Source organism: Lycium barbarum, chromosome 9 (genome assembly GCF_019175385.1).
Source record: "Lycium barbarum isolate Lr01 chromosome 9, ASM1917538v2, whole genome shotgun sequence".
NCBI lineage: Eukaryota > Viridiplantae > Streptophyta > Magnoliopsida > Solanales > Solanaceae > Lycium > Lycium barbarum.
This window is the reverse complement of record NC_083345.1, coordinates 23590718-23662806: the sequence shown is the minus strand read 5'-3', so window position 1 is coordinate 23662806 and position 72089 is coordinate 23590718. Positions and strand designations below refer to the sequence as shown.

The window sequence follows — 72089 nt, the reverse complement described above, 5'->3', positions numbered from 1 at the left end:
GGAAATATTTAACTCTGAATGGGAGAAAATAATCTCCGTCGACGTTGACATTGTTCATCAACTTCAATTCATACTATTAGTTTAAGTTACTTACGAAAATAATTTTTCCTAAAGAATATGTTGTGTACAGCACATCGAACACAATCTTTGTCTATTTAACATTGTAGGCGCTGGAATAGTTGTTATCACTTGATGATAATTAGGTGTCACTTAAACATGGATATATTAAAATTGGACTATTACAGATCAGCAGCTTTAACTGTTTTGAACAATAATTATCTCTTTTTTATTTTTCTATATTTTCCACTTGCAGAAAATCACTATGTTGCTGTGGTTTTAATTATTTGTTAATGATATATTCAAATAGAATAGTCAAAAGAAGCGATACATATAACCAATTAACCTAAGAGGAAGAACAATCATTTTTACTTATAAGATGTGTTTGGTATGAATAAAAATGTTTTTCTGGAAATATTTCTTTGGAAAATTAGTGATTTTCTTACTTATTTTTTGTTGTTTGGTGAGTAAGCAAAAATATTAATATCGCAAGAGCATATATATAATCTAGAAAAACAATATGAAAGTGGGATTGGGTGGGAGGAGTAGCTGGGGGTTCGGGGGGTGGTGGGTGGGCTGGTCAAGGGGTGGAGGTTGCAACTTGTAAAAAAATATATTTTCAGAACATTTTTATCAACCAAACATAGAAAAATTGAAAATCAATTTTTCAAAAAATAATTTTCCTCCATATATGGCAAACGCAACTATAGTGTTGACTTCATATTTCACGACTTCTTGTCATAAGTGAAAGACTAGAACAAGGGTTTGACTTTCTAAATTAAGGAAGTGATAGTGCCAAGACCCCATTTGCAAGGGTTAGCATCACATGGATAGCCCCTAATTACTTCTTATCAAAGGAAAAATTAAAACCACGCACTGGAAATTAAAACTTAAGGACGGTCCAAATCATATATTAAGCAAAGAAAGAACATGCATATATACACATAAAAATCGTATTTGAATTGTAATTAACCAACATCATGATCGATCACTGCGCCATGTGTCTCTTTTTGTTAACCACATAAACGAGACGTTCATTATGTTTCAACCATTGCATGCCATGTGCTAACTGTTATATTAGTTTTAATTTTCTTGTAAGTAGAGTAAACAATGAACCTAACATTTTCGATTTATGCGTTGTTTAGTTTCCAAGTATAACTAAAACTTGGGTATATTTTTAAATACTAAGTTATGGTTGCATTTATTGTTATACCATGTTGATGGGACAAAATTTGAGAGCATGCATGTATCCTTTGAGATTCCACGTAAACTGTTATGCAAGTTGCAAGAAGTTGACGTCTCCCTCAACGACCCCTTCTCTTCAAGTGACCCTTTCGTTATTATAAAATTGATGTCATTCATTTTCTTTAGTGGCCTTTTGAACTTAATAATTAGGATGCTTAAACTAAATTACATTAAATTAATACAATATTCATTAAGATTGTTATATTTGTTATTCATTCCATGGAAAGATCAAATTAAATTGATGGTTTAAATTGTACTACCTCTATACAAATACTTAATTTTTTTTTTAATCAAAATTAATGTTTACTCCATAATAAGCGATCTTTTGGCCATGTTGTTTTGATTCAAAATAAGTGTGTTTTTTTTTTAAAAAAATAATAATCAAGAAGGTATTGTAATTGTTTTCTTCTAAATTTACATCTATTTAAATAAGTGAGGTTATGTAATCAAGAAACTACTTCCTCTGTCTTAGATTATTTGTCGTGTTTCTTTTTTACACACCCTTTAAGAAAATATTAATTATGAGGGTTTTTTAATTTACCCTTATTTATGTCTTAAGATATACTCCCTCCGTTCACTTTTACTTGTCTACTATTCCATAAATAGATTTTTACTTTTACTTATCCACTTTCACATATCAAGAGAAAAATAATTTATTTTTTCTGTTTTGCCCTTAGCATTAATTACTCATTCCAATTTTTTTTTTCAAATCCAATGCAATTATACATCAATTAATATTGGTATCATGGTAAAATATGCACTTCATTTATTATTTTTTAAGAAGTGTGTAAAGTCCATAGTGGACAAGTAAAAGTAAACGGAGGGAGTAATATCTCTTCATTAAATATTCACTCTATTGAGATGTTTGTAGTCTTAAAAAACAATTATCACTAAAGATAAAATGAAAAAATAAATAACTAATTTGATCTTGAATTTTTAAAATAATAAATAATTAAGATAACTATATTTAAAACTCACTCCATATAATTTCAGAAGGTGGGAATATTACTTCTCTCTCTATCTAAAAAGCATAGTAATTGGGAAACTAAAATTGTTGCAACGGTGTAAGTGCTAAAACCATGAAATGAATAGAGGGGGGCGGCACCTCGGTTTTAGAGTTTATTAAACAAATAAGTTATGGTTCAACTGAATTATACTATATTATAGTTATATAATACATATACTAGTACTAGGTGTAGTTGATAAAAGAAAAAAAGAAAATAAGCTGCCAGGTGCAGTGCTTCTAACATGGTATCTAAGATGACTAATCACACTATTACTCCCTCCGATCCATTTTACTTGTCGTGCTTATTAAAAATAAAATCCACAATATCTATTGGTTTAAAAAATTAGGATAAAATTTTTAATTTATTAATTTTACTTTTATTAACCCTAATAAATGTGGATAGAGATTAGTATATGGTGAAATAAAAAGTAGTATTAAATTCAGATAAAAAACAAGTAAGGATAATTAATTAACTTATTATTTTAATTAATTTTCTAAGGAGGACCGGAGAAAATACTAGCTAATAGAATTAATTTTATATTTTCTTTTATAGAAACAATGCCATGTATTTAAAAAGGAGATAGCTTGACTGTGAAGCTTCTTTCAAACGGCTTTACCGACTTCAATAACTGAATTAATATCCATCATATTATCCATTTTAGAAAATTGACTTTGCAATACTAGTGTAATTAATTGTAAAGGGAGGAATAAAATCAGAAGCGAATTAAATGAGGTCACCCGCATTTCAACCTTATTGTTATTCCATTGACACAAAACCCAATTCATCATTAATTAGTTCTATTATTGACCTTGATAATAGCTATCCTTGTTATCAGGAAATTGTTAGTACTCCATTTAGTTCACGTTCTCTTCCATGTGATAGACCTAAAAATGGGATCTTCAAAATGACATTAAAATCTCCACCAAATTTAGAATAATCCTCTGTGCTACTTTAGTTTCTTCCCTGGTCTCCTCCTCTTTAATTTCTTTTTTCTATTTGTTTTAAATTTTTATCAAATTTTGAAAGTTTACCAATTCTTTTCAAATACTGTAGTTGAAATTAAAAAAAAAAAACAGTTGAAAATGAAAACGACAAGAAAGAAACAGGATGAATATTTATTCTGTCTTGAGTTGGAGTAGGCTAGCTCGTTTCTCCTGCATTTGAAAGAAACAAAGTCATATTACGAGGGTGGTGTTTAATGTAATTAAGGATTGCTCAGATAGTAAACACCCTCTGCTCCTAACTCGAAGGTTGTGGGTTCAAGTCTTCAAGAGAGCCAAAGGAAAGCTCCTGAGGAGAGGAGTACATTTTAAAAAAAAAAAAAAACTCTAAATCAAATATATATTTTTCGAATTGTTGAATTGTGCATATAAAAGTCGAGTCGAAATCTTACATTCGCCCGCCCTTAGCCAAAGTTTGCACAAATATCCTCTTATGGCGCCGCCATTTAATTTGTCCCGCTTTTTATTTTTTTTTGCAAGTTTTATTCGCTTTGTGAACAACTTCAGGCTTGCGCGACTGAAGTTGGAAATTCATGTCTGACTTCAGACATGTTTGTCTAAAGTGGCATGTTGTAACATTAATTTAAATCCATTCAATTTGAATTGGTATTTTCTCCATCACAATTATTGTAAAGAGACATCTAAAATAATTAGTCTTGGACCCTTGTGAAAGTCAAACATGGGACATTTTTATAACGGTTGGTATAACTTGCTAAGGTTAACTTCGAATATTTTTGACTAAAGTTGTGGACTTGACAAGGTCAGTTTCGAACATTTTTTTACTAAGGTTTTACCTGATTTGACAAGGCTAACTTATGACATTTTTACTGGGGTGTATGTAAAAATTGGCAAAATTTCTTTCATGTGTGTCTGAATCTTTTTGCTAAAAGAAATAAATTGTTTTTCGAATTTTAACAATCTAACACACGATTCAACACCCAAATCTACTGCAAATAAACTCAAATTTGAAACATAATTTTCATATCATAAGGAACAAATCTCAATCATCAATTTGTTAAAACAATTAAAAAAAAGCTAACAAATTAATTTTGCAAAATAGTGATTTGTCCTTATTTCCAAGATCAATTTAATTTGAACTCACTTTTTATATTCAATATTTTAAAAGCATGATATTTCGATTGTTCTAAATTTGAAAAAAATACAACAACTAAGAAACAGTATAAGAAGAAGGAGGGGAGGAGGAGGAAGAAGAAGAGAAAGAGCAGGGCCGGTGCCAAGTAGTGGCAAGGGGTTCCGAACCCCTCTCGACGAATAATTACACTGTATATATAAGGTTAAAATTATTTTTATGTATATATAGTGGATGTTCAACCCCTTAACATTTTTCGTATGTTTACTTCTTATATTTTGAACCTCTTAGTAAAACAATTCTCACGTCGCCACTGAGGAGGAGGCAACTTTATATGAAGCTACCTAATATTGAGTTTCAATTAGATATTTTTAAAATGTGACTATAGGTTAAAGGGTCATTCGCACAAATACCCTATTTCAAGGGGTGATCTTTAATTTTTGTCCTTCGGCACTTTAAGTGGCCGAAAATACTCCTGAGATTTTGGGTTCGTACTCCAGCAAAATATAAAAATAAAAAAATTGTAAGGCAGAATTTCATAGCAAATTCTGCCTATTTAAAACATAACTTTTGTAGTATCCCAACAGAATAAAAAAAATTCATAAAGCTAAGGTTTCATATCAAACTATGCCTATTCGGGGTAAAGTTATTTCTTAAGGCATAATTATGTAGAAATTAAATTATTCTACAGAACTATGTCTTAAGGTATAACTTTACCCCTTGTCCGACATAGTTCTGTAAGATACTACTTAAGGCCTAACTATTGCACGAATAGGTAGAATTTGCTATGGAATTCTGTCAAGCGGTTTTTTTTTTGCCTCTGCTTGGGTTCGAACCCGAATCTTTGGTTTCATAGACCAACGAATAAGGGTAGTTTGTCTCACAAATTTTCATTAAATGAGAAATAGAAACAAAAATTAAAGACCGCTGATTTGAGGGGCAAAAATTAAAGATCTGTCCATATGAAGGCCAATACCCGCAATTTTTTGTAGGTTAAAAGGGGACAACCAAGTAGGATGTCCCGTCAAAAGTTTACTGCTGAGAGGCTATTTACAAGCTTTAGTTAATTGGCACAATGGAATTTCATAAAATTAATCAAAAAGAGTGTATCTTTTGGTTTTAAATTACAAAAAAGGAAAAGAGGCAGAATAAATGAGTAGGAGTTATGGGTAGCCAATTTACCAACTACAAAAAGAGGTAGTGGAGAAATATATTGGTACGTCGTACATGTATTTAGAAGAGGGAATCACATAGATTTTAATTGTCTTATACTTTGAGGAAAGACAAATTCGCCAGATAATTGTTACTGTGATATACTCCATTAATCGAGAAAAAAACAAAACACAATATGAAACTATGAAAGCAAATATTCCATTAAGAGCAAATCGATCAAAGAAGGATTTAGTGAGTCACAATAGATATCTGAACGAGAAAACGTTTCTATTATGAGGATTCTCTAAATCTTTCGTAACTTTTAATTTTTCCTATATAGATTTGCTCAGATTTCTTCTACTTTTTCTATTTTCTTCTTAGGATTAAATTTCTATTTCTCTTATTCTTCTAAGATTCTCAATTCTTATGGTGCCATGTGATCCACCTTTTCATTGGAACCAACAAGATTTTAGATGGAGGCGGTGAATCTTGATATTCCCAGCTGATTTAAACTCTTTATTTAGTTTCAACTACTTAATAACGAGGACCAAACAATTATTTTTCTTTATTCGATTAGATTTATTTCAATTTACTCCCTTTGTTCCCATTTAGTTGTTACAATAAGCTTTCACACGTCATTTGATTAATCTACCCTTATTAATTCTTTAATATTTGATCACATTAAATATTTTCACCAAATAATTGAACTCTATTTATGTGAATTCTTAAGTCTAGAATTACTAATGCTAAGGGTAATTTCTTGTTTTCTAAAATAATAAGCAGCTAAAGTTTTGAGAACGAATATTTAGTAAACATGACAACTAAAAGAGAACAAATGTAGTATTAATTAAAGAAAGTAAGTCTTAATTAATTTTCTCTATAATATCACTATAAATTAGATTTTCTAGATGCATTGGAGATCTTAACTAAATTGATTTGTAGTTTCAGATAATTTTTTTACTAATATATTTGTAACTCATTATTCTTTGTAATTATAAATTCATCTGCAACTGGATAAAATCATAGAATTGATTTCAACCCCTTTTTTCTTTGATCATTAAGTCCACGATTAAGCACTTGAGTAGTTGTATTGTTCCATTTTGTTATCCTTTTTCCCCCAGAAGTATCATCTTTTAGCACACAAAATAATACCCTTCATTTTCTCCAATGATTGAAATGGCCAAACATAATTGACATTAGTATATATACTAGGTTGGTTGAATAATTCTGGAATTTCTCTTTGTGAAATAAGTAGTGAAATATACATAACAAATTATGCATTTTAGGGAGGGGAGAGAGAGAGATAAAAAAGTATTCATTTAATTGAACCTAACTCCATAATCAATATGCCTCGCAATACCATTTATAGGAGATATACTTGGCTAGTAGTTGACCAAGGGGAAGTTGATAAACCAATGAACAAGACCTTGATTTGTAGGGTTACCTAAATAATGATGATCATAACAATAATTAATTAGGACTACTATTAATACTAATGTGGTGGAATGGAAGTGGAACTCTACTACTTAGAGGTGGCATCATATGATTCAATGATTAAACAAATCTTTCCATCACTTATTAAATTCTTAATGGATCCTTAAACCCATGGAGTAACGTAACCTCTGTCAAACATTCCAAATAAATAATTATTTATGCTAAAGTTTCTATTTTCTTGGTTTAAAGGGAATTTTGTCTGAATATTACATACATTCTACTGCCAATGCTTCTTCCTCCCTTCCGCGAAAGCTCCTTATGGTGGCTTCATACAGGATCTGAACTGAGTTAAAAATACAAGAAAATCTATCCTTTTTAGGGAAAAAGAAATATAACCTGCATAGAATTTTTGTCACTATTCAAATATTACTTTTAACAAGATAATCTAGCGAATTAAAAGATCAAAAGAGTTACAAACCTAATTTATAATCCAAGTGCAGTAAATACAATTTGATGAGAACGATCTCTTAGGGGGGGGGGGGGGGGGGGGGAAGCCAGTCAAAGAAAAATAACATCTCATAAAAGATTGAACAAAATGTCATATTTCTTTCTTACGACATTTAACTAAAGGGTAAAAATCATTTACACCTCCAATATTATTTTGAAAATCAAACTTCACTCCAATCTGGATAATAATAATTATTGTTTCTCCTATTTCTCAATTGACTTATCTAAATGTCTATTTACCCTCTATATTGTCAACTTTTATTTCTGTTCTCTCTCTCTCTCTCTCTCTCTCTCTCTCTCTCTCTCTTTTTTTAAGCTTCTATAATATCATGATAGTTTTTAATTTATGTTATAAACTTACCTATAGAATAAAATAAATATTGTTTTCGGAACCAAAAAAGAAGAAAGAAATAGAGACAAACATATTTAACACACGGAACATAAAATAACTATCCGTAACAAATTCATAAAAGTAATATTATTCCCTAATTTCTCTAAAGAATAAACTTAAATTACAATTTATAATAGATATAACATTATTTAAGTTACAGGTAAAACTGTAAATACCTTGCTAAAAATAAATATTATATATAACTAAAAAGGTATTATATACACTACAAAAAGACCCCCTAATTACCAACAACAATTTTTGTTGGTAAATTGATAAAATCAGTTGGCAATTTGAATTACCAACGGATTCCTAACGGATATTGATTCATTGCTAAAAGGTTTGATGGTAAATTTTGCTAACCAATTTGATATCGTCGGTAACATTACCAACTAAAATTCGGTTGGTAAACGACAAAAAATTTGTTAGTAATTTTTGAATCCTCTAAAATTTTCGTTGGTAAATTTGCTAACTAAAATCCGGTTGGTATTCCATTAGTAACTTTACTAACTGATAGAAAACAAGTTAGTAAATTTGGTTCTTTATTATTCAAATTTTGTTTTTGTATATGTATGTATGTATTTATATAAATGTAGATAGAGGATTGAAAATACCAAGAATAAAATTGATATTGTTAGGATCAGAGCAGGAGCATGTCGCTTTAAAGTTGAGGGTGTGCATAATTTTGTCAAAAGGAGAAATTAATCCTGGGAAAAATTACCACTACGTACCTTAAAGAATCTAAATGTACAAAATCACCTGCACCTTCCCAACTATTTCCTCTATAGTATAAATTTAGCCGCATTCTTATCTTAATATCTTGGGCAATAGCAGTTTTTATGTGGAACTTTTTTTTTTTTTTTTTTAAAGAATACTTTTAGGTGGAACCTTCAAACCAACAATTAATTAATGGGATACATATATACGCAATTAGCTAGGCAGGGAATGTACGTTGTACAAAATTCCAAACCACTTCTTTATAATATGGTGGGCACTATTAGGCAATACTTTAACTAAAACTAAAATCAGTGGCACTGCTAAGAGCTCTGTGGATCTTAGCTAAGATATTTGGAGCTTGTGTTAATTATTACTCTACTTTCTGCCCAACCAAGAATATGAGAGTTGGCAGCTAAGGTTCCAAGAAGTGTACTGTTACTAAATTAAAGAAGAACCACACAAGGTATCACAAATATGATATGCTAGTTATTATGATTTGTTTTAAATCTTCTCTCCAACTTTACTTTAACGCGTGATCAAACTCATCATAGGTTTCAACAAAAGCTACACTTTTGTATGTATTAATTTTTGTATAATTCCGCTTTGTATTGAGGTGTTCATTTGTTTATTAATTTATTGCTATTTTTATTTATTGTAGCTATAGTAGTACAAAATACCACTAATCAAAGATATTCTTCCAACACGCGGTTACCTCCAGCAGCCGACCCATAGAAAGTTCTGGGGTGAAACGAAGCTCCAACGTTCTTGCTAGTACAAACTACAAAAGAATGAATTTAAGTTTATGCACTGATATGTAATACAATTAAGTTATAAAGTATATGCATGTAAATTTTTACACTAAACATTTATGGCTAATCTAATAAAGAGTACTTCTATAACAATGTAAATTACATTTATTGTGTACGTAAGAAAATCTTTACAAGTAATTATATATGTTGGGTTAAATGGTCCAAAGATACTCTTAACATGATGTGATATTGTCCGCTTTGGGCCAAGCCAGCACGGTTTTTCCCAAAAGGCCTCACATCATTAAGAGTATCCAACTCCTTATAAATAGTTCCCTTTTCTTTTCAGCTATCAATGTGGTACTTTGTTCGCACACCCAAACAATCTCCCCCTTGAACTAAGTTCCACGTGGCTCATTATCATACCACGGATCAGAGATTCAATATGTCTATGTGCCACCAACATTGTCAGAGTATTTACGGTCACCGAAGCCCAAAGGCTGTGAATGCATCTTCAAAACTATGGGTAAAGGTCGTAAACTGGCCCATAGACGGGCAAAGGCACTAAGCCGGACCCCACGCCACACTCCGCCATCTTAATGCTCGTCCCGCCAAACCATTGGCTCTGATACTAGTTGTTGGGATAAAACGACCCAAATATACTCTCAACATGATGTGATATTGTTCGCTTTGAGCCAAGCTCTCACGGTTTTCCCCAAAAGGCCTCACATCATTAAGAGTATTCAACTCCTTATAAGTAGCTCCTTTTTATTTTTAGCTACCAATGTGGTACTTTGTTCGCACACCCAACAATCTCCCCCTCGAACTAAGTTCCATGATGTGATATTCCGCTTTGGGCCAAGCCCGCACGGTTTTCCCCAAAAGGCCTCCCATCATTAAGAGTATCCAACTCCTTATAAGCAGCTCCCTTTTCTTTTTTAGCTATCAATGTGGTACTTTGTTCACACACCCAAACAATCTCCCCCTCGAACTAAGTTTCACATGGCTCATTATCATACCACAGATCAGAGATTTAACATGTCTATATGCCACCAACATTGTCAGAGTATTTACGGTCACCGAAGCCCAAAGGCTGTGAATGCTTCTTCAAAGCTATGGGTAAAGGTCGTAAGTCGGCCCATAGATGGGCAAAGGCACTAAGTCGGGCCTCACGCCACACTTCACCATCTTCATGCTTGTCCCGCCAAACCATTGGCTCTGATACCAATTGTTGGGATAAAACGATCCAAAGATACTCTCAACATGATGTGATATTATCCACTTTGGGCCAAGCTCGCACGGTTTTCCCCAAAAGGCCTCACATCATTAAGAGTATCTAATTCCTTATAAATAACTTCTTTTTTTTTCCAGCTATCAATGTGGTACTTTGTTCGCACACCCAAACAGGTCGGTCACCGGCCCAAGCAGAGGTGGAAGAATGATTATATGGTACTGCTGATTCCAAAGCCATTTTCTTTCCCTTTTGAACTTTGTAATTTATATAGTATGGTCCTTATTTTAAAGCTTAATTACAAAACACAAATGCCAAACCCCAGCTCCCAATCCTTTCATGAAAAGCAGCGAAATTCTATAATACCAAAGGGCTTGTGCACATGCTTCCCTGTTCTTTCCAATGAATTCACAGTTTCACACTCGAAAGCTTTGGTGGGCTACAACTATCATTTCTCCATCTCGTAACTCTCTCCCTACAATATTGTTTTATTTAGGATTTCTTTTTAATCATATGGTGCATTCGGGTGGTTCGATTAAATTAGTATTTTGCGCGATAAGATTTATTAAATGAAAACACTTTAAATCAGGATCTTTTTCATTCTCAGCGAGTTGACGGAGTTAGAATACGGATAACAGGTTCAACCGGACTTATAATTAGTAGTTTTGGTTTAGACCCTGTATTTATCTTAAAAAAATTCATTGAACATGTATGAATTTAAAATTAAAATGCAAAAACTTTAAAAAAACTAGAATTCCAAACCCATGAGCTTGAAATCCTGGCTCCGCCTATATTTTTAAGTGGTCGAATTAGAGATCTATGGTTAAGGGTTTGAAAGATGTCATCCATCCCATACATTTTTCGGTGATAATGTTTTAAGGATTTAAGCTTACGGATTTAAGTTATATATATATATGTGCACAATTACTATGAAGATAATTTAATATTAACGGACTCTACAGATTATAAGAAGTTAATCCCTCTGTCCCAATTTATGTGACACATTTTTCTTTTTAGTCAGCAAAAAAGGAATGACACATTTTTATATTTAGAAATAATTAACTTAAAACTTCTCCTTTTATTCCGAATGAAATGATTCACAACTACACAAATATTTATGGCTTGTTTTAGACCATAAGTTTCAAAAGTCTTCCTTTCTTTCTTAAACTTTATGATCAAACTATATCACATAATTTGGGACGGAGGAGTATTATATTTTCAAATCATCATATATCAAGTTTGATGTGAAGCTGTACCTATTTTGGTAGGCCAATTCAACTTAACGGCATAAAAAATCTATGTACCTGCATGCAAAGAAATTAGACTCATCCTTTTAAGCAATTCAAAATTAATAAACTCCTATAAAGCCTACTAGTGCCTCAATCTCAACCTCAACCTCACCGTAAGCAAAATTACTAATGTACTTGAATTTTTTATTACTACTTCTGAGTATCATAATTACCAATTACACAATGCATCTAAACCCTACGTACTTTCTCTTGAGTTAGCATGGCATAATGACGCTTGTTAACACTGAAACCGAGATTAAAGTATAAGGTTTATGCTCTTGTGGATCAATTTTAGCCTTACACATAAAAGTTGTAATTAAGCATGCGAGCTTATTAGGGTTTCGCAATATTACATTTAAGTACTAGATACAAGTTCTAAAAAGTAAAAAAGTAATCACACTCCTGTTAGTTAAATGCATGCAATGAATCTGGGTTAGTAGAGTTTAGACTGTAAATCTTTCGTAGATTTTCTTAACTTTATTAATCACCATTAAATACAATTAGATTCTTGATACCATGTGTCCCGCATCTAATTGGTAAAATTGCAAAGTGTTTTGAACATAAAACAGAAATATTTAAGAACAGAAATAGGATTGAGGCTCTCTCCGTTGTATTGAGAGCAAACCTTTTTACTTTGATTATTATGAAATACTTTCCTGGTTAATGCAATATATACTTCTTATTTGTAGTGCAAACAGAATTTTGTACAAATAATATTGGTCTATTGTCACAATAAAACTTTTAAATATTGTATTTAGGTTATAGTGATTTTAGAACTTTACTTCATATCTCAAATTTGTTGTAAGTATTTACTTCTCAAATTTGACTCTCTTTTTTTCATCTACTACTCAAATTTGATTGGCTCGTCTTTTTTGTTCTTTTCTTTTTGTGTGAATAAAAGTGGAAGATGGAAACACTTTTATCAAAGCTTCAATCTAGGCATTTTACTACGATTTTTCTATTACATTATTAACCTAAGCATTATTATTGTGTATTATTTGCGGATATAGACAAAAAAAAAAAAAAAACTTTTACGCACTTTTTTTGTGCGCAAAATGGGGCTGTTTCCAGCCGTTTTTTTTTTTTTTTTTTTTTATTTGTTTATTTGTTGTTAATTTGTTAATTGTTTATTTAGTATTTTTTAATTGTTACATTAACGAGTTAAGTATTTGTTAATTGTTAGATTAGTTATTTCAATTGTTAGACTAGCTAATTATTTATTTATTTATTTTTTGTTAAGCCAATTGTTTATTTGTTAATTATTTGATTAGTTAGTTAATAGTTTATTTATTAATTATATGCTAATTGTTTGCTAGCTAATTGTTAATTTTTTTATTTGTTAATTATTAATCTTTATATCTTTAATTGTTAATTTATTTATTTGCTAATTAGAATTGAAAATCCTTAGTTTAGGATTCAATCCTTTGTATAATTTCTCGATAAAAGATTACATAACTAATACTACGTATTAGATATTAATTAAAAAAATAATGATTAATTTAAAATGTGTAAAAAATATACCACTTTAATCCTTACTTCATGTATTAATGATTAATTTAAAATGCCTAAAATAGATAGGACACCTCCATGGAGCAGGGGCCCTTCGACAACAGAGGGGTACTTTATCTACAGCATGAGCATAGGTCCCACCCAGTATGTATGGGATGCACCGGTATCCTATAGTAGAGTGGTCCGTACCTGTTCGGGGGAGTCAGCATGGGATATTCTAGAGGCTATTCACCCACATCCTCGTGTCATAGATATACTACGTCGGGGCGGTATCTACCGGTGCATCGAGGTTGTTCAGCTTGTGCACGATAGGGCTCTTGTGACGGCCATGATTGAGCGCTGGCGACCGGAGACCCATACATTTCATCTCCGCACTGGCGAGGCTACCATCACCCTGCAGGATGTCGAGGTGATTTATGGTCTACAGATTGATGGACAGGCATTGTATAGAGTGGAGCCTCCGCAGCTGCCGTATCACCAGGAGTTGACTAGGCTCACTGGTTTCGTGCCTCAACAGAGGGATATACGTGGACAAAGTCGGTTGTTGCGGTCCTCCCTCCATGCTCACTTGCACCTCGTAGATCTGCAGCAGCCGATTGGCGAGCCGACGCCTCAGGCTGATGTTGACCGACGTGCTCACTTATATCTTCTCATCATATTCAGGGGCATCATGTTCCCGAACACGTCGGCTGTGGATATGAGCATGAGGTATCTGCTCTTTATTGAGGATCTAGACCAGCTGGGATGTTACAGTTGAGGCGCCGCTGTCTTGGCTTACATGTACAGAGGATTTGATCGAGCCTCTATGGGCGAAAGGCTTGAGGTCGCTGCATTTATCCCTCTTCTTCAGGTAATATATTTAAGTGTGTGTAATAAAACACTAAATATATTTTTTCGAAACGACGACTGATAGATAATTTTTTTGATGACTATGACAGATATGGGTGTGGACTAGGTTGAGACCTTTTCAGCTCATAACTGCTCACCCTACTGATGACTATGTTGATAAGGATATGTCATACGCGCGAAGATGGTCGCGAGGTTGTACCAGAGGTGTGGAGATGCACCATGTCATTCTCCCGTTTAGGGGTCAGTTAGACCGCATGACGGCGCTCGAGGTAAGTTTTTTTTATTTAACATTAGTTTGTTACTTTTGTTAGTCTTTTATTGTTAACTAGTTGAATTCTTTTTATAGGCTTTCATATGGACGCCGTATGATTAGATTTTGGGTCAGCTGCAGGTGTTTTGTAGGGCTGGTGAGCACATGTGGATGGCACGGTGTCCATTGATCCATCGTCTTATTATGTATTACATTACGAATTTATTCAATTCTTAAAATTTGCAAATATATGCAGCTACAGATGACTCTGATGATACGCCACGAGTGCATTCCCCTTAAGGAGTCCCCCGAGCCCGAGATAGCGGCATATGCAACACGGATAGTTCAGCTTACTGACACTGGTATGACACGAGCACAGGAGTGGCATCGTATCAATGAGGATGTTCCAGAGCCTGTACCAGAGGGTATTCCAGAGGGTGGTAGGGCTGATAGAGGTGGTCGGGCTGGTAGAGGTGGAAGGCCTGGCAGAGGTCTAGTAGATGAGCATGACGATATAGCCCGTCAGGCTCCATCGGATACAGATATCCCGTCGACTTCTTCTTTCAGGCCGTCGACTTCACAGAGACCTGGATATACGCCAGAGATGTTCGCACATTATGATCCTTGGTCATCATTTTTATAGGTGCCAATTAGTGATCTATATATAGGAGACGGACATAAAGACTTAGACTTGGGGATTATTTTCGATGAGTACTTTCTTCGTCCTATAGCCAGGCCTACAACACCATCTGTATCTCCGGCTTCGCGGGTTGCTCAGGAGCCCTCTCACATGCCATCTCAGGAGCCCGTCGACACACAAGTTTGTTTTCTTACAATAAAATAATGTATTAATTAATTATTTTATTAATTTAAACTAAATTATTTACATGTATTATAGGTTCATTCTTCTGCGCCTGTGGACCCGTCTCCTCTTGTTCAGATTGATCCGTCTCCACCTCCAGCTACAGCTCCGGGTAGCGCTCAGGAGACCGCTGAGGAGCCAACTAAGGAGCTCTCTGACCAGCCATCTCAGGAGGCCGTCGACACACAGGTTTGTTTTTTTACAATGAAATAATTTATTAAATAATTGTTTATATGTTATTTCATGTTTAGCTTATGATAAATCTAAATTAAATTGTTTATATGTTATTTCAGGTTCATTCTTCTACTCTTGTGGTCCAGTCTCCTTCGATTGAGTCATCTCCTGAGACATCTAATGAGGCTACCGCCACCGTCTCCCACAGGAAGCATATTTTCACCCAGGGCCTAAAGAAGGGAAGAAAGGATGATCATGGCATAAATCATCCTGTCATTAAGAGGAGGTGAGAGGATCCTGATGATAGTAAGGGTGGTGGGGTTAGGAGGGTGGGGTTAGGAGGATCCTTAGGCCTTAGGAGATTGTGTATTTGTAAATAAAATGTACATTTTATGTTAATATTATATATATTTTTGGGCAATATTTTTTTAATGATAATTAGTTATTTTAGTATTTATTGTCGATTAATAATAACTCGTGCGACGTCATATATTAATTAGAACCCTATAAAATATGACAATTAAAAGATAACAAGTTTCCAAACTTACTTCCGAGTACTTTACAACCCTAAAACGACGATCCAAACATATATGTATACTTGATGTAATGAAACGATATTATTGTACGCTAAAAAAAATATTAAGCTCTATATAAAATATTTATATTCCGATGTTTTGAAACGTGACTAATCTTCGGTCAAACTACGAAAAAAAACTTAAATAGAACAAGTTTTCAAACTTACTTCGGAGCACTTTTCAACCCCTAAAACGATGATCCAAATGTATATGTATACCTGATGTAATGAGCCGATATTATTGTACACTAAAAAAAACATAAAGTTCTATATAAAATATTTATATTCCGGTGTTTTGAAACGTGACTAATCTTCGGTCAAAGTATGAAAAAAAAGCTTAATTTTGAGTTTGATTTCCAAAGAATAAAGACTAGGGTCGGGGGAAAGAGGGTTTCACGCACAAAATCTGTGCGTGAAGCATACTTTGTTTTTTTTTTTTTTTTTTTTTTAACGGGTTAGTTTGGTTTCAATTTTTTTTTTTTTTGGGTTAAAGAAGTTCCGGACCCGAAATCCCCACTGGCCATATCATTTCCACGTGGGCATCCTTGGTCTATCCTAGTCAGCCTCTTCTGGGCCAGGTAAGCTGCATCATAAATAAAGATTTTTCTATAATCTTCAGTGGGGCTTCCATGGGGGACCCCCAGAATCACACCACATTATTTTCTAAATTTCTCTATAATTCTTTTACTGTTATAAAATGAAGCTAAAGAGTCACAATATTAAAGGATGAAAACCATAGAAATAAAATGACAAAAGAGGAGAGATTTTTACTATTCTTCCAAAATGTGTTACAAGTGTATTTCATATGAAAACTTATGCCTCTATTTATAGTGCTACATATGCATTCAATATATGAGAAAATGGAGGAACCATTAAGATGGTGGAGGAAAATGGAGGAACCATTAAGATGGTGGAGGAGAAGCATTATATTTGTGTATTGGACATCCATAATATATTTCATAACACTCCCCCTTGGATGTCCATAGATGATGTGCATCGTTAAAAACCTTATTGGGAAAAACCCAGTGGGAAAAAGCCTCAATGAAGGAAAAAGAGTACACATATCTAGTAATACGCTTTGAGAGTTGCCTCATTAAAAACCTTACCAAGAAAACCCAATGGGACAAAACTTGGTTAAGGAAAAAAGAGTACAACACGTACTTCACTCCCCCTGATGAAGACCAATATTCAGATGTCGGAGTCTTCGCATTCCAATCTTGAATATCATTTTCTCAAGAGTTGAAGTTGGCAAAGATTTGGTGAACAAATCTGCAGGATTGTCACTTGAACGAATTTGTTGCACATCAAGATCACCATTCTTCTGGAGATCATGTGTGAAAAATAACTTTGGTGAAATGTGCTTCGTTCTATCTCCTTTTATAAATCCTCCCTTTAATTGAGCTATGCATGCAACATTATCTTCATATAATACTGTGGGTATTTTTGTATCACACTTCAAGCCACATTTTTCTCTGATGAAATGTATCACTGATGTTAACCACACACATTCTCTACTTGCTTCATGAATAGCTATTATCTCAGCATGATTCGAAGAAGTAGCAACAATGGACTGCTTTGTGGATCGCCATGATATAGCAGTACCTTTGTTAGTATAAAACAGACCCATATCGCTAGTTCCCTTCAGATATCGCAATATATGCTTAACTCCGTTCCAATGTCTTCGTGTAGGAGAAGAGCTATATCTTGCTAGCAAATTAACAGAGAACGCTATGTCAAGTCTTGTAGCGTTAGCAAGATACATAAGTGCACCAATTGCACTAAGATATGGTACTTCAGGACCAAGAAGCTCTTCATTTTCTTCTTGAGGTCGGAACGGATCTTTACTCACTTCAAGTGAGCGAACAACCATTGAAGTACTTAAAGGATGCACATTGTCCATGTAAAATCTTTTTAAAACTTTCTCAGTATAGGCAGATTGATGGATAAAGATCCCTTTTGCGAAATGTTCAATTTTCAGACCAAGACAGAGTTTTGTCTTTCCGAGATCTTTCATCTCAAATTCTTCCTTCAAATATTCAATCACCTCTTGGAGCTCTTCTGGAGTTCCAATGAGATTTATGTCATCAACATAAACAACAAGTATAATGAATCCTGATTTTGTTTTCTTAATAAAAACACATGGACAAATGGAATCATTTATATATCCTTCATTTATCAAGTACTCACTTAGGCGATTATACCACATGCGCCCTGATTGTTTTAAACCATATAATGATCTTTGTAATCTGATTGAATACATTTCCCGAGACTTTAAACCAAATGCTTCAGGCATTTTATATCCTTCATGAATTTTCATATAAATTTCATCAAGTAAGCCACATAGGCTGTGACAACATCCATCAGTATAAATAATGTGACATTTTTTGATGTTTGGACTGCTGGTCCAATAAATATTACGTTTACCAAGATGCATCATTTTACTTGGTAATTATTTCTACATCAACATGCTTTAAGAGACGTAGTACCCAGATCCTCACAATCTTATACAATATTGCGCGCCATATTGTATCAAAGATATCGTCAACAAGATATCATTTTGTATCGGTTTGCAATTCGACATAACTTACTGAGATCTCATCACTTCATCATTTTCAGGTACCTGAACCTCGCATAAGGGTTCATGAAGTGTTATGTCGTCGACTCTTCAAGAGCATTTTGCCTCCTTATTATGATCATTTGCTCCTCTCTTTTTCAAGGATTATTATATTTAGAACCGATTGTCCTACCATGCTCCATGCATGTTGTAGACTCTGTCCTTCAGGGACATTAGGAGCATTTCGCAGATGAAATATGAAATAGTTGGGTCAGCAAATGCTTCCAGCATTTGACTTGAATTATCTGAGGATCATACTGATGATAATTCACAACATATTTCTTAGCTGCTTATTCTCTCCCCCTTATTTTAGTAACATATGTCCCCATTTTCTTTGGGAAAATCCATCTGTGTGCATCATGGTATATCCATTAATTATGTACCGCACATCAAATGCTAAAAGATGGAAATATCTAGTTCCTGACCCTGAACCAAATATGAGGGGAGAATTTATCAAAATTTATTGATCTGAAGCATACAAATGTTGTTGTATGCAATATATCATATCTCAGACCAACATCTGAAACTCTGTTCTCATAAGCAATGGTTTAGCTGTATTATGGAAGCATCTAATGCCAAACCAACTTAGATATAAACCAGCATTATCAAGATGATTGTCTTGATTACGTATTCTGAAAATTGTGCTTCCAACTCAATCATTTTGAGCAAGCAATTTCGTAAATGTCAAACTGCCAGTTGACAATAAACATACATGTGACCGTCTCATAGATGCATCTATTTAAGACATCACATTGCAGGTGAAGGGGCCCACATTCACCTTTTATATTTTTCAGAATTTTGGGGATTCAGTCCCAACATTAGCTGGTGTAATCAACTTATCATGAGAACAAGCAACACAAACAAATTTTTGAAGAATCTTCTAGTTCTTCAATATGTTTTTTAATACTCAATTAGCACATCAGATTTAAATTAGGACAACCAAAATTGTATTTCGAACTAATAAAATTATCTATATCCGTAAAACTTAAGTTTACCATGACGAGTGCTATTTATTTTAGTAAACTTCTGGTTTAATATTGCATGAGATTTTATGTCATAAACTTCTGGTTTATTGTGACATGTGATCCATCATACTCGGGTAACGTTTCATATACATATTTCTTACCCGTAGTAACTTAAAAATATTCAGTTTTCCAATCATTTGTAGTCGCAATGTTGTTATATCCCGTGTTTTCACACGTTTGGAAAAATTCGATAAATATTGGATTCTTGAGATATAAGGTTAAATTTGATAGTTTGTTGAACATAAGAGTTATGTATGAAAGAATATTATCGTGGAAGTGTGGGATAAGGCTAAGGGCAAAACGTGGAATTTCGGAAATTGGTTTCGGGAATTGCAAAAATAAAATTTGTAGCCATTTGGGCTTGCAAAAATAAGAAGCACAATGAGGCCCATTTCTTGATATGGCCCAAACCCATGCCTTTAAGATATTTCCCATGTGCTAATTAGTGAATATTAGTCTTTAACTCTTAAGAAGGTTCAAGAGAAAAATAAGACAAGGAAAGAAAAACAAGAACAAGAGCAACACTAGAGACCATTTCGGGTTTGGTATAGAAAAATTACCCCCTCCAAATCATGCCTCCAAAATTATTTTCTTGTTGGAATCCTACTAATTCTAGGTCCCTTCTCAACTTGGTGTAGTTGGTTTGGAAGAAAGAGGTCTTGTTCCTTCAAGTTGACCTTATATTCAAGTGAAGAAGATTGAGTAAAAAGGTAAGAATTTATCCCTTATTATTGTGTTATGAAGTCTTGTTTGTGTTGTAGTATGTAGAAATGAGTTGATTGTGTGAAGAAATGGAAGTTTGCAAAGTGGGTGTGTGTTATAGCTATATGGCCGTGAGTATGTATATGTTGTATAGCCACAATGTATAGAATTCATGTTATATCTTAGTTGTGGTTGTGTGAAATGCATATAGGAATTGAAAGTTGCATGAATTTAGTTGATGTTGATAGAAGGGCATATGGCCGTGTACTATGTTGAAGTTGGAATGGAATGGATTAAGTTTGTTTAGTATGTTAGTTGTGTTATTGAGATTCTTGTAATGTAAATGAAGTTAGAATGATAAAAGTTTGTATCGAAATGAAATATGGAAGCTTATGTCGTTTTAGTACGATTTTATGACATTATGAAAATGAAGTTATTAGGTTGCTAATTATGACAAGTATTGATGAACTTGGAAGAAGGAAACATGTTATGAATACGTATGCCAAAGATTAGGAGTTTTGGATAAATTATGACTATGGCGGAAAGTTGTATATTATGTATATCGAGTGTATAACTTAAGGAAAATGATATGAAATGTCTCTAAATCTATATTGTGATGATCTTGAGTGATAATGGATGTGAAATCAATGATGTTAGTTTGAATGTTTGGGTTAGAATGAAGGTTATGTCAACTTGTGAGAAAAATGACTAGTTGAAGGATAATTGTGTTTTTAATGTTCTTTGTTGATGTTGATGTTGTTGTTTGGGTTGTTGTTGATTGATTTGGCCGAGTTGAATTCTCGGGGGTGCTATATGTATAGGGGAAGTGCTGCCGAAATTTCGGTAGACAAATAAGAGTTGAATTGAACTTGTAGCATCTATAACCTACAATTGGTAAATGTGACCATTTGCAGATTTTCGACGAAACGGAGAGTGAGCTTGGATAGGCTTAAAAAGCTCAAAAGGTATGTAAAGCTACCCCGATCCTTCTTTTGGCATGTCTAAGTGTTTTAGGATCGGATTCGGGCCTCAAAAGACCTTCTTGGCCATCGGAATCCGCAAGAGAAAATCTCAGTTTTTCCTTCAGTAGAATTGAACCATTTTGATATGCTTTCCTGAAATTATGCAAACTTTCTCTAAACTCCTTGAAAAGCTATAGAATGTCCGTAGAACCTTTATAGGTGACCCCATAAGCTTAAAGGGCGTAATTTGAGCCCACCGCCTTGCTTGTTCCGAGGTGGGCCCGCTATTCCCGGTTTTGCCCTTAATGTACTAAAGTCTCCTTTTCGAACGATTTTTGAAAGAAACGTTTCGACTACCCTTTTTATTACCTAACGAATATGGTTTTAAATATTCTATTAAGTCTGATAAATTATTTTGACACTCGGAACGACTTCAGGAAGGTTATGCTTCTGTAAATTATTATGATGTCCGAAATGCTTTTATTATGATCCCGTCCGACTTCATTGGATGTGTTTGTCATTAATATGCCTCATCGAGTCTCTGAAAATATTTATGATATTTTAACTGCATTTAGTTTCTCACTACTCTATTCGTGGATGCCCCAATGATTCCCACACTGAGCCCGGGCCAGGATATGTTGTCAAGCGTAATCCCCTGCATTGTTCGCCGTGCCTCGATGTGAGGGGGCAGGTATACGCGTACATGGGTTTGTGGAGTATGTTGTGCCATGTACGTTTGTTCTGATATGATTTACTATGGCCATCTGATATGACATATTGTGTTATGGGGTTATGCCCCTATTTTGATTCTTCTGTGTTGTGGCACCAGCGTCGGGAGGGTGACCACGTTCTGTCTGCCGAGTCCCTTGGCAGGGGCCGGATTTGATATGACATATGTTTCTGTACACACTCCGCATGTTTTGAAAATATATATTTGATACCTTGTATTTTCTGTTTACTTTCTGTACATTATATACCAGTTATGATTTTGTTTCTGCAACTCAGGCTTTACATATTCAGTACATATTTCGTACTGACCCCCTTTCCTCGGGGGCTGCGTTTTCATGCCGCGCAGGTACTGACGACAGGTTTGCCGATCCGTCTGTCTAGGATATCTTTTCCGCCATTTGGAGCGCTCTTTTATTCAGAGCCATCTTTTGGTACAGTCTGTCACTTCTATATGTGTATATTCTCGTTCATGGGTACGGCGGGGCCCTGTCCCGCCATATGATTCTGTTGGTCCATTTAGAGGTCTGTAGACATGTTTGTGGGTTGGGATCTTTCTGTACAGATATGTGTATGTGTTGTGTTTGGGCGATCCCCTTCGTCGCGGCGGCCGGTCCGCATATATCTAGATGTTGCTTTGTTGGCCCTGTGAGGCCTTTGTTGGTATTTTCTGCGTGCAGGGTATTTGGGATAGTCCGTAAAACAAAGGAAACTCTGCCGAAATTTTTCTGGAAATTATCTAAATTTAGAATAAAGCCTTGTTGGCTTCTGCCATATACTAGAATGCGTTTCAGTGCCCAGATCGGGCACTAGTCACGGCCTACGGGGTTGGGTCGTGACAAAAGTGGTATCAAAGCGGTTCGTCCTCGGAATGTCTACAGACCGTGTCTAGTAGAGTCTTGTTTATCGGTGTGTTGTGCACCACACCTATAGATGGGAGGCTACAGGGCATTTAGGATACTACCCTTCTTTCTGTCTTAGATCGTGCGATAGAACTGTGTTATCAGGATGATTCCTCCCTAACAAATTGTTACATTTGCAGTTATGCCTCCAAAAAAGGCGACAGCGGCCCAAAAGGCCAAGGCAACGGCTACGGGAGAGACTAGTCGGGCCCAGAGGGTTACCAGGGCCCATGCTCATATTGCTCCTGATGTTTTGCCCCCGGCAGAGGGCTCTTCCACACCGCCACATGTAGAGGAGATTGGAGCAGCAGCAGCTGCAGGTCGAGGGGCGGCTCCACCGCCAGCTCCCGATATTCCAGTACCTGAGCCTCCAGCTCCACGGCCAGGGACTGAGGATCAGACTATGAGAGAGGCAGTCCAGCTATTGACTAGACTTGTGGCAGGACAGGTTCAGGGGCACGGACTGGGAGGTGACCGGGCTTACAGGCGTGACAGTTCGAGAGCCCGTGAGTTCTTGACTTGTGGCCCTCCAGAGTTCTTCGGGACAAAGCCCGAGGAGGATCCCGAGGAGTTCATCAGGAAGATGCGGCGCACCTTACAGTTTATTAATGCTTCCGCGACAGAGTCAGTCACATTGGCTTCTTACCGGTTGTATGATATAGCGGCAAATTGGTACGAGTCATGGGAGTTATCCAGAGGCGACGACGCTCCCCCAGCAGTTTGGGATGATTTTTCTGAGGCTTTTCTTAGCCACTTTCTGCCTCCGGAGCTACGGCGAGCCAAGGCTGACAGATTCTTATTGCTGAGACAGAGGGGTCGCAGTGTTCGAGAGTACAGTATGGAGTTCGACTCATTGGCCCGATACGCACCTGCTGTGGTAGCTACTATGGCTGACAGGATGCACAGGTATATTATGGGGCTGGACCGTTATTTTGTCGACAGCTGTTTAGTATTGGCTGCTCAGCCCGGCATGGATATTGCCCGAATTCAGGCCCACGCCCAGGGCATGGAGGACCGGCATAGGGAGCGTCAGCCTGATATGAGCCAGGATCGGAGACAGCCCAAGAGGGCCAGATCATCTGGGTATTCTGGAGATTCTCGGGGCAGGCAGCCTCAGCAGCCGCAGCAGCCTAGCAGACATCTATCCCAGCCGGCTCAGAGCGCACCTCCACAGCCTACAGGTCGCAGATTTGATAGCCCAGGTTATTCAGGAGCAGGTCAGAGCTCCAGGGCTTCAGGTTCGCGGACAGACAGGGGTTCTGGTCAGACGAGGCCACCTAGGCCTCAGTGTTCTTATTGTGGCAGATACCATCCTGGGGAGTGCTACAGAGCCACCGGTGCATGTTTTTCTTGTGGCCGTCAGGGCCATTCTGTGAGAGATTGCCCGTATAAGGGTAGTTCGGGTGGTGCAGCGCAGCCTACCGGATCAGCCGCCAGGTCTTCATCTTCATCAGTGGCTATGCGCCCTACGGGGCCAGGTACTTCAGCACCAGCGGGTCGCGGCAGAGGCCGTGGTGGAGCTTCTAGTACTAGCGGTCCTTCGAACCGCATCTATGCTCTGTCCAGCCGCCAGGATCAGGAGGCATCGCCTAATGTCGTTACAGGTACATTATTGGTTTTCTCTCGGTCTGTGTATGCATTGATTGATCCAGGTTCGACTTTGTCATATATTTCGCCTCTGGTTGCTTGTAAAATTGGTATAATATCTGAACCTATAGAGCCGTTTGAGGTAGCCACACCGATTGGGGACTTTATTGTAGCAAAACAGGTATATAAAAACTGTTCCGTAATTGTATGTGGCCGTGACACTAAGGCAGATCTGGTGGAGTTAGGTATGGTCGAGTTCGATGTTATTATGGGAATGGACTGGCTAGCCTCCTGTTATGCTAATGTTGACTGCCAAAATAAGGTAGTTCGTTTCCAGTTTCCTGGGGAGCCAGTTATAGAATGGGCCGGTAATACAGCATCGCCGAAAGGTAAGTTTATTTCATACCTTAAGGCAAAGAAAATGATCAGAAAGGGTTATTTTTATCATCTGGTTAGGGTACAAGACTTGACAGCAGAAACGCCGACTCTTCAGTCAGTTCCCGTGGTTAATGAATTTCCAGATGTGTTCCCAGAAGAGCTTCCAGGCCTTCCTCCAGAGCGGGAGATAGATTTTACTATTGATTTGCTTCCAGATACTCAGCCGATATCTATTCCCCCGTACAGAATGGCACCGGCAAAATTGAAAGAACTGAAAGAGCAGTTGAAGGATCTGTTAGAAAAAGGCTTTATTAGACCCAGTACTTCGCCTTGGGGAGCCCCGGTATTATTTGTGCGTAAGAAAGACGGGTCGTTGCGTATGTGTATTGATTATCGACAGCTGAATAAGGTAACCATAAAGAATAAATACCCCCTCCCCAGAATTGAAGATTTGTTTGATCAGTTGCAGGGCGCCAAGTATTTTTCGAAGATAGATCTTCGGTCTGGCTATCATCAGGTACGGGTACGGGAGGCCGATATTCCTAAGACAGCATTCCGGACCAGATATGGGCATTATGAATTCAGAGTTATGTCTTTTGGGCTGACTAATGCTCCTGCGGTATTCATGGATTTAATGAACCGGGTATTCAGGCCATTCTTAGACATGTTCGTAATTGTATTTATCGATGATATCCTGGTTTATTCTCGGTCCGAGGCAGAGCACGCAGATCATCTGAGAGCGGTATTGGGGGTACTTCGGCATCAGGAATTATATGCAAAATTTTCTAAATGTGAATTCTGGCTGGCTTCAGTGGCATTTCTGGGGCATATTATTGCAGTTGATGGTGTCCGGGTGGATACACAGAAGATTGAGGCCGTGAAAAATTGGCCCAGACCCACGACGCCCACAGAGGTACGTAGTTTCCTGGGGTTAGCTGGCTATTACAGAAGATTTGTGGAAAAGTTTGCTTCGATTTCAGCGCCTTTGACAAGGCTAACTCAGAAGGGAGCCAAGTTCCAGTGGACTGATGCTTGTGAACGAAGCTTCCAGTTGCTGAAAGAGAAGCTGACTACAGCCCCAGTTCTGACTCTTCCAGAGGGACCCGATGGATATGTTATTTATTGTGACGCTTCTGGTGTGGGATTGGGCTGTGTATTGATGCAGCACGGTAGAGTTATAGCTTATGCTTCTCGGCAATTGAAAAAGCATGAAAAGAATTATCCTACTCACGATCTGGAGCTTGCAGCGGTGATCCATGCCCTGAAGATATGGAGACATTATTTATATGGCGTTCATGTTGATATCTATACAGATCATAAGAGTCTCCAGTATATTTTCAGACAGAAAGAGCTTAATTTGCGGCAGCGGAGGTGGCTGGAGCTCCTGAAAGACTATGATGTGGATATTCTGTATCATCCGGGCAAGGCTAATGTTGTTGCAGATGCGCTTAGCCGGAAATCTATGGGCAGCCTGGTAGATTTACAGCCAGACAGGAGAGAGATAGTACGTGACATTCATCAGTTGGCTAATCTTGGGGTTCGTCTGGCCGATTCTGGAGGTACACGGATTTCTGTCCGAGGGGTTTCTGAGTCATCTATTAAGGAAGATATCAAGCGGCATCAATATGAAGATCCTGTTTTGGCACGATACAGAGACACGGCCTATGATAAGGGGAAGACTCCGTTCGAGTTCACTCCGGACGGGACTTTATTATTCAGGGGCAGGTTGTGTGTACCTGATATTGCAGGTCTTCGGCAGTAGGTTATGAGCGAGGCACATTATGCTCGCTATTCGGTCCATCCTGGGTCTACAAAGATGTACCATGATCTCCGATGCTTATACTGGTGGGATGGCATGAAACGGGATATCGCAGAGTTCGTCGCCCAGTGTCCCAATTGTCAACAGGTCAAAATTGAACATCAGAAACCGGGTGGACTGTTGCAGGAAATGGAAATTCCGACGTGGAAGTGGGAGATCATTAATATGGACTTCATTACAGGGTTGCCTCGCACTCCACGAAAGTATGATTCCATCTGGGTTATTGTTGATAGGCTGACAAAATCAGCCCATTTTCTCCCCGTCAGAACTACTTATTCCGCCGAGGATTATGCCAGGCTTTATATTAAAGAAATAGTGAAGCTTCATGGAGTTCCTATATCTATTATCACTGACAGAGGTGCTCAGTTCACAGCGAACTTCTGGAGATCTTTTCAGGAAGGATTAGGGACTCAGCTGAGCCTGAGCACAGCTTTCCATCCTCAGAGTGACGGACAGGCCGAGCGCACTATCCAGACGCTTGAAGATATGTTGCGGGCCTGTGTTATTGATTTCAGAGGTAGCTGGGAGGATCACTTGCCATTGATTGAATTTTCTTATAATAACAGCTACCATTCCAGCATCCAGATGGCTCCGTACGAGGCTTTATATGGTAGGAAATGCAGGTCACCTATCGGCTGGTTTGATATTGGTGAGACAGAATTAATCGGCCCAGATATGATCCAGCAGGCCGTTGATAAGGTGAAACTTATTCGGGAACGACTATTGGCAGCCCAGAGTCGACAAAAATCATACGCTGACAAACGGCGTCGTCCTTTGGAATTCCAGGTTGGTGATTGGGTATTTCTGAAGGTATCGCCTATGAAAGGCGTAATGCGGTTCGGCAGAAAGGGTAAGCTTAGTCCGCGTTATATTGGGCCTTATCTGATCGTGCGGAAAATTGGAAATGTCGCCTATGAGTTAGATTTGCCATCTGACTTGGAAGCGGTACATCCGGTATTTCACGTCTCTATGCTTCGTAAGTGCATCGGTGACCCTTCCAGAATATTCCCTGCAGATGATATTCAAGTGACGGAGCAACTATCGTACGAGGAGCAGCCTGTATCTATTTTGGATCGTCAGGTACGGAGGCTCCGTAATAAGGATGTAGCCTCTGTTAAGGTACTGTGGCGGAACGAGAATAGGGAGGAAATGACATGGGAGGCCGAAGAGGAAATGAAGAAGAAATACCCTCATCTGTTCCCTATGCCCACAGGTAACCTTGAATCCCTACTTAATTTCATTTTAATACCAATCGTATGTCATATGTGTTGTCTATAATTAGAAACTCCCCCAAGTTATTTTCCAACCCTATAAGATTAATTTTACATTCGAGGACGAATGTTCTAAAGGGGGGGAGGATGTTATATCCCGTGTTTTCACACGTTTGGAAAAATTCGATAAATATTGGATTCTTGAGATATAAGGTTAAATTTGATAGTTTGTTGAACATAAGAGTTATGTATGAAAGAATATTATCGTGGAAGTGTGGGATAAGGCTAAGGGCAAAACGTGGAATTTCGGAAATTGGTTTCGGGAATTGCAAAAATAAAATTTGTAGCCATTTGGGCTTGCAAAAATAAGAAGCACAATGAGGCCCATTTCTTGATATGGCCCAAACCCATGCCTTTAAGATATTTCCCATGTGCTAATTAGTGAATATTAGTCTTTAACTCTTAAGAAGGTTCAAGAGAAAAATAAGACAAGGAAAGAAAAACAAGAACAAGAGCAACACTAGAGACCATTTCGGGTTTGGTATAGAAAAATTACCCCCTCCAAATCATGCCTCCAAAATTATTTTCTTGTTGGAATCCTACTAATTCTAGGTCCCTTCTCAACTTGGTGTAGTTGGTTTGGAAGAAAGAGGTCTTGTTCCTTCAAGTTGACCTTATATTCAAGTGAAGAAGATTGAGTAAAAAGGTAAGAATTTATCCCTTATTATTGTGTTATGAAGTCTTGTTTGTGTTGTAGTATGTAGAAATGAGTTGATTGTGTGAAGAAATGGAAGTTTGCAAAGTGGGTGTGTGTTATAGCTATATGGCCGTGAGTATGTATATGTTGTATAGCCACAATGTATAGAATTCATGTTATATCTTAGTTGTGGTTGTGTGAAATGCATATAGGAATTGAAAGTTGCATGAATTTAGTTGATGTTGATAGAAGGGCATATGGCCGTGTACTATGTTGAAGTTGGAATGGAATGGATTAAGTTTGTTTAGTATGTTAGTTGTGTTATTGAGATTCTTGTAATGTAAATGAAGTTAGAATGATAAAAGTTTGTATCGAAATGAAATATGGAAGCTTATGTCGTTTTAGTACGATTTTATGACATTATGAAAATGAAGTTATTAGGTTGCTAATTATGACAAGTATTGATGAACTTGGAAGAAGGAAACATGTTATGAATACGTATGCCAAAGATTAGGAGTTTTGGATAAATTATGACTATGGCGGAAAGTTGTATATTATGTATATCGAGTGTATAACTTAAGGAAAATGATATGAAATGTCTCTAAATCTATATTGTGATGATCTTGAGTGATAATGGATGTGAAATCAATGATGTTAGTTTGAATGTTTGGGTTAGAATGAAGGTTATGTCAACTTGTGAGAAAAATGACTAGTTGAAGGATAATTGTGTTTTTAATGTTCTTTGTTGATGTTGATGTTGTTGTTTGGGTTGTTGTTGATTGATTTGGCCGAGTTGAATTCTCGGGGGTGCTATATGTATAGGGGAAGTGCTGCCGAAATTTCGGTAGACAAATAAGAGTTGAATTGAACTTGTAGCATCTATAACCTACAATTGGTAAATGTGACCATTTGCAGATTTTCGACGAAACGGAGAGTGAGCTTGGATAGGCTTAAAAAGCTCAAAAGGTATGTAAAGCTACCCCGATCCTTCTTTTGGCATGTCTAAGTGTTTTAGGATCGGATTCGGGCCTCAAAAGACCTTCTTGGCCATCGGAATCCGCAAGAGAAAATCTCAGTTTTTCCTTCAGTAGAATTGAACCATTTTGATATGCTTTCCTGAAATTATGCAAACTTTCTCTAAACTCCTTGAAAAGCTATAGAATGTCCGTAGAACCTTTATAGGTGACCCCATAAGCTTAAAGGGCGTAATTTGAGCCCACCGCCTTGCTTGTTCCGAGGTGGGCCCGCTATTCCCGGTTTTGCCCTTAATGTACTAAAGTCTCCTTTTCGAACGATTTTTGAAAGAAACGTTTCGACTACCCTTTTTATTACCTAACGAATATGGTTTTAAATATTCTATTAAGTCTGATAAATTATTTTGACACTCGGAACGACTTCAGGAAGGTTATGCTTCTGTAAATTATTATGATGTCCGAAATGCTTTTATTATGATCCCGTCCGACTTCATTGGATGTGTTTGTCATTAATATGCCTCATCGAGTCTCTGAAAATATTTATGATATTTTAACTGCATTTAGTTTCTCACTACTCTATTCGTGGATGCCCCAATGATTCCCACACTGAGCCCGGGCCAGGATATGTTGTCAAGCGTAATCCCCTGCATTGTTCGCCGTGCCTCGATGTGAGGGGGCAGGTATACGCGTACATGGGTTTGTGGAGTATGTTGTGCCATGTACGTTTGTTCTGATATGATTTACTATGGCCATCTGATATGACATATTGTGTTATGGGGTTATGCCCCTATTTTGATTCTTCTGTGTTGTGGCACCAGCGTCGGGAGGGTGACCACGTTCTGTCTGCCGAGTCCCTTGGCAGGGGCCGGATTTGATATGACATATGTTTCTGTACACACTCCGCATGTTTTGAAAATATATATTTGATACCTTGTATTTTCTGTTTACTTTCTGTACATTATATACCAGTTATGATTTTGTTTCTGCAACTCAGGCTTTACATATTCAGTACATATTTCGTACTGACCCCCTTTCCTCGGGGGCTGCGTTTTCATGCCGCGCAGGTACTGACGACAGGTTTGCTGATCCGTCTGTCTAGGATATCTTTTCCGCCATTTGGAGCGCTCTTTTATTCAGAGCCATCTTTTGGTACAGTCTGTCACTTCTATATGTGTATATTCTCGTTCATGGGTACGGCGGGGCCCTGTCCCGCCATATGATTCTGTTGGTCCATTTAGAGGTCTGTAGACATGTTTGTGGGTTGGGATCTTTCTGTACAGATATGTGTATGTGTTGTGTTTGGGCGATCCCCTTCGTCGCGGCGGCCGGTCCGCATATATCTAGATGTTGCTTTGTTGGCCCTGTGAGGCCTTTGTTGGTATTTTCTGCGTGCAGGGTATTTGGGATAGTCCGTAAAACAAAGGAAACTCTGCCGAAATTTTTCTGGAAATTATCTAAATTTAGAATAAAGCCTTGTTGGCTTCTGCCATATACTAGAATGCGTTTCAGTGCCCAGATCGGGCACTAGTCACGGCCTACGGGGTTGGGTCGTGACAAATGTGATAACCAATTTTATTGCTAGTAAACTTCAGGTTTACTACGATTTATAACAATTACGATCTGGGATAAATGGTGCAATCATGTATAACCTCTTCAAGAGACTTTAATTTATTTTTCATAATCAGATATTATTTGAACACTGTTGGTGTCATGATACTCGTAAACAAACAATTATCTCTTCTGGAGTCCTTGATTTTTGTATCACCAAATATTGCGTAGATACTGCTAGTATCATGGGAAAAAAATTGGTTAGACACTACTGGTGTCATGAAAGAAACAGTAATTAAATGGACATTATAAATTGTAAATTACGAAAAGTAAACATTAAGTTCTAACTTCAGTATTTCAAATATCTCCTTCAAGGAGACTAGCCATTAACATCTGAATATTTTGTATCAAAACAGCAACCACATAGTAATCACACCCTTCAGGAAAGGGATACACCAATGTTTATTTCCTTCAAGGAAATCAATAACAACTAACCATAATTTATCAATGTGGTTATAGTAGAAATCACTTTACTCTGCTTCCTTTTTCTTTAAAATGATACTTTAATAAAATTATTCAAGATGTTTCTATATACGATAGGTACGTGTTGCAATGCTTTAATTTCATACCACACAAATAAAATGTATATTCCTTGTATTTTATCTCTCTAAGAGATAGGTTGTGGTATTTTCTTCATTCACTTCGGGAAATGAATCCTGATTATTCAAATGTGCTTGCTATACGACATTTATCAATAACTCGTTATTTTCCTCAAGCACAAGAAGATATTGCTTCAGAATATTTCTCAAATATTTTACCGATTCTTTCTGCTTCATGAGTAAAGTTTAAAGTTTTACCACTTCGGGAGTAAAGTTTAAATGTTTACTACTTCGAGAGTAAATTTTAAGGTCTTACTACTTCAGGAGTAGATCTCAGAGTTATTTACTACTTCAAGAGTAAATTTCAGAATTCTACTACTTGAGGAGTAGAGCTCGGAGGTTACAACATTCGGAGTAGAGTTCAAAGTTTGCTACTTCGGGAGCAGATTTATGAGTTTACTACTTCGGGAGTAAAGCATAGAATATTCGAAATATTTCTTCTCAATTATTCTACCTCTTCTGGAGTTGAGTCGTGATTTCTTCACAACCAAGAGCACGTCTGTATTGATAAGTTTTACTAAATATTATCACATTCACTTCAGGGAATGAATATATTTTTTTTAGCTTTTATCAAAAGTTCTCATTCTTCAGGAATAGAACACAATCATTTGAACGTGTCTTAAGTATATCAAACCGAAATAGGTTAGAGCTTCTTTCAAAATATTGCTACTTCAGGAGTAAATTGAGGCATATATATGATGTAGATACTTTTCTCTAACACATCTTCAACTGTAGCCATAGTAATGCATAGAAAATATTGTCCCTTCTGGTGATCATAAACTTAACAAGGTAATACTAAATAGATAACAAAAATTACCTTTGAAAGTGACGAATTCTGCTGATACTCGAAGACAACCAAAGAACCATAAAATTAATGTCCAACAACTATGGAGATTATGGCAACAAAATTTTCAATGAACATCAAACGAGGAGTAATATCCAAGAATTCTATGTCTGTAGCTTATTAATATTTCCAAGGTATCAATACCTTTTCTTTCAATACCACTGAGATCTACTTATTGTTAACACCACTAGAATCAACAAAATAAGTAACACAGAGATTATCACCATCAACTAATGGGTGATGATATATATCCCACCCATTTTGATATATCATTCATCATTCAGCTTAAAGATACGGATTCAAATTCGACCATAATTACTTACCTGGAAATTGGTTTGAGAATGGTACTCTCACCGCTCTACGAATCTTTAAACCAATGCACTTTGATCGTTTCAAAATATTTGCTCAAGGTAGAGTCTCGTGCTGATAACGTGTTATAAAATGAAGCTAAAGAGTCACAATATTAAAGGATGAAAACCATAGAAATAGAATGACAAAAGAGGAGAGATTTTTACTATTCTTCCAAAATGTGTTACAAGTGTATTTCATATGAAAACTTATGCCTCTATTTATAGTGCTACATATGCATTCAATATATGAGAAAATGGAGGAACCATTAAGATGGTGGAGGAAAATGGAGGAACCATTAAGATGGTGGAGGAGAAGCATTATATTTGTGTATTGGACATCCATAATATATTTCATAACATTTACAACATTGTGCAGTACCAGTAACAAACTTTTTATTTAATTTTAATTAGATATCTTCTTTAAATATTGGGATCCAGAAAATAATTTTAAATCAGTACTACATATAATTCATTCCCATTGAGAGGAAGCTTTTTCTACAACTAATAATTATTCTCAACCCGGTACTTCCACAACTAATTATTCTCAACCCGGTACTCACCAAATTAATACCATCATCTACGATTTGGTGAAACTGGAATTGTCGAAGTGATAATAAATATAGAGAAGAAGTGATTGTTGTTATATCATACATACGTATAGGAGTAGTAATTATTGGACTATAGAAAAACACAACATCTCCCATTCTTGAAATTTTATCTAAATGTTATAAACGTAAACGTAGCAAGTACGAAAATAAACATGCCATGGTCGGTCTGCCCATTAAGCATCTTCGACAATTATTACTTAGTTCATACACTTCTCAATAAAATTCACATACTAACTCTTAAAGATACAGTGGGAAAAATAAACTAAAAAAAAAAAGGAGTTAAACCTGAGTCGAGAACCAAAATAGCCTCAGAAAAAAGGTTTTGAATCAAACTACCTCAACAAAAAAAAAAAATTACAAAACTGTCTTTAGCGCAGTATATTACGGCGCTAAAGCGATCCCCGTCATTTTTTTCCGGCCCTTTTGGTTAACCCTTCTTTCATTACACTTTTTAACGTGCTTTGACCATAGATTAATCATGCTTCAGGACCCCGAAACTTCAATATTTTATATAGAACCTTACTTATTTTTGTGCGATTAATAAGGTAGGCTCAATACATCAAGGATAAGAAAATCTTCGGATGGCCGTTTTAGTGGTTGAAAAGTGCTCGAACGCCATTTTCGTTTGAAGGCTTGATGTCATTAGCTTTAAGTTCTTTACGAATACTTAAACTTGTTCATTTAAGTTTACAATTTTTTAGGCAAAATTGCAGCATTTATACAAATCTCAAAATAATTAAATTGCATCATTCATAACAATATGAAAATACTTAAACTTGTTCATTAAATAAGAAACCCAAACTTTTTAAAATACAATCATCAAAGAAAGAAAAAAACTTAAAAAACATTCATCAATTAATGTCCTTGAGTTGATCTTCCGCCACCACCGCGAGATGTGCCACCACGGCTAGATCTACCACCACAAAAGTTTCCTCCACCACGAGAGGTATTTCCACCGCGAGATGTAGTTTGACCACCATGTCGTAAGGGACACTTGTGCTTATCATGACCAACATAATTGAAAAATGAGCTTTTTCGAGCGTATCTCCCTGGTGGAACATCCATTTCATTATGAATACGGGAGTATGCTTTCTTTTTGAATTTACGGATAAATGCTTTATTTGCAATCATTGAAAATGGATCCGGTGGCCAATAACTCTCACTACCAAGTGGGTAGAACCTTCCAGCATACGTTCTTGCATAATTTTCAACTGTATATTCCTCAGCCATGTACGGAGAGACGTTCTTTCCCATTGCGATAAAACACTTAAAGGCATGAGAACATGGCATGTGATATGATTGCCACTTGCCGCATGTGCATGTTCTTGGAATCTCACAAATTGTGTGGACGTTACCTTCTTTACCTTAGTGCACACTTGTTGTGAGTTCAAATATGCGCTCTGCAGAGTTGTACTCCATCCGGTCATGTTTCTGAGCCTTATATTTGTGGTACTCGAACAGTTGTGACGGTTTTGGCATCCATCTTAGACCTGCTGCTGCATGTGCTTTGGCCTCTTTTGATTTATTGACGAACCACTCCACAACTTGCTTAAAAGTCATTCTCACCATTGCGGTGATGGGTAGTCCATGTGCAGATTTCAACAAGCCATTGAATGACTCAGAGGTGTTTGTTGTCAGCATACCCCATCTCCTACCTTCATCCTGGTGTAATGTCCATTTGTCTTTATCAATTGCATTCAACCAGTGGAAGGCTTCCTCATTCACCCGCCTAATAATTTCCATCTGCAGGTTAAACTTCTTCTCCTGATGCTCTGTTGCAGCCACCCACATCCAATTATAAAGTGCTGGGGTTCGATATGCCTTTTGGAAGTTTGCCTTCAAATGCCTTAAAAAATAACGATGGTAGGCAAAGGGTGGCTGCCACCCCTGCAAATTGAACATATTGTGCAATATGCCAGCATTTCTATCTGAGATCACACATATTCCCATGCGATCCTTAATAACGTGTTGCCTTATATAGTCCAAAAACATACCCCACGTACTAATGCTCTCATTAGCTGCAAGAGGGAATATAGCTCCATTTGCATACATTCCAACTGTAATTAGCAGCTTTATGTCGTATACCCCGTGCACATGTGTTCCATCTATTGATATTACAGGCCGACAATGAGCAAAACCATCAATGCTTGGTTTGAATGCCCAAAGCACAAACTCAAAAATATTACTGGGCACACCAGGCTTCGATTTGAGCTTCCATTCAACAATAGTACCATGATTGAAGTGTTGTAGAGCCGCAATGTATCTCGGTAACTTCTTGAAAGAGCCCTCCCAATTGCCGTAGACTATCTCATGTGCACGCCTACGCCCAAGATACGTTTTCCTCCTACTAACAGTTTTGCTATATACTTTCAGGACGACTGTAATACAATCTTTAATAGGGAACCTGAAAAAGTTGAAATATAAGCATATAGCAACGAGGAACAGTATATTAACACCAAAAATAAAATAAACTTAGGCGAAGGGGATACCTTGGGTTTTTTCCAATGTCTCCAACTAATACACGAGCAATCATATTGGTATCTAGATTGCAATGATCATCTGGGAGGTCACCCATATCACAAGTGTGCTTTGTGTAGAACTTTGAAATAGCACATCTTTTCAGCAGTTTCCTTACCACGGAGCATCCATTCGCAGCCTTTTCGTGTGGAATTGTCAACTTTAAACTCCCTCATCCCCCGGATGCAATAAATCTTAACGGCCCTATGCAATGATTTTTTCAAGCTGAAAATCATGCCTTTTTCAATATGAGCCTTTTGTATTAAAAGATCCACTGGCTCTTTCCACGAACTTCGCCGAATATGATCATCATCCCTAGTAAAGACAAAGGCATCTGGGCAATCTTGAAGGTGATCAAGATAGGGGATCTCATCGGAATGCCACTGAATCGGGGTCAACTTTTGCTGTTGAAATTGGCTTTGCAGCTGAACCGGAGTCGACTCTTGTTGTTCAAATGGTTGCTGTGAATTCAGTTCCTCCTGGTGTGCCGGACTGTTCATCATGTCTTGCAACAATTCTACTTGATATTGAGGATTTGTTCCAACCTCATCCTCATCGTCACTTTCCTCCGCATTAGGTATTTCCTCACTATCGCTGGATGATGTCACTATATAATTCGGATAATCCGTACCATCCATAGCAGGTCTTTGCCGATAATTTGGTGCAACCACCACATTCTCGCTACATAAGAAATTAGAGTATTTTAACTACTACACATCAAATGATACTATTGATGTTAAAAAAAATAGACGTACCGATAGTAATCAACTGCACCGAAACTTGAGGAAGGACCATCGTTTTGAGTAGTTGGATAGGCTGAGGATGTTCCAATGTGATTCATCCATCCCGATTGAGGAGACCGTCCGATATGATCCATATCGGGTGTATAACCCCTAAATAATATAATCGACTTCATTAGTAGCATTCAAGTGCCACTACACATCATCATTATTACTATTATTATTATTATTATTATTATTATTATTATTATTATAATAATAATAATAATAATCATAATAATAATAATAATAATAATAATAATCATAATCATAATCATAATCATAATAATAATCATAATAATAATAATATAATAATAATAATAATCATATTATTATTATTATTATTATTATTATTATTATTATTATTATTATTATTGCAAAAAATGAGCATTTACCACTGCCTATCAAATTGCTGACTTAAACTATCCAGAGGCATTTGGCTCGTCAAAATGCTTTCATAAGTACTCATTTCAGGGTAATTGTGTTCATAGGTAGGTTCCGCTTGAGTGACTTCGGCCTGAATTCTAGACGGGGCTTCCCGACGAGGTCTATTTCGGGCTTTCCGAGGAGCCTTAGCCATGAATTCTAGTCGATTAATGGGGACCTTCTCTATGTACATTTTAAGGACGTTTAAAGTTATGCATTGCCTATAATCATAAGGCACCTTCAAATAATCAGTCAAAGAATCATCGTCTTGAATGTACCACTGTCCATAACTAGTTATACTTTGCGGCGTAAATGACATTGGATATTTTCCAATTATATTTAAATCAAAATCACTCCTACTAACTTGTAGTCTATTATACAAGGCTTGGAGTAGTTTTGAGAATTTTAAGTCAAGTGGAAACTTAACATGTTATTTCTAGGGAGAATCATAGCGCAAATTATTTTCCTCGAATATAATTTGTCCGTCCCAGAATAAAAAAACTCTAATTTTTGGAACATCTTCCATTTTTTGACTAATTTAGGAGGAATACAAAATGCAAAAACTGGATGAAACTTAGAATTTATCTTAAAAATTGGATGAAACTTAGAATTTTTCCCCTTATTCGAACTCTGTATTAATAAGATTTGAAGTTTGAATATTGAACCAACGCATGCATGCAATTAATGTCTCTTGTAGTGTTACGTCAAATCAAATTAAGTACGGAGTGTTGCATAACGCATGAATTAACCGCGCTATGTCAGGCCGTGGCAGAATAGCGCAGTAAAATACTGCGTTATTCTGACATAACACATTAAATGACTGTGTTGTACAAGTATAATACAGTAAATTACTGCGTTATACTGTCATAACAGAGTATTTTACTGCGCTATACCGCTGCAACATGTTGTTACCTCAACTATCATACAGAAAAGCGTCATAATTCGAATCAAACTTTAAGTGTTATATAACGTAGTTTGACGAATAGTTACCAACCACACAAAATTTCACACAAAATTGAGTTACTATGTCATTTTTTGACCAATTTAGAGATATTAATCGTGTTATATCGTTCACTCCAGAAAACATATTCGACGCAATGGGTAGGACATGGGAATTGGGTGAAGATTTTGAATACTCAAACAACCCTAACAACAGATTCAATCGAGAATACAATAATAAAATGAGAGAGGAGTGGGATTGGCGTGTTAGGGAGACTGCAACACTGGAGCAAAAGATAGCGTCAGTAGGGCTTAAACGCCCAAAAAAAGGTGTTATGTCAATGCCTCATGGAACTCCACAAGAGTATAATTTTTCTTTTAACTGTTTTCGCGAAGAGAACAATCGGATGCAAATACGTTACCTTAGGGTAGAATATGGTATACATGGTAGCACAAGATTTAGATCCAAGTAGGATTCGAACTGTGAGATGTCTGATGAAGATTAATATTTTTTTATATAAAGTAAGTAGGTAGGGTAATAAAGACCCCCCCCCCCCCAACTAGGAGTACATGGGGGTTTGCAACTATATAAGTAGCATTTTCTTTTGTTATTAGACTACAACGTATTTAATGTCGAGTAGTAGAAACTCAACTTGGTCTTTACTTCTTCCAAAAGAACCAAATAGCAGTGATGATGAGAGTTCAAATCATAGCAGTTTTTCGAGCGATATCAGTGATTTCAAACTAGATGAGCTAAATCCCCACCTTCTTATAGAGCGTAAAAATGATTTCTGCAGTGTGAAATAGTCAGATCCGTGAGAATATTATTGCGGTTTATGCCAAGAATGGTCACATCGGCTTGCCGTATCAGAACGTCTTGTTCGTGACTTGAAAAAACTCAACGCTCCAATCCCAACAAGGTACTCCATAACCATGCCTCAAGTAGGTCCGGAAACTTGTGAGCTTGCTGTGCAAAGGATTAGAAAAGAAAACAACAGAATGTTGGCAAGACGATGCAGATTTTACCTGCTAAAGTTGGCTGAAGAATAAGCATCATCAACCGGTTGAGAACTAACAGCTACTGAAAAAAGATGTGTCTTAAGGAACCGCCAATATTTTTCTGAGGACGATATTGAGGACTTGTATTCTGATGATGATTAAGAATGTTGTGATTTTAGTTTTAAGTTTAATTTATGATGATGTTGTTATTTTGAAGAATATTAGTATGTTTAGTTTTTCATCAACTCACGGGCATGATTGATGAATGTATTTTTTTTTATGATTGTATTTTTACTACTTTTGATTTATTATTAATGAACAAGTTTAAGTATTCGTAAAGAACTTAAAGCTAATGACACCAAGCCTTCAAACGAAAATGGCGTTCGAGCACTTTTCAACCACTAAAACGGCCATCCGAAGATTTTCTTATCCTTGAGGTATTGAGCCTACCTTATTAATCGCACAAAAATAAGTAGGGTTCTATATAAAATATTGAAGTTTCGGGGTCCCGAAGCATGATTAATCTATGGTCAAAGTACGTTAAAAAGTGTAATGAAAGAAGGGTTAACCAAAAGGGCCGGAAAAAAAAGACGGGGACCGCTTTAGCGCAGTAAATTACTACGCTATAGCAGTTAACGGTGCCGTCCCCGTTTCCCCGTTAACTGCTTTAGCGCAGTAATTTACTGCGCTAAAGGCAGTTTTGCAACTTTTTTTTTTTGTTGGGGTAGTTTGGTTCAAAAACTTTTTTCTGAGGCTATTTTGGTTCCGGACTCGTTAAACCTCCCCCTCCCCCTCACCCCCACCCGCAAAAAGCCCACCCTCTTGAAATACAAAAATCGAAGTGTATTATTTGAGTAAGATCCAATAATTTATTGGTTAAGTATTAAATTAGCAACAAAAATAGAGAGCAGACTTTTGCTTATGATTTGAGAAATGACATTAACTCCCCCACCTTCTATCACATGCAGTTTCATGTGTCACTACCCAATACTTACTTCTATATAAACATCTCTCCCTCCTCCTTTCTTCATTCAAACAAACAACTTCCAAATTGACTTATCTCTTTCATTACAACAAAACAAATACTACTACTACTACATTCTTCAATTCAGAAAAACCAAAGTTCAAATTCAAGAAAACAGCAAAAATGTTTAGTTTCTCAGATAACGATTTCTTTGCTCGTCGATGTGTTTGGGTAAATGGCCCTGTTATTGTAGGTGCAGGTCCATCAGGACTAGCTGTGGGTGCTTGTTTGAAAGAACAAGGTGTCCCTTGTGTAATCTTGGAAAAAGCTGATTGTATTGCATCATTATGGCAAAAGAAAACTTATGATCGTTTGAAACTTCACCTTCCTAAACAATTCTGTCAATTACCCAAATTTCCATTTCCAGAACACTACCCTGAGTACCCTACAAAAAGTCAATTCATTGAATACCTTGAAAATTATGCCAAACACTTTGAAATTAAACCACAGTTTAACGAATGTGTTCAATCTGCTAAGTACGACGAAGCTTGTAAGTTGTGGAGGGTTAAAACTGTTTCAGCAAATGACTCTGAAGTTGAGTACATTTGCCAGTGGCTTGTTGTCGCTACTGGTGAAAATGCTGAAAGAGTTGTGCCTGAAATTGATGGCCTTAAAGAATTTGGTGGTGAAGTTATTCATGCTTGTGAATACAAGTCTGGTGAGAAATTTAAAGGAAAGAAAGTTCTTGTTGTTGGTTGTGGAAATTCTGGCATGGAAGTTTCACTTGATCTTAGTAACCATGATGCTCAACCATCTATAGTCTGTCGTAGCTCGGTAAGTAATTAATACCGTACACAACTTTTAAATGAGATGGTCACACAGTTTTAACAGAGTTTGGATTCTAATATTTCTTTTGTTCTTTTTTTGTTTATTCAGGTTCATGTTTTGCCAAGAGAAATTTTTGGGAAATCAACTTTTCAGCTGGCTATGTTATTGATGGCATGGTTACCACTTTGGCTAGTTGACAAGATTTTACTTATTTTGACATGGTTTATTCTTGGAAACATTGAGACATATGGACTAAAAAGGCCATCAGTTGGGCCATTAACACTTAAAAACACACAAGGAAAAACCCCTGTTCTTGACATTGGTGCCTTGGAAAAAATCAGATCAGGAAAAGTTAAGGTTGTCCCTGGAATCAAGAAGTTTAATTGTGGCACTGTTGAACTTGTCAATGGTGAAAAACTTGAAGTTGATTCAGTTGTTCTTGCCACGGGCTATTGCAGCAATGTTCCTTACTGGCTACAGGTGAGAAAATGTATATTTGAAAGTTCTAGAAGTTTTTTTAAAACAAAGGAAAAGAAAAATATTATTTTAGATTCTTGAACAGTTGACTAATATATATATATTATTATTATTTTTGTTATGTTATACAGGAAAGTGAATTTTTCTCCAAAAATGGGTACCCAAAGGCACAATTCCCTAACAACTGGAAGGGAAAATCTGGGCTATATGCAGTTGGATTTACAAAGAGAGGGCTGGCTGGTGCTTCTGTTGATGCAATTAGAATTGCAACAGATATTGGCAAAGTACACAAAGAAGATCTGAAGCAAAAGAAGCAAAAAGTACCAACACATAGACGTTGCATCTCAACCTTTTAATTAATTTCAAGTGAACAAATCGTAAAGAAGAAGAAGAAGAATAAAATCTCAGAAAATTCCCTTCTTTTTTAATTCACAGGGAATATTAAGAGAAAGAGATGTAAAATAATTGTGTAAAGAAAACATATACAAAAAGCCAGAAGATTAGCCATAGGTTTCAGCCCTCTCCAAAAAGCTCAAGTTTTGATATAAATTGGGCGTTTTGTATCCAAGGATGTAGAGGCGATTTAGTAAAATCCTCTTTTCTTTTATTTGTTTTGTATTGACATTTCACATAAACTTGTACAATCACTACTGATGTATTAATTTCAATGACAAATTCCTTTACAAGTTTAACTTTTGTGCATCTACAATATTTAAGTTTTCTTACGCCAAGAGTCATACAACTTATCGTAGATAAATATTGTATACAATAAGTTTGAGTCTTTTATCTTGTTTGCGAAAATTTCTTCATACTTAACATACACATTTTGTAGAACTTAATTATGTCCTCCTCTCTTAATGTAGAATCAGGCCGATCGATCTACTATTAGACACACAATAGGGAGAAGGGATTTGTTGAAACACCTTTCGCTAGTATTAGAATAATCAAGTTTGAGTTGACCTACTATAACAAATCACTGTTCATTACAACAAATTACAAGCACGAAAAAATAACTCGGAAAAAGTAACCTTATATAATTTGTTTAAATTACTCTAATAGTGTACTTATTCTTTACACCGTAAATATACATATAATTTGAATCCTTCCTCTATAGCTTATCAGTTTTCTTTGCAAATTAAGTACTGATGTCGACGATACAATTCGTGAGATTAAAATGATAAGCTTGTAGAAAGAAAGAAAACGAGATCTTTCTAAATAATTTTGGGTGGCAGTATAGTACTGCAATGGAATACTTGAATGAAGAAAACGATTCTTCAATTTGCCCTTTTTGTGCATACTTAAAGGGATGTGGTAAAGTATGAAGGAGTATTACAAAAGGAATGTACCACTTCTCAAGTTCCTTTCAAGTCTCAGTCGGTACAGTTATGAGTTCTGAATTTTGACAGCACCTACTCGTTATTTCAACACTCTTTTGGGTACATATACGCACTTGTATATTGGTATATGTCTTGGTATATTTAGTTAAGAAGCTTTAAGAGAAAGGTTTAAATTTGATATAGTACTTTGAAATTGTTCAATTTTATCACTCGTTATAATTTTGGTTCATTTATACCGTTGTCGTTAGCAAATTGTCTCGTATTTATCCTTGACATTAACAAAGCTCCGACATGAAATAGGGGACTCCACGCATCCAAGTTCTTCGGAAAAAGAAGATACAAGTATACTCTCAACTTTGACTACTATTTAAGACAACCCTGATCAAGTTGAAGCTCGTTCATGACCAAGGGCAAAAACAGAACTTTTTCTAAAGGTATAAGTAGAATTAGACCCCGAGCTAGGGTAAAATTGCTCAATTTATTACATGGGCAAATGACCCTTTCCACAAAGATGTCAGGTGAGTATTGACTCGACAGTATATACGTTTTTTACATCATCCAGTAAAATTTTACAACAATTAATAACTTTTTTTTTTAAAATCAAGAATGATGGGTGAGTTTGGTATGAAGGAAATATTTTTAAATCTTTTCATGTTTGGTTCGTCAAACTAATTTGAAGAGAAAATAAGTTCTTTAAAACTCAGAAAAATGACTTCTCCACTGAAATAGGGAAATCAAATTTCATAAGTTTCATTTAACATTGATTGTCTCCTTCCCATCCCCAATATCTCAACCAACCCCAGCACCCCGCTCCTTCCTCCACTCCCCCCCGTTGGCTCAACGACCTCCAAACCTCCATTCCCCATCTCCCTGACCTGATTCAACCCCTCGCCCCTACCCCTATATATAGTGTTTGCCTAGAAAATGTTTTCCTTCGCATCAAACATAGATATGGCAATTTGAAAATTAAATAGAGTGACAACCTGCAATAATCAGTTAATTTAGATTAATATTGTAAAACTTTTTTACATGTGTATACGACTTAAATCCTATTTAAAATACCATGACTTTGTGAAAAAAACCAATTCTATATTGTAATTAGTTCCCTTAAGCCTCAATATTTTCTGTAGGGCTCATGTGATATCACTAATACCATTTCTTTCTGATCATCTTATGTCCTAAACAATGTGATAAAATACTCAAGAAAAAAAAAGGAGGGTGTAAGAGAAATAATGTAGCCGGTTCCTTCAGATCATGACAAATCGAACTTGTTAAGATTTGAGCAATTGTATTTGTAGCTAAGAATAAATGAAAAGGAATAGTCCAAGTGTGATTGTTAACCAACTTGCCCAATGATTAAATGCATTTAAGCAATGATGAATAGGCCTTCTACATGGAACCAAAGATTTGACATCTTTCATACATCTCACTGATCATATCATAATTATTATTATTCCTTTCCAATTTATTCCAGAAAGAGTTGCACATCAGATTGCTTTCATTCTTAATAATGATCATCTCATTATACTAGAGTTTGACTTAGCTTTATATTCATAAATAAACTAGCTACCATCAACTCTCTGTTTCTAGCACATGGACTGACTCATGCCCTTGGTGAAAATTTTAGCGCTGGTATATCCTTCTCCTCTATTAACTACAACAACAACAACAACAATCCAGTGAAATCCCACAACGTGGAGTCTGGGGAGGATAGAGTGTACGCAGACCTTACTCCTACCAAGGTAGAACGGCTGTTTCCGAGAGACCCTCGGCTCTATTAACTATGCATTATAAATTGGAAAAAGACAACAAACTTTTTATTTTGTATTACAATATGCTGTCATCATGTTAACTTGTCTGAAATTATCTTACACCACTCTACAACAACAATAACAACAACATACCCAGTGTAATTCTATAAGTGGGTCTGAGGAAGGTAGAGTGTACGCAAATCTTACTCCCTTCGGAGGTAGAGAGATTGTTTCTGATAGACCCTTGGCTCAAGAAAAGCAATTCAAAACAGGTCAGAAAAAGAAATAATGAAAGTGAAAAAGGCATGTCAAATCACTTGAAAAAAGAAAAGGTAACTATAAGAAATAACAAACATAGACAGAAAAACATCTTACACCACTCTAATACTATAACAAGACCAGTGTCAAAAGAAACCAAGGATAAAAGAATAAAATGTTTCGACTACATATGGCGTCAACCGGATTCGAACCGGAGACCTTCAAGGTGTTAGACTGACGTGATAACCAACTACACCACGACACTGACCTGCTGATAAGTTTCGGCATGCATTATAGAATTTTATAAACGAGTGTGGTCCCAAATTCTCATTTATGTGGTCCACGATAACCTTACAGCTCAAACAGAGGCTTCTCCCAATCGATATTTCACTCTACTGTCAAGATTGGTTAATAAATTATTTAATTTTGCTTGTCGTTATTGTAGATGACGAAATTTTATTAAAAGTAAATCCACAAGAAATTCGAATTATATTAAATCCAAAATATATTCGTCCGAACAAATATTATGGGCTAATATAATTGGATTAATTGCTTAAGTCCAATTGGTATGGATTTAATTGAAAGACCAATTCAATTGGGCCAGCTAGTCTATCTTGTCGGACTTCACATGATGAGCCCACTCTATTAGCCCAAGGTCCATGCCACGTGTCAAATGACGTGGCGCGCCAAGTCAAGTCAAGGACCAATAAAATCATGTCACATGCATAAGTGACGCAGCATGTCAAGTCAATAGAAGAACCAATCAAATGTCGCCAAGTGTTCAAATGACATGGTTCAACCAATCATATACAAACCCTAGCTCTCCCCTGCAATTATAAATAGGGGTCTTCACAAAGCCAAAAGAAAAAAAGAAGAAATATACATAGAGAAGCTCTCAGCCGCAAGTCTTCCGCATACTAAGAAGTCTTCGCTCCAAGTGGTGAGCCGCAAGTTTCCATATCTCTACGTTTGTGATTAAAGCTCGGCTCCGCATTCATAGTGAAACATCAACAACAAGTAATTCGTCTATTCAAGAACAAGCAAAGCCCTTGATTGACGACTGTATCGTGAGGAGAAGAATCAGAGGATTACATCTTTTTATTTAAGATTTCATAAAGATTGTAACCACCGCACAAATTCTTGAAATCAAATATTATTCTTTGTCGCTATTTTTCTTGTCTTGATTATTATTTTCAAGAACGAAAGATTAGTCGCTACAAATTTGGCACGCCCAGTGGGACCATCTTTACCTCTCATCTCTTCTCTCCAATAGTCGAACTTCAAAAACACTAAGATGGCTTCCAAGAAGGTCAACTCGAAATCCGCATCCGCAAAAACTGCCGGATCCAAATTCTCCGTTGCTGTTGAAAGTATCCTAGATGTTACTGAGGGGAGCATCAGACCTGTCACAAGGAACCAAGCCAAATTGCTAGGGCAACGAGTTCCGCAAGCACAACCTGAATCTGCTGTCATCTTTGGTTCGTCTTTCGCAAACATCACAGAAGAAGGGGAGAATGTCGCCAAAATGGTGGAGAGGGTTCTTGCCCAACTTAGTTTATCTAAGCCCAAGAAATCCTTCAGGCAAGCTGATGATGATGTCTTGAGCACTGGATCTACTCCGCATAACATGTCTGCATCCTATGTTCGCGAAAATCTGTGTTATTCTTCTTCATCTATGATGGTGATGCATGCGATGATGACCAATGCTTCAACTGTTGAAGAACAACTCGCGAGCTTGACAAAGGCAATTGGAGACTTGACCAAATATGTGCAAGATCAAGATAATCGAATTGTCAAGTTAACAGACAGGTTTGATAGTGTGATGGAGGGGGATTCGAGTCATGCCCCTGGAAAACGTCCGCAAGCACAAGAAAGGATTGAATCTCCTGCAAAACAAGTGGAACATGCTTCAGAAATTCAAGTTTCCTCTGAAGGGATGATTCCAATCAATCAAATAAAGGAGTTCATCATGAGGACCATCAAGGATAAATATGATGTTTCTGCAAAATCATCCCTTACATATGCGAAGCCGTACACTGCAAGGATTGATAGCTTGAAGATGCCTGCCGGTTATCAACCCCCAAAATTTCAGCAGTTCGATGGTAAGGGAAATCCGAAGCAACATGTGGCACACTTCATTGAAACATACAACAACGCTGGAACATATGGTGATTACCTTGCCAAACAGTTTGTTCGTTCCCTTAAAGGTTATGCTTTTGATTGGTACACAGACCTTGAGTCTGGTTCCATTGATAGTTGGGAGCAAATGGAGCAGGAGTTTCTCAACCGCTTCTATAGCACAAGACGCACCGTAAGCATGGTGGAACTTACAAACACTCGCCAGCGAAAGGAAGAACCAGTTATTGACTTCATCAACCGATGGAGGCATGCAAGTCTAAACTGCAAAGATAGACTTAGCGAAGCTTCGGGAATAGAGATGTGCATTCAAGGTATGCACTGGGATCTCACCTATATCTTACAAGGCATAAAGCCTAAGACTTTTGAAGAATTGGCCACTCGTGCTCATGACATGGAGTTAAGCATGGTGTCAGTTGGAAGTGAAGCACCGCCGGTCTATGAATCCCGCAAAGGTAAAGACAAGCAAGAAGTAAAGAAAGTGGGGAGATATTTTTCCAAGGCCGAAAAGAAAGAATCCATGAACGTTAATGTTGAGCCTGTGAAGTTCACCACTAAAGTAAGCAAGAAGCAGAGCGTAAAGACAACTTCTTTAGAGGATAGAGCGAACAGAAAACCAACTTTGAAGGAGATGCAAGAGAAGGATTATCTATTCCTTGATTCAGACGTTTCTGCAATCTTTGATGAACTTCTTGGGCTGAAACTTTTTGAGTTACCCGAGATGAAACGGCCAAGTGAAGCAGGGAGAACTGATGAACCGAATTATTGCAAGTACCACCGGTTGATCGGCCACCCTATCGAGAAATGCTTTGTCTTCAAGGATAAAGTTATGGAGTTAGCCCACGAAGGAAAGATTTCACTTGAAGATGAGAAAGAAAGTGCAAACCAAATTGGTGTCACAATTAGCTCGCTCGATCCAGTCATGACCTGCAACTTTGTTGAAGGATATGGAGAGAAAGACATCTCGAACATATGTCTGGCAGGAATGATTAAGTTTGGAGACTTCGAACCAGTTAATGTGAATGAAATATTTTCTCTTCTTACACCGAGCGATGTTGTGTCAGTAGAAGGAGGACCGTCTGAAGAAGAAGAAAACCAAATTGGTCATCTTGATGATGGGGGTTGGACTCTCGTAACTCGTCGCAAGCACCGCAAAACAGGTTCGCGAAAGGATTCAGTGAAACGACAGACTAAGGGAAAGAAAGTGAGGAAACCCGAAACAAAAAATCCAGTTGAGCACCCAAAGAAAGAGAGAATAGAGGGGCGCTACTACCAAGAACCGCGTCGGCCAATAACATTAGGAGAATACTTGCCGAGTTGGTTTCACACTAAATTCGTCATTGATGATGTAAAAGCTTCATGTTGTACCGTTGATGAGAAGGAAGCGAAAAACGTGACCTCGTCATGTCGATCATCAGAAGACTCTGCAAAGTCATATCCTGAAGTCATAGATGCGTGCATGGCCAAAATCACATTCACCGATGATGACCTTCTACTCGGCGACATACCTCATAATCGCCCTTTATTAATGATTGGATTTGCACGTGAGCAAAAGGTGAATAGAATCCTAATCGATGGTTGATCTGGAGTTAACATCCTTCCTATTCACACAATGAAGGAGCTTGGAATCGCAATGGAGGATCTTTCCGCAAGTCGTTTGATGATCCAAGGATTCAACCAAGGGGGACAAAGAGCCATAGGAGCTGTCAAAGTAGACCTCACCATCGGCGAGCTGCAATCTAGCACATGGTTGCATGTGATCGATGCAAAGACTTCATATAACATCTTACACGGTAGGCCTAGGGTACATGAGAACAAGGTGATCCCTTCTACCTACCACCAGTGTTTGAAGTATCATGAAGATGGAGTTGAAAAGAAGATTATGGCCGATGATAATCCCTTCACTGAAGCTGAAGCGCACTTCGCCGATGCCAAGTTCTACTTAAAGAAATGTGCTGCAAAAGTTGATGAAGTTGCGATAATCGATAATTCTGAGTTTATGAACAAAAATGCAAAGGTGGTTGCTTGTAAGGAGAAGGCGGCAGTTAAGGAAGATCAAAGGTCCTTCGATGTCAGTAAGTTGCCCAACACAAATGGCGTTTCTTCGAGTAAGAAAGTGACTTCTATTCTTCGTTATGTTCCAAAGGCCAAAAGGGACGAGGGAAACATGTTGGGAGGTCTAACCCTTCCTATCAAGCAGATTGACACAATAATGTCATCCACAAAATTACTTGGAAGATTTGTGGCTAGCAGCTCGCCACAAAATGAAGAACTCCCTACGAAGCGTACAGGTGAAGGTTTCGATCCAAATGCTTACAAACTACTCGCAAAGGCTGGATACAATCCTAGCGAACCATCAAAATTGGGGAACCTTCCGATGGAACTTGCGGCGAGGCAAAAACATGAAGGTTTGGGGTATAAACAACCCTCACCAATTCGCATCTCCATAAGAAGGGCAAGTAACAACTACAACACTGCAGAAGAGAAACCTCTTGCTTCTAACAAAAAGCCGTCTATCTTTGACCGACTGGGAAAGTCGACCGCGAGAGTTTCTGTATTTGAGAGGTTAGGACCAATGAAGAATGGAATCAAGATTCGGAGAAACCACAAGCGTATGAAATCATCAGTTTTTCCCAAATCTCAAAACATCTCCAAAGACTTCCGAAGTCTGATCCCTTCTAGGATGAGGCGGCAAACGGATCTTGTGGTCTCATGTGGAGAAGTGCTAAAAGCAAAGTCGCATGTTGTGGTCTACACCAAGGAGCGGGATGAAGATGAAGAAAGTGTTGTCTCTTCATATCACGTTACTGTACAAGATGAAAGGGATACTTTATATCCAATAAGGGTTGATGAAGAATTGGAGGATTTTTCTTGGTGTTATCATATATCTGTCGATGGTGGCGAACCTCAAAAAGATGAAGACGCTAAGGATGCTCCGCTCGAATTTGAAGAAGGGGTAAAAACGACAGTCGATGCATTGAAAGAAGTCAACCTTGGCACTGATGAAGATCCAAGACCCACTTATGTAAATTCTTTACTTGCAGTCGATGAAGAGAGTGCTTATGTTGAATTACTTAAAGAGTATAAGGATGTATTTGCCTGGAGTTACAAAGATATGCCTGGCTTAGACCCTAAAGTTGCGGTCCATCATCTCGCTGTCAAGAATGGCACACGTCCTATCAAACAAGCACAGCGACGTTTCAGGCCCGAATTGGTTCCCTTGATCGAAAATGAAGTTAACAAGCTTATTGAGGCTGGTTTCATTCGCGAAGTTAAGTTCCCCACATGGATTTCGAGCATTGTCCCTGTGAGAAAGAAGAATGGACAAATTCGGGTATGTGTTGACTTTAGGGATCTAAACAATGCATGCCCTAAGGATGAATTTCCACTTCCCATTGCTGAGCTTATGATTGATGCCACTACTGGATACGAGGCGATGTCCGTCATGGACGGCTCATCTGGTTATAACCAGATCCGTATGTCACCTAAGGATAAAGAGCTTACCGCATTCCGCACTCCTAAAGGTATTTATTGCTACAAAGTAATGTCTTTTGGATTGAAGAATGCTGGAGCAACATACCAAAGAGCTATGCAAAATATCTTCGACAACATGCTTCACAAAAACGTCGAATGTTATGTTGACGATCTGGTGGTAAAATCAAGAAAAAAGAGTGACCACTTGCAAGACCTGAGAATGGTGTTTGACGTACTACGAAGGCACCAACTCAAAATGAATCCTTTGAAGTGTGCATTTGGGGTTACCTCCGGAAAATTCCTTGGCTTTGTCGTTCGACATCGGGGGATAGAAATTGATCAAGCCAAAGTAGATTTAATCGTGAAGATGGCCGAGCCAAGAAACATCCATGAGTTGAAAAGTGTGCAAGGGAAGTTGGCGTATCTTAGGAGATTCATCTCAAATCTAGCAGGGAAGTGTCAACCGTTCAGTCGTCTCATGAAGAAAGGTGTTCCTTTCGAATGGGACCAAGCTTGTGCCAACGCCTTTGAGAGCATCAAAACTTATTTGACCAAACCTCCAGTTCTAGCGGCTCCTGTGCCTGGAAAGCCATTGATACTATACATATCGGCACAAGAAAGTTCAGTTGGAGCACTCTTAGCCCAAGAGAATAGCGAAGGGAAAGAAAATGCCCTTTACTACTTGAGTAGGATGATGACGCCAAATGAGTTGAAGTATTCGCCGATTGAAAAGTTGTGTCTGGCCTTAGTCTTCTCGATTCAGAAGATGAAACACTACTTTCAAGCCCATGCAGTTCGTCTTATTTCCAAAGCAAACCCCATCAAATTTGTGATGTCGAAACCTGTCCTTAGCGACCGACTAGCAAGGTGGTATCTCCAATTTCAACAATTTGAGATTGTGTACGTTCCTCAAAAAGCTGTGAAAGGGCAAGCATTGGCAGATTTTCTAGCAGACCATCCGATACCCGATGACTGGGAATTAACTGATGAACTACCCGATGAGGATGCAATGGTCATTGAGATTCAACGACCTTGGAAGATGTATTTTGATGGTGCTGCACATCGCGAAGGAGCTGGCGCTGGTGTGATATTTGTCACTTCTCAAGGGGAGGTCTTACCGTATTCCTTCACTTTAACACAATGTTGCTCTAACAATGTTGCAGAATATCAGGCACTCATACTTGGGCTTGAAATGGCTGTTGATATGAAGCAGTTACAATTACAAGTCTTTGGAGATTCTGAATTGGTAATCAATCAATTGTTGGGTACCTACGAGGTCAAAAAGCCAGAATTGCGTCCCTATCATCACTATGCACAAAAATTAATTGGGTGGCTCGGCAACGTAACTCTCCAACACGTGCCAAGAAAGGAAAATAAGAAAGTTGATGCTTTGGCTACTTTGGCTTCAACATTGACTTTGCCTGACCAAGCGCAAATCACTATCTGCCAGAAATGGATAGTACCGCCGGAGGACGATGAGAATGAAGAAAGCAAACTCGAGCTTCTTGTGGCCGTTACTAAAGCCGAGAAGGTCGATTGGCGACAAACCATGATCGATTACTTGTGTTATAGCATTCTTCCAGAAGATCCAAAAAGAAAGACCGAAATTTGTCGTCGTGCCCCTCGCTTCCTTTACTACAAAGATACTTTGTACCGTAGATCGTTCGAGGGAGTTCTCTTGCGTTGTCTGGGGGAAGAAGAAGCGACTCAAGCTATGCAAGAAGCCCACTCTGGAGTTTGTGGATCACATCAATCTGGGCCAAAACTGCACTTTCATATAAAAAGGATGGGGTATTATTGGCCAACAATGGTGAAAGATTGTTTGGACTATGCGCGAAGTTGCAAAGCATGCCAATTTCATGCAAATTTTATACACCAACCTCTTGAGGTGTTACATCCAACTGTTTCATCTTGGCCATTTGACGCTTGGGGGCTAGACGTGGTTGGACCGCTACCGAAATCTTTTGGTGGCCACTTGTACATCTTAGCTGCAACGGATTACTTCTCAAAATGGGCTGAGGCTGTCGCCCTCAAAGAAGTAAAAAAGGAGAATGTGGCAAACTTCATTCGAGTAAACATCATCTATCGTTTTGGCATTCCTAGATATCATAACAGATAATGGCAAGCCGTTCTCCAACAAATTGATGACTAAGATTTGCGAGCTTTTTGGCTTCAAGCAACGAAACTCGTCTATGTATTATGCTGTTGCAAATGGACTAGCTGAAGCATTTAACAAGACCTTGTGCAACTTGTTAAAGAAGGTCGTCTCCAAGTCTAAAAGAGATTGGCATGATAGAATGAAAGAAACTCTTTGGGCATACCGAACGACTTATCGCACACCAACTCAAACAACTCCTTATTCTCTTATTTACGGAGCTGAAGCGGTCCTTCCACTTGAACGCCAAATACCTTCATTGCGGCTCGCTATCCAAGAAGGGCTCACTGAAGAAGAAAATGCTCGTCTACGCCTTGAAGAGTTAGAGGCCCTTGATGAGAAAAGGCTGGAAGCTCAGCAAAGCCTTGAATGTTATCAAGCTCGTCTTTCCCGTGCTTTCAATAAAAAGGTTCGCCTGAGGTCCTTCCAAGTTGGTGATCAAGTCCTGGCGGTAAGAAGACCTATTATCATATCTCATAAATCTGGAAGCAAGTTCACTTCAAAGTGGGATGGGCCATATGTTGTCCAAGAAGCCTATACAAGTGGCGCTTACAAGCTTATTGATGCAGATGGCTTGCGGATCGGTCCCATCAACGGGAAATTCTTGAAGATGTACTATCCTTGAAGCAAGATGATACTCCTGGCCCGCATGAGTTTAAACTGTGTACGGCCCAAAAAAAAAAAAAAGTCCGCTAGGTTGAAAACCTCGAAAGAGGCGGCCTAGGCAAAATTTAGGACAAACAAAAAATGTCCGCTAGGTTGAAAACCTCGAAAGGGGCGGCCTAGGAAAGAGTTAGGACAAAAAAAAAAAAAAAATCGGAACTACGAAATGACTTGATCCTCTTCACCGAGGTACGTAGGCGCTTAGGGTTTCATTCTAAGTTCAGTCGCACCAAAAAAAAATCCTTCTTTCTTGTTCGGAACTACGAAATGATTTGATCCTCTTTATCGAGCGAGGAGACAAACATAACTGGAAAGAAGAAGACAATTCACAGCAAGTGATAACATTTTATAGGTTCATGCTTGAAAGAATTTGATACATCAATGATTTGAAAGAAAGGATGGAAATATCTATACAACATCCCATGCAAAATATCTAAGCTATTCGTGATGGCAGTTGAAGCCGAAGATGATTGTAGTTTGTTTTAAACGCTTCTGTCAAGTAGGCACTATTTCTTCAAAGAATGATGCCACTAAAAAATCTGATGGATGCTTCAAGTAGTCGCTCGCCAAAGCTAGAATGTCGCTCCTATGACGAGTTGAGATTTCTTTTACCACAAATGCGCAAAGCTGAAGATTCGAACAAGATAGATTCTAAGCTGAACTTAGAGAATTATCTGTACAGATGTAGAAAGCATTTGGCCTTAATTTTTATAAATATTGTAGATCAATGAGTTGTCTTTCCATAGAAATTGGAATCTCGTCATTTCGGCACTCGTACCCCGAGTTATGAACTTTCTCCCACCGAAGTGCAAAGCTGAAAAATAGAACAAGGCAGCATCGGAGTTGAAAGTTGGAGAATTATCTGTAAAAATATAAAAGGAATTTGGCCGTGATTTTTATATATATTATAGATCAATGAGTCCTCTTTCCATATAAATTGAAATCTCGTCATTTCGGCACTCGTACCCCGGGTTATGAATTTTCTCCCACCGAAACGCAAAGCTGAAAAATAGAACAAGGCAGCATCGGAGTTGAAATTTGGAGAATTATCTGTACAAATCTAAAAGGAATTTGGCCGTGATTTTTATACATATTGTAGATCAATGAATCCTCTTTCCATAGAAAGTGGAATCTTGTGATTCCAACGCTCGTACTCCGAGTTATGAATTTTCTCGCACCCAAGCATGCAAATCTGGAAAGTCATTGCGGCAGATCCATTGATCAACTTCAAAATTTAATTCAAGCCGATCCTGAAGGAGTTTGGCTCTAATATTTTGATATGTAGCCTCTTTTGAAGTCTAGTTTCTTCAGAATCAAGAGGATCTCCATTCCATCACTCCTACATCAAAGAATAAATATTTTTGCAAAGATGCGCCAAGTACTTGATCGCCGAAGTTTGGAAAGGAATACCCCAAGAGTCAACCTCGCCAAGTCGCAATGATGATATGCACCACATAGTTTCTCTCCAAGCTTCAATAGGGGATGCTAAACGCTGCCAAAGGAGTGCTCCAAGTGCTTTTTTTTACCGAGCCGCAAAGAGGAGACATTTTCATCTACTTCAATGCCAAATATGGGACGAAGAATTTACCATGTACATCTTCGACAAACTCAAGAAGAGGATGCTCCATGATTCACGAGCTTCGTCGCCAAAAAAATGCACCACGTGTGGTTCGGCGCCAAAGTCGTAACTGCAAACGAAGGTATACCAGGTGGTTCTTCGCCAGTCATTTAGCCAACAGTTAAATCTCCTTAGTTTGATAGCGAAACACTCTCTGAAAACCTGCAAAAAATAAATAAATAAATCTTGAGCTCTCAGTGCCAACGGCATGACGCTTCAATTTGGCACGATAGACATGGATTGAGGCCCCAATATCACGAAGCTTTATCTTGCGGCCAATAGTTTGATCTTGAATATCAATCTCTCTGCCACTAATGCTAAGTCGTCTTGGCATGTCCATTGGATCTGTTGTCAAGAACTCAACTGGCGAACTTTACCAAATACGGAAAGGGGAATAATCCAAGTATTGAAACATCCATTGGGATGAGAAGAATCGGTGGGCGCGACTTCTCGATGAATTGCGGACTTCAACAGAGGGACGTCCATAACAGTAGCCTTGCCTGAGAAGTTGCTCATGACGTCTTTGGTCTCCTTTTTAGACCATTCAGCAAGATGAAGCGTAGAAAGCTCTCCGTCAAGTGAGAAGGCACCGATCACCGGAGGTTGAACCTCCAAGGCAAGGACTTTGGCGTTCGGATTTCGTTTGTCGCTCACTATCTCTAGATGAGGGCGTGGCGTATCGCGATCACGAAAGTGCATCATCTTTGTTCAAATTTAAAGTCATACAGATGCGCCCAAAGACCTGCAAAAGAAATAAAAAAAGGGACAGGTAAGTTTCGTAGAACATGTCCAAAGCCAAGAGAGCAAAATCAGATTCTGTGGCTGATTAAAAGAAATATACCTGAGCCAATATAGAAGCAATTTGATTGTGGTTTTCATATATGACGTAGCTCTATGAGTCTTCTTTCCGACGCCGCAAACCGTTCGTGATTGCGATGTTCCTAAGTCAAGATATAAGATTTTTCGTCAGGACGCACAAAACTACTTAACCAGTGAACCAGAACTGAAGGTCTGATTATCGATCAATATCTGAGTAAATATATAAGCAATTTGGTCACAGTTTCCGCGTATGACGCAGCTCTACGAGTCTAGTTTCCGAAACATCAAGCGGATCATGATTTCGACGTTCCTACATTTAGATATGAATTTTCTACCACAGACATGCAGAACTGTGAAGAAAGTGACGAAAATACATATGGAAGAAGGAAATTACCTGATAGAGATGGGTCGAACCAGCTCGACGATACTTCAAATTGACGCTCAAACACCAGGAGAAGGGGTGTATTTATGGATGTCAAAATCTGGTTCCTACATGGACTACACAAAGAAATCCTTGTTCCAGTTGGAATCTAATCATGGAAAACTTAAGCTTATGGAAAATTTAGGCTTTATATATGGAAAGTCTTGGCTTATGGAAAGTCATTATTCTCTCCTAATATGGGAAAGGGCTTACACATGGAAAGTTTAAACTTATGGAAAGTTCATATTTTCTCCTCATAAATCACAAAGAAATACCATGCAAATATGGAAAATATAGGAGAGTTATACATGTTGGTAATATGATTTGCTCGGGATTAAAAGCATCTTCCTGATTGACGACGCCAACCGAAAGAGAAGCATATCTCTATTTTTAAAGATCTGAAAGGCGGCTATATAGCTAAAGTTGGAATGGACGGTGATTAACATATTGTCCAAAATCAACTGGGTGTCCTAATTCCTTAAAAAAAAAAAAAAAATGCATCAGCTTTGGAAGTCTCCTAATCATATACAAACTAGGAGGAACCATACACAATTCGGGAAAATATATTACCAAGGGGTTAGTACATTGGCATACAAGGAAAAGTAAAACCCCATTTGAAAAGTATGATTTAATGTAGTATGGACTAAAATTTTCACAAGAGACATCACGTGAACATTTAATTCAAAGTCCATCATATCCTTACTTGGTGTGGCATAACATTGCAATTAGAGCATTAAGTTAATACTTCAAGCCTAGTCTACAAAAGTTTGGACACTCCGACAAGCCTTGAAGTAGGGGGCATTTGTAGATGACGAAATTTTATTAAAAGTAAATCCACAAGAAATTCGAATTATATTAAATCCAAAATATATTCGTCCGAACAAATATTATGGGCTAATATAATTGGATTAATTGCTTAAGTCCAATTGGTATGGATTTAATTGAAAGACCAATTCAATTGGGCCAGCTAGTCTATCTTGTCGGACTTCACATGATGAGCCCACTCTATTAGCCAAGGTCCATGCCACGTGTCAAATGACGTGGCGCGCCAAGTCAAGTCAAGGACCAATAAAATCATGCCACGTGCATAAGTGACGCAGCATGTCAAGTCAATAGAAGAACCAATCAAATGTCGCCAAGTGTTCAAATGACATGGTTCAACCAATCATATACAAACCCTAGCTCTCCCCTGCAACTATAAATAGGGGTCTTCACAAAGCCAAAAAAAAAAGAGAAGAAATATACATAGAGAAGCTCTCAGTCGCAAGTCTTCCGCATACTAAGAAGTCTTCGCTCCAAGTGGTGAGCCGCAAGTTTCCATATCTCTACGTTTGTGATTAAAGCTCGGCTCCGCATTCGTAGTGAAACATCAATAACAAGTAATTCGTCCATTCAAGAACAAGCAAAGCCCTTGATTGACGGCTGTATCGTGAGGAGAAGAATCAGAGGATTACATCTTTTTATTTAAGATTTCATAAAGATTGTAACCCCCGCACAAATTCTTGAAATCAAATATTATTCTTTGTCGTTATTTTTCTTGTCTTGATTATTATTTTCAGGAACGAAAGATTAATCGCTACAGTTATCAAAACTTAACGATTTAGTACGAACTCAGCGAGCGAATCATCTTCCTCTAGATCGTTCGTACTATTATAAAAGTACACGTAATATTCAACCAATCTTGACAGTAGAGTGAACCATAAATAAGCAGAAGCCTTACTTTGAAAATTTGGTCCATGATCGCCTTACATCAAATTTTCAAATAATGGCTTCTGCCTATTGATGGTTCCACTCTACCGTCAATATTGATTGAATATTATGCGTACTTTAATGACGGTGCGAATGATCTAGGAAGATCATTCACTCGCTTATTTCGTTATTCTGGAATCGTCCGCTTTGATAACGATGTGCAACGTAACATAATTAATTATTAATAGAATTTATATTTTCGCTCTAAACTAAAGAACTGTTTTTAGTTGAATTTGATTGACTATTTCTCGTCCCGGGTCTTTTGAAAAATGCGGAATCACCATAGCCTCTAATTTGTAGGCGCTAAAGAGAGAAACTCCTACCACATTTTAGTAGTTCCAACATGGTCTTACATATATAAATGCATAGAAATTGCTTTGTCTGTATTTCACGAACACAAACTTAAGAAAAGCCAATAGTTCGTTTGGTCAAATACAATCTAACATAGAAAAAGAAAATGCAATCTAACATTTATTCAATAAATACAAGAAAAGAATAATACATATTTTATAGACGACTTTAACACTGTTCTTTTCACTTCAATTTCCAGAGGAAAAGCTAAGAGACTGAGAACAACTCACATGCTGTTCGGGTTTTGATGGCCCATATATGTTTACTAGTAGCACGTTCTGAAAATTGAGACCCCAAAATCTCACTGCAATATAACTTTACAGCTGCAAAGAAACGCCCTTATATATTTGGTTTATTTTTCAGTAATATAAATTCAGATTGTTTTCTTCTTCTTTGTTTGTTCAGTTTCAGACATCCCTAACGACATTGGCAGATTACCACATGGCAGTTCACTTCTCTTTTTATCCTTCCCACATTGATATGCCCCTTCACGGATTTAAGTTATCCTTCCTTCACTGATACAATAATACAAGTCGTCAATGAAGAAGAAGAAGACCACTTGTTTGTGGCAACATATTTTTCAACCAAGAAATCTGATTTTTGGATTATTGACAGTAGTTGTAAAAACCACATGACATATGACAGAATTAATGTTAAAGAGTTTATGTCAATGAAAAACAAGAAAGTTAGAATCGGGAACGGTGACTATATTCTTGCAAAAGGAAAAGGGACTATTGCAATCAAAACAGGTTCAGGTACAAAAATAATTTCAGATGTTCTTTACGTGCCTGATATTGATCAAAATCTGTTAAGTGTTGGCTAGCTAATGGAAAAAGGATTTAAATTGTTATTCGATCACAAATACTATCGAATCTTTGATGCCACTGAGCAGGAGATTTTACGAGTTAAAATGAGGGGTAAAAACTTTTCATTTAATCCAACAGAAGATGAACACATGCCAGAAAACTGCAAGACCAAAGATGAATTGGCAGATCTGTTCACGAAGTCAATTCCAGCCAAGTCTAGAGTTTGTAGTTCCAAAACCAAGGAGGAGTGTTAGAATATTTGCTTTTGGACTGCAGTAACTTTGTTTTACTGCTTTTGAATAAATTTTGTTTTACTATTAGTAATTAGTTAGTTAGAAATATATTCTGCAGAGATATTCTAGGCTAGGTTAGCTATTTAAAGATATACTCTGCTGAGATATTTTAGGCTAGTTTATAATTATCTTTTTATTGTTTTTTCCTATAAATGCAGAGCTAAACATAGCTAAATAATATAATTCCCTTTGACTACATTGCAGTATATTTTAATTTTTTCTCAGTTATTTCCTACGTTTCTTTGTTAAAAATCAACAAAATAACAAAGTGTTATTATAATGTGTCCAAAGCAGAAAATCTGAAAAGTAGAAGTTAGACCAGAAATGAAAAAAAAAAATCGAGCCCATAGAGTTCACTGTGTATCCTTAAAGAATTTAATCTCATCACTATTGCCCAAGATATTTGGATTAGTTCTTCGCAGAATAGAACGGAAGACTATTATGTAATGGCGTCACTTCAAATTACAGAATTTCGTCGAACTCAAACCAAATGCTAGTCCTTATGAAGAGGATTGCACAAGATTAAATGAGACTAAATTATGCCTTCCAAACCGATGTGGGGCTCGACACTATTCCTCAAGCTATAGACCGGACATCTGGAGGCTGAACAATATAATATGGGCTCCAACATCAGGTAAATCAATAATTGGAATGAACCTGGCCCCGATACCTGATTAAAAAAAAATGAACGTTGAACCTAATTCAACTTCAAAAGCTAGCTCATTTGATGAAGATTTCCCAAAATCATATAAAGAGATTAAACTGCACATCTTAAATCGATGTGAGACTCAACAGAAAAAAATGTACTCACATTTAATGTCAATCCAACAAACGCATGACATTTGTCTTTATTAACCATCACTTAACCATAACAGTATCACCTTAGTTTTATCACTAACCATTAAAATTTAGTATTTTTCGGCATAAATAATTGATGTAAATAAGTTTTCTCCATGACATGATTATGTAATTATTTAACTTAAACTCTGTTGGCACTAGCATTCTTTGCATGCCAACAAAATTTTGTAGCCTAATTTTCTAAATCAGGCTAGCGGTTTACCTTGGAAAGCTTGAGCTTATGATACGCTTTTATCATCCTGAAAGTCGTTAGAGGATTGCACACTTCTTTTTGTCTTTTCAATCTATTCTTTCCTAGGTTAGTTGCATCATGAGGTGCCTATTATAGAGAGATTAATAGTACTTGGTTCATAAATTTTGTAAGAAAAGATTCGAATGGTCTCTGAATATTGACGTCTTTTCTAAGTAAACTAGTTGGCTTATGCAGCACGGGCCCAACACTTCGGATTATAGTGTATATATGTATATGTAGTTGTGTTTAGATAGTGATAATATATATATATATACACACTGTGTTCAAAATACGATTAATATAACATTGTAGTTTGTGTTCCGTATCTAAAACTTTATTATATTCATGTTTGCTACGAAAATTTCTTAATACTTTTTAAAAGAGAAGACTCGTTTAAAAGAAAACTATTTTCCTCTCTTTGAGATAAAATAATAGCAATATTTAAGCATCAGTTGATACTTTCAATTTTAATTCGATTAATTTAAAGGTGTAAAATATTTATTATTTTTTATCAAATTTTGACTTGGATAATTCTAATTCTAATTATTAAATTAATTTTACATGTTTAAAACGAAACAAAGTAGAAATTGATTTTCTATTTAAACGAAGAAATGTTATTTTTTAATCTTTGGTAAATATTCTCGGTTTGGCCATTTTACTTGTCATGTTGTCTTTTGCATGGTTTTTTAAGGAAACGTGAATTAGAATTATAATTTGACTAATTTACCTTATTCATTATTAGATCTTCATTTGATATTAATCTCTTTTCACATTTATTAGAGTAAGAATGAAAATAAAAAAGTAATTAAATTGTATCTTATTTTTTAAATATATAAATTTTAAGTATATTTATTTTAGTAAACATAACAAATAAATGACATGGCGGAATAGCAAATACAACAATTAAATATTTTGAAGAAAAGTAATAATATGGGGTCCATGTTTTTTGCTTGCAATAATTTCATTTGTTCCCACTAATGAATTCACTATTATTGACTTGATGGGGATACTTTGGGAATTACATAAATATTGTTTAATTTTTTAATATATGGGGTGCACGTTTTTTTTTGACGTTGCCTTTTTTTTTTTTTTTAATATGGGATCCACTTTTTTTTTCATGAGTTTGGAGAGGGTGGGGTCCACCTTTTTTTTTTTTTAAGAGTGACTGACGACGAAGCATGGGTAAATCGATACTTCTATATAGCTGAAAAATAGAAATATAATAAAGTATTTCTATCTACCTTTTAGAAGAGTTGGTAATATAAAATATAAAACGTCATTTTTTTACCCTTAAATAAAAAAGTGGGTGGGACCACAAAAGATCTTTTTGCCCTTAAATGAAAATGTAGGACCGAACACGGACGACGATCTTGCCTCTATAAACCGGATCTTTTATATAGTAGTAATAGTAAAGTAATACATATAATTTTTTTTATCAAATTTTGATTTGGATAATTCTAATTCAAATTATTATATTAATTTTATATGTTTAAAATGAAACAAAGTAGAAATTTGATTTTCTATTTAAATGAAGAACTTCCATTTTTTAAGTTTTAGTAAATATTTTTTGTTTAACTCATTTTACTTGTCATGTTATTTTTTACACGGTTTTTTAAGGAAACGTTAATTAGAATTATAATTTCATTAATTTACGTTATTAATTATTTGATCTCCATTTAATATTATTTTTTATTTTATGACATTTAATCTCTTTTCACATTTATTAGAGTAAGGGAAATATGAAAAAGTAACTAAATTCTATGTTACTTTAATATATAAGTATTTTAAGTATGTTGTTGTACAATAATTTCATTTGCTCCCACTAATGGGTTGATACGCATGTGGCAATGAATCCATCATTATTGATTTAATTGTTTGATTTTCTAAGGACTATTTTTTTTTAACATTATTTGGTTTTTTAATATGGGATTCACTTTTTTTTTAATGTTGCCTAATTTTGTTAATATGGGGTCCAATTTTTTTTCCCCGTGAGTTTGGATGTGGTGGGTTCCACTTTTTTTTCTTCGCTTTTTTTTTAATACTGGTTGGTGTTTAATTTGGGTCCATGAAGAACTTCTATTTTTTAATTTTTAATAAATATTTTTTGTTTAACTCATTTTACTTGTCATGTTGTTTTTTACACGATTTTTTAAGGAAACGTCAATTAGAATTATAATTTCACTAATTTACCTTATCAATTATTTGATCTCCATTTAATAGTATTTTTTCTTTTATGACATTAATCTCTTTTCACATTTATTAGAGTAAGGAAAAAATGAAAAAGTAATTAAATTCTATCTGATTTTAATATATAAATATTTTAAGTATGTTGCTGTACAATAATTTCATTTGCTCCCGCTAATGGGTTGATACGCATGTGGCAATGAATCCATCATTATTGATTTAATTGTTTGATTTTCTAAGCACTTTTTTTTTAACATTGTATGTTTTTTTAATATGGGATTCACTTTTTTTTTTTTAATATTGCTTGATTTTGTTAATATGGGGTCCACTTTTTTTTCCCGTGAGTTTGGATGTGGTGGGTTCCACTTTATTTCTTCTCTCCCTTTTTTTTTTTTTAATACTGGTTGGTGTTTAATATGGAGCCCAAAATTTTATTTTATTTTTTAATACTGATTGGTGTTTAATATGAGTCCATGAAGAATTTCTATTTTTTAATTTTTAGTAAATATTTTTTGTTTAACTCATTTTACTTGTCATGTTGTTTTTTACACGATTTTTTAAGGAAACGTCAATTAGAATTATAATTTCACTAATTTACCTTATTAATTATTTGATCTCCATTTAATAGTATTTTTTTTTATGACATTTATCTCTTTTCACATTTATTAGAGTAAGGAAAAAAGAAAAAGTAATTAAATTCTATCTTATTTTAATATATAAGTATTTCAAGTATGTTGCTGTACAATAATTTCATTTGCTCCCACTAATGGGTTGATACGCATGTGGCAATGAATCCATCATTATTGATTTAATTGTTTGATTTTCTAAGCACTTTTTTTTTAACATTGTTTGTTTTTTAATATGGGATTCACCTTTTTTTTTTTTTTTTTTTAATATTGCTTGATTTTGTTAATATGGGGTCCACTTTTTTTTTTCCCGTGAGTTTGGATGTGGTGGGTTCCACTTTTTTTCTTCTCTCCTTTTTTTTTTTTTTTTTTTAATACTGATTGGTGTTTAATATGGAAGATATTTTTTTTTTTTAAATATTAGTTGTTGTTTTTTAATATATATGGGGCCCATAATTTATTTATTTTTTTAACTTGGAATGACGACCAAAAAGGAGCCGGTTGGACGATGAAAAAGATGCCCAACCAGCTCTTCTAAATAGTTAGAATAGTAGTACCCAATATACCACAAGATTCGTAGCAATTCTTGACTCTCATATATGATCTTTACTATAAATTTGGAAAGACATTTGAGTTCTAAAAGGCCGAAACAATACTGTAATTAGCCAAGAGATGGGTGTTATGTTTACCAAGAAATGGGTCTACATACCCCATAATTGAAAAGTAATTGCACGGTTTGGCCTTCAAATGGATTGATCTTTAATTTTTGTCCTTCAAATAGCTTGGTCTTTAATTTTGTGCCTTTAAAATCGAACTTATGCCAAGTAGAGCACTTTTAGGGTGTGGCCATAACTTGTAAATATTATTATGCGTAACTTATATTCCTCTAGGTGTAAGTTCTGAAGGCCAAAAATTAAAGACCAGTCCATTTGAAGGATAAAAATTAAAGACCAGCAGCAAATAGGCACAAAAGTACAAATGACCCCATAAACTACCGAGTTGGGTTTTTTTTTTTTTTTTTTTTTTAAATACAAGAAGTATGTACTAACGGGCTCGTTTTTCACATGGATGGTTCTTTCAGCCCAGCCCATCAAGCTTCACATTTACATGAGATAAAAATAGGAAAATTTATGGGTCATTTGCACTTGTGGCCTATTTTGTGCTGGTCTTTAATTTTTTATCCTTCAAAATCGAACTAAAATTAAAGATCATCCCATTTGAAGGGAAAATTGTGGAATTACCTGAAGGGAAAATGACCTAATAATACTACTTAAGACCCTAAATTATAAAATATAGGGATACTTTTTCTTGTTTACAAAACATACCGACAAAATTACAAAGTATACCAGATTTGGGTTTAATGGAATACCCATGATTTTGGGCTTTTTTTAAGGAAGAGAATCTGATTTTAAATGTGGGGTTAATTTTAGAATAGTTATTAATCAACTTCTTCTTTTCAAAAAGATTTATTTCTGTCTCCCCCCCCCCCCCCCCCCTCTCTCTCCCTCTATGATAGACATTATTTTCAGACCTAAAATTCATCTTCTCTCCCAGTATGATACGATTTCAGCTTCATCGACGAACAATTCTCCACTAATTTTAATATTTTTTGCCTGATAGCAATTCTTTGCATTTTTAACTCACAATTTTCAAACCATCTTTCACCATTGTTATTGTTCATCATTATTTTTGTATATTAACACTGTTTTCCGATCCTACATTGTTAGACTTTAATTGTGCTTTAGCTTTTGTTTGTGGAAATAATGAATAGAAAATCTTAAGAATTTTAAGCAGCGGGATGTTGTGAGTGATAATATGTTTAATGCAAAAAAGAAATAAAAAATCTTTAGTGCATCATGTAAAAAGTTGAAATGTGTGTATGAGATGTGTGTTGTAATTGTGTGTATGAGATGTGTGTTGTAATTGTGTGTATGAAATGTGTATAAATTATTTATACATTAATAATAGAAAGATTATGATTACTGACTTGTGTATTAATTGTGTATAAAAATTGGTTTGTATTGTTTTGAGATATATGTGATCATTGTGTGTTTGAAATCTGTATAAATTATATAAATTGTAGTTTTTAAAAATGTTGGAAACTATTATATGTATGAAATGTGTAAGGAATCTGCTATAAATCATTTTTTAGATATATGCGGCACAATGTGAATGAAATGCGAATAAATTCGATATGAATTAGTATTAAAAATGTTGAAAACTGCTATGTGTATGAAATGTGTATGAAATCTGGTTTATATCAATTTGAAAATTTATTATACATATATATATTTTTTCATAGTCTATACATACTTTGATAAGATTTAATACAATTTATATATATTTTATCATAATCCAAATATACATACAACTTTTATACATATTTCATACATAAAAATTATAACGAATATATAAAGTTTTACATATTGCATACAAAATTTATACATATTTATTTTCTGGTGTATGAACTTTGTATGGAATCTGGTTTATATCAATTACAGATTTATTATACATATTTTCTCAAAAATTATACATACTCTAATTTGGTCATATTGTATACAATTTATATGTATTTTATCATAATCAAAATATACATTCAATTTTTATACATATTTCATATATGAAAAATTATAACGAATTTATACAATTATACATATATATATGTTTTCTGGTGTGAATTTTGAATGAAAGAATTACTAATTAGAATGATTTTTTTGAGAAAAAGTTGGAGAAAATTAGGGCACAATATCTCTTAATTTTGAATAGGGAGAAAAAAGTGGATGAAATAAGAGAGTAAAAGTTGAAGAAAATCAGGGAACAATATCTCTTAATTTTGAATGGGGAGAGAAAAGTGGATAAAATAAGAGAAGCAGTTTCTTTACCTTATTTACTGTGTTTTATTTGCTTCTTTTTAATTTGCCTGATTTTTATAGATTTTGTAAGAAATCTATTGATATATTTTGTAACCTGAAAAGTATCGTTACCCTCTTACTATGTACATATACGTTTTTTGCCCTCGGTTAAAATCATTTATGAGAATTTCCTTTCATAAATTTTACAAATTCATCATTGTCTATTTAAACCCAATTTGGAAAAAACGTGTACTCAAAATCATATGGAGTACCTGTTAACTCAAATTTTATTCTCGCAATACTTGGCAATTCAAACTAAATTCACATTTTGGATGTTAAAAATGTGTTTCTTAATTAAGTTTGAGTATAATTCACTTGACAATTATAAAAAGCTTACTAAGTTTGAGATATTTTTTTCTTAAAATTATTGTTCCTCACATAAATATAATGTAGTTCGTAGGAAACGTGGTTTTTTCTAACTATTTAGAAGAGCCAGTTGGGCTGCTTTTTCGTCGTCCAACCGGCTCCTTTTCGTCGTCCATTGTCCATTCCAAGTTAAAAAATAAATATGGGCCCCATATATATTAAAAATAACAACTAATATAAAAAAAATGGGTTCCATATTAAACACCAACCAGTATTAAAAAAAAAACAAAAAAAGAGAAGAAAAAAAGTGAAACCCACCACATCCAAACTCAAGGGAAAAAAAAAAGTGGACCGCATATTAAAAATATCAAGCAATATTAAAAAAAAAAAAGTGAATCCCATATTAAAAAACAAACAATGTTAAAAAAAAAGGTGCTTAGAAAATCATACAATTAAATCAATAATGATGGATTCATTGTCACATGCGTATCAACCCATTAGTAGGAGCAAATGAAATTATTGTACAGCAACATACTTAAAATACTTATATATTAAAATAAGATAGAATTTAATTACTTTTTCATTTTTTCCTTACTCTAATAAATGTGAAAAGAGATTAATGTCATAAAAGAAAAAATACTATTAAATGGAGATCAAATAATTAATAAGGTAAATTAGTGAAATTATAATTCTAATTGACGTTTCCTTAAAAAATCGTGTAAAAAATAACATGACAAGTAAAATGAGTTAAACAAAAAATATTTATTAAAAATTAAAAAATAGAAGTTCTTCATGGACCCATATTAAACATCAACCAGTATTTAAAAAAAATAAAGAGAATAAAAAAAAAAGTAGAACCCACCACATCCAAACTCACGGGAAAAAAAAAGTGGATCCCATATTAACAAAATCAAACAAGATTAAAAAAAAAAAGTGAATCCCATATTAAAAAAATAAACAATGTTAACAAAAAAGTTCTTAAAAAATCAAACAATTAAATCAATAATGATGGATTCATTGCCACATGCATATCAACCCATTAGTGGGAGCAAATGAAATTATTGTACAGCAACATACGTAAAATACTTATATATTAAAATAACATAGAATTTAGTTACTTTTTCATTTTTCCCTTACTCTAATAAATGTGAAGAGAGATTAATGTCATAAAATAAAAAATAATATTAAATGGAGATCAAATAATTGATAACGTAAATTAATGAAATTCTAATTCTAATTAACGTTTCCTTAAAAAACCGTGTAAAAAATAACATGACAAGTAAAATGAGTTAAACAAAAAATATTTACTAAAAATTAAAAAAATAGAAGTTCTTCAATTAAATTGAAAATCAAATTTCTACTTTGTTTCATTTTAAACATGTAAAATTAATATAATAATTTGAATTAGAATTATCCAAATCAAAATTTGATAAAAAACAATTATGTGTATTGCTTTACTATTACTACTATATAGAAGAGCCGGTTTATAGAGGCAAGATCGTCGTCCGTGTTCGGTCCTACATTTTTATTTAAGGGCAAAAAAATCCTTTGTGGTCCCACCCACTTTTTTATTTAAGGGTAAAAAAATGACGTTTTATATTTTATATTACCAACTCTTCTAAAAGGTAGATAGAAATACTTTATTATATTTCTGTTTTTCTACTATATAGAAGTATCGGTTTACCCATGCTTCGTCGTCAGTCACTCTTAAAAAAAAAAAAAGGTGAACCCACCCTCTCCAAACTCATGAAAAAAAAGGTGGACCGTACCCTCTCCAAACTCATGAAAAAAAAGGTGGACCGTACCCTCTGCAAACTCATGAAAAAAAAAAGTGCACCCCATATATTAAAAAATCAAACAATATTCATGTAATTCCAAAGTATCCCCATCAAGTCAATAATAGTGGATTCATTGCCACATGCATATTAACCCATTAGTGGGAGCAAATGAAATTATTGCAAGCAAAAAATATGGACCCCATATTATTCCTTTTCTTCAAAATATTTAATTGCTGTATTTGATATTCCGCCATGTCATTTATTTGTTATATTTACTAAAATAGATATACTTAAAATTTATATATTTAAAAAATAAGATACAATTTAATTACTTTTTTATTTTTATTCTTACTCTAATAAATGTGAAAAGAGATTAATATCAAATGAAGATCAAATAATGAATAAGGTAAATTAGTCAAATTCTAATTCTAATTTACGTTTCCTTAAAAAACCATGCAAAAGACAACATGACAAGTAAAATGAGCTAAACCGAGAATATTTACCAAAAATTAAAAAATAGCATTTCTTCGTTTAAATAGAAAATCAATTTCTACTTTGTTTCGTTTTAAACATGTAAAATTAATTTAATAATTTGAATTAGAATTATCCAAATCAAAATTTGATAAAAAATAATAAGTATTTTACACCTTTAAATTAATCGAATTAAAATTGAAAGTATCAACTGATGCTTAAATATTGCTATTATTTTATCTCAAAGAGAGGAAAATAGTTTTCTTTTAAACGATTCTTCTCTTTTAAAAAATATTAATAAATTTTCGTAGCAAACATGAATATAATAAAGTTTTAGATACGGAGCGCAAACTACAATGTTATATTAATCGTATTTTGCACGCAGTGTGTATATGATTTAATAATTTTACTGAAGCATTAGACTATGCTAGAGAAACATTGGGTCCAAATTATTATATTTCTCCAGCTCTCAGACAAAACCCAGACAAAGTCCCTCAGTACAACGTCCAAAAAGACACAGACAAAATAATCTTTTGTGATCATTGTTCTACCATGATTGATGTAGTCAAAAGGTTAAACCAGAAAAACTACTTCACACTAAAAGAAAATTACTGGAAAGCTTAAAACTATTTTACTGGAAAGTTATATTACAAAGGATTTTATTGGGAAAAGGAGTTGGGGCATTTTTTGGAAGGGAAGAGGAATATGGAGTGGTTGGTGTGAGAGAATCTCTCGTTGAAGGCTTTTTTGGAGATTGTGTCTTGCTTGATTGATCGATGTTAATTTTCTGATGATCTCCTACTCTGCAAAACACTGCTATTTATAGGGGTCTGATACCAAAGATGATAGGGGGTTATATTTTTGTTTCAAAAGATATATAAGTATTTCAATAGATATATAAGTTTCAATAGATATATTGTTTTGATAGAAAAAAGATAGCAATATTATGTGGTTTTTTTAATTATATGTTAAACAATCCTACTCGGTACTTCCTCACTCCTTGAATCCTCTTATCATGTAAGTGTATTTATTTTCTGCATATTCTCCCTTTTTTATAATTTTCGTTTTTTTTTTTTTTTTTTTATAAATCTGTTTAGTTATGAATCTTTATTACACTGTTCATCTCTTTCTCTTAATCTTAGTTCTTAATATCCATCTTCTTTAACCACACCCCGGTTACCATGGCCAACATCGTCCTTTTATCATTTTGGACATTAAAACGGCCTTTTAAACACCTAGGAATTTACAGGTTAATCCATCGAGTCCATTAAGAGAATAATCATATACTAAGAGTAATAGATTCATAACAACAGGTAAGTAATTACTCAAATATTATCAACATAATATTTTAATTCAACATAATATTGAACATAAAATAATTTACATAGTAGGGAGATTAGTACAGAAAACATAGATAAAACTTACATGACTGAAGATGGAGAGAGGTTTCCCTTTCGGGGAACCCGAAAAACTACTTCACACTAAAAGAAAATTACTGGAAAGCTTAAAACTATTTTACAGGAAAGTTATATTACAAAGGATTTTATTGGGAAAAGGAGTCGGGGCATTTTTTGGAAGGGAAGAGGAATATGGAGTGGTTGGTGTGAGAGAATCTCTCGTTGAAGGCTTTTTTCTTGATTGTGTCTTGCTTGATTGATCGATGTTAATTTTCTGATGATCTCTTTCTCTGCAAAACACTGCTATTTATAGGGGTCTGACGAACTTCAAATGCGGACTTCAAATTTGTGAAGAATCTTTTGAGTTCAGCCGGGTACTCTTAGGGCCCCATTGTCACGTGAAACTTTTGAAAAGAAACTTTATAATTTTGTCCGTTTGCTGAGCTGTCCCATTTCTAGATAAAACTGCTACTTTATTAAAGCTACTTTAATAAAATCTGGTCTTCTTTTTTTCTGAAGTGTCACCATCATTACTCCAACGTGTCTTGAAAGATTACAAAGTCCAAAGTCAAAAAGTCTTCTACCTCTATTATTGTCTCATGTTATTTTTCTAAAAGATGACTAATGTCCTTGTCTCTCTCTTTTTGATGCCTTTGTCTTTAATTATTGTTTTCATGCCCTTTTTCAATGCTTTTGTCTTTTTCTTCATCTTTTCTCTGAACCAATTTTACCAACCTTCACCTACCCTATTTTTTTTTTTTTTTTTTTTTTTTTGTGCTGGCTAATGTCTTCATTTTTTCCATTAACTGGTCTAAGTGTCTAAATTGTGTAAAGCAATTGAATCAAAACTCATGCCTGAGTCTACATCATTTGGATCTTGAGAGTCTTGAAATGCACTATCTTGAGAATTAATATCATCTCCTTCAAAATCTGAATTGTGAACCGGTGACATCCCTTGTCTTGGAGATAATTTCGGATTAGGATCTTTGACTATATATTTATCTTGTTCTTTTGTCTGGAAAAATCTTTCTAGTGTCTCTTTTACTATATTTTCTATTTTTTCATTTTTCTTCTTTTTTGCAAGTGTGCTTTTCTTTGTAGAAGTCGATCCTTGCGTAAGTGTCTTTGGTAGTCTCCGTCTGGTTTGGAGAGATGAACAACTCTTGTCTTCACTTTTTGGCAAAGTGACAACCATCAACGGATTTGATAAGTCTTTACCGGCTACCGTTTGAACCGAACTAGCTGTATCCTTACCCGATACAGTGGGTCTAGTTGCATTCATTGGGGAATGCACACCCGTCTCATCCATTTTTTTCTGAGATGGAGAACTCTGAGTTTGCATCAATTCCAACTTTACCGCTTGTAGTCGTTGTTCTAATGTCTTCACTTGATCCAGGAGTTTCATTTTTTCTTGAATCAAAGTCTCTTTGTGCTGGTTTAACCTTTTGACTACATCAGTCATGGTAGAACAATGATCACAAAAGATTATTTTGTCTGTGTATTTTTGGACGTTGTACTGAGGGACTTTGTCTGGGTTTTGTCTGAGAGCTGGAGAAATATAATAATTTGGACCCAATGTTCCTCTAGCATAGTCTAATGCTTCAGTAAAATTATTAAATCCCTTAAAAAGAGGTTTTCTTATGTCTTTAATAGAGTCTACAACTTCTATCCAAGTCTGAAAAATACCATTAGTTTTGCCGTGAACTACAACATAAAATTTAAATTTTTTGTCTAAATTTCGGTCTGTAAAATACTGACAAAGTGCATTTATAGTGGCTACAAAATGACTAGCGCCGTTTTTTTTATTACGCGAAATCCATAAATTATCCACTAAGCATCTTTGTTGTCTATCTATTACATATTCTGGTAATACTTTA

The 72089-nt window shown here is 35.8% G+C and overlaps 2 protein-coding genes across 2 annotated transcripts; both read left to right on the top strand.

Moving 5' to 3' along the window:
- The first annotated feature begins 40398 nt into the window (after positions 1 to 40398).
- Positions 40399 to 42303, top strand: LOC132610168 (probable indole-3-pyruvate monooxygenase YUCCA8). Its single transcript, XM_060324456.1, has 3 exons — positions 40399 to 41146; positions 41249 to 41620; positions 41749 to 42303. The coding sequence occupies exons 1-3, from the start codon at positions 40496 to 40498 to the stop codon at positions 41971 to 41973; spliced, it is 1248 nt and encodes a 415-aa protein (XP_060180439.1). The 5' UTR covers positions 40399 to 40495; the 3' UTR covers positions 41974 to 42303.
- Positions 42304 to 48711: 6408 nt separating this feature from the next.
- On the top strand, positions 48712 to 53353 carry LOC132611780 (uncharacterized). The gene is made up of 3 exons (XM_060326154.1): positions 48712 to 50751; positions 50845 to 52644; positions 52751 to 53353. The coding sequence occupies exons 1-3, from the start codon at positions 48712 to 48714 to the stop codon at positions 53351 to 53353; spliced, it is 4443 nt and encodes a 1480-aa protein (XP_060182137.1).
- The last annotated feature ends 18736 nt before the right edge of the window (positions 53354 to 72089 follow it).

What these genes read in the sequence shown, in the direction of transcription:
- LOC132610168 (XM_060324456.1), top strand. Translation starts at nt 40,496, where the DNA reads ATGTTTAGTTTCTCAGATAACGATTTCTTTGCTCGTCGATGTGTTTGG. An exon ending in CTATAGTCTGTCGTAGCTCG is followed by an intron (nt 41,147 to 41,248) that starts GTAAGTAATTAA and finishes TTGTTTATTCAG; the next exon opens with GTTCATGTTTTGCCAAGAGA. An exon ending in ATGTTCCTTACTGGCTACAG is followed by an intron (nt 41,621 to 41,748) that starts GTGAGAAAATGT and finishes TATGTTATACAG; the next exon opens with GAAAGTGAATTTTTCTCCAA.
- LOC132611780 (XM_060326154.1), top strand. Translation starts at nt 48,712, where the DNA reads ATGAAGGAGCTTGGAATCGCAATGGAGGATCTTTCCGCAAGTCGTTTG. An exon ending in GTTATGTTGACGATCTGGTG is followed by an intron (nt 50,752 to 50,844) that starts GTAAAATCAAGA and finishes AATCCTTTGAAG; the next exon opens with TGTGCATTTGGGGTTACCTC. An exon ending in ATGTGGCAAACTTCATTCGA is followed by an intron (nt 52,645 to 52,750) that starts GTAAACATCATC and finishes TTTGGCTTCAAG; the next exon opens with CAACGAAACTCGTCTATGTA.